General features: G+C 41.7%; 2 protein-coding genes across 5 annotated transcripts; one reads left to right on the forward strand and one right to left on the reverse strand.

Annotated features, from left to right (window-relative positions):
• The first annotated feature begins 6,172 nt into the window (after positions 1-6,172).
• LOC111222538 (ATP-sensitive inward rectifier potassium channel 1-like) lies at positions 6,173-11,845 on the forward strand. Its single transcript, XM_022746303.1, has 2 exons — positions 6,173-6,289; positions 8,627-11,845. Exon 2 carries the CDS (start codon positions 8,644-8,646, stop codon positions 9,763-9,765), a length of 1,122 nt encoding a protein of 373 aa, XP_022602024.1. The 5' UTR covers positions 6,173-6,289; positions 8,627-8,643; the 3' UTR covers positions 9,766-11,845.
• A 1,158-nt stretch (positions 11,846-13,003) lies between these two features.
• fli1 (Fli-1 proto-oncogene, ETS transcription factor) lies at positions 13,004-44,917 on the reverse strand. 4 transcript variants are annotated; one of them, XM_022746300.1, is made up of 10 exons: positions 44,809-44,917; positions 42,964-43,048; positions 33,281-33,492; positions 32,848-32,999; positions 31,627-31,830; positions 24,827-24,895; positions 17,677-17,736; positions 17,146-17,205; positions 16,524-16,571; positions 13,004-16,339 (listed from the first exon to the last, which is right to left on the reverse strand). In XM_022746300.1, the coding sequence occupies exons 2-10, from the start codon at positions 43,000-43,002 to the stop codon at positions 15,810-15,812; spliced, it is 1,374 nt and encodes a 457-aa protein (XP_022602021.1). In that variant the 5' UTR covers positions 43,003-43,048; positions 44,809-44,917; the 3' UTR covers positions 13,004-15,809. The 4 variants fall into 4 exon arrangements, with proteins under 4 accessions (XP_022602021.1, XP_022602020.1, XP_022602023.1 ...); XM_022746299.1 differs by having other exon boundaries at positions 32,848-33,002; positions 44,809-44,916; XM_022746302.1 differs by lacking the exons at positions 42,964-43,048; positions 44,809-44,917 and adding an exon at positions 38,444-38,605.
• Between the last annotated feature and the right edge of the window lie 27,172 nt (positions 44,918-72,089).

A 72,089-nucleotide genomic window follows, 5' to 3' on the forward strand; every position in this document is an offset into this window, starting at 1 on the left:
TGGTATAGTATGGCACAAAACGTCAAAAAACGTCATAGTATACTATGGCATAAAATGTCAAAAAAAACATCACAGTATATTCAGGCATAAAAGGTCATAAAAACATCATAGTATAGTAATGAATAAAACAATATAGTAGAATAAGGCATAAAAATGTCAAAAAATATCATGGTATAGTATGGCACAAAACGTCAAAAAACGTCATAGTATACTATGGCATAAAATGTCAAAAAAAACATCACAGTATATTCAGGCATAAAAGTTCATAAAAACTTCATAGTATGGTAAGGCATGAAATGAAATTGTAATGCAAGGCACAAAAATGACAAAAAATGTCATAGTATAGTATGGCATAAAACGTCAAAAAAACATCATTGTATATTAAGGCATAAAAGGTCATTAAAACACCAAAGTATGGTAAGGAATAAAACAATATAGTACAGTAATGCATAAAAATGCCAAAAAATGCCATAGTATAGTATGTCATAAAATGTCAAAAAACGTCATAGTATAGTATGGCACAGAATGTCAAAAAAACATCATAGTATATTAAGGCATAAAAGGTCATAAAAACGTCATAGTATGGTAAGGCATCAAATGAAATTGTATTTGAAGGCATAAAATGACAAAAAACATCATAGTATAGTATGGCATAAAACGTCAAAAAAACATCATAGTATATTAAGGCCTAAAAGGTCATAAAAATGTCATAGTATGTTAAGGAATGAAACAACATAGTACAGTAAGGCATAAAAATGCCAAAAAATGTCATAGTATAGTATGGCATAAAAATGTCAAAAAACGTCATAGTACACTATGGCATAAAATGTCAAAAAAACGTCATCGTATAGTAAGGCATAAAAAGTCATAAAAACCTCATATTATAGTAAGGTATCAAAAGTCATAAAAACGTCATCGTATAGTAAGGCATAAAAAGTCATAAAAACGTCATAGTATAGTAAGGAATAAAAAGTCGTAAAGACGTCATAGTATAGTAAGGCATAAAAACGTCATAAAAACGACAGTATAGTAAGGCATAAAAAGTCATAAAAACGTCATTGTATAGTAAGGCAAAAAAAAAACACCAAAAAACATCAAAGTATAATAAGGCATAAAAAATCATAGTATAGTAAGGTAAATAAACACGAAAAAATCATCATAGTATAGTTAGGTAAAAAACACAGAAAAAACATTATAGTATTGCAAGGCTTATGATTATTATAGTATAGCAAGGCAAAAAACAAAATTCATAATAAAGCATTGCACTCACAAATTAAAGGTTCTAACATGGATTAGAACCCTGAACTATCAGTCTGTGAGGGGAGAGCTTTAACCATTGAACTATCATGCCTCCATTTTAAACAAGCCTTATTTTAGAAAAGCATAGAAATGTAAGATGATAGTAAGGTATAAGAAACAGCAAAAAACATCATAGTATAGTAAGGGAAAAAACAAGTCAAAAAGCATTCTACTACAGTATGGAAAAAAAACGTCAAAGAAGAACCACTGTACTACCGTGCCTCCCAATTAAGAAGTCATATTATACTAAGGCATAAAAACGTCATATAATAGTGAGGCAGCTAACATGGTTAAATAACATCAGTTGTAATTTTTTCTGGTGACGTTAGGTACAACTGTGATATCCTCAAATGACATGAGCCTTCAGATAGCCAGCGCCCTTTCAGTCATTCAAATGTTTGCATGTGTAAATCGTTGTTTTGGAGACATAGCCTCTTGAAGGGCACATTCTAATATGACTTCACTCCAAAAATAGTGTGAACGAGTTCACTCAAATATTGGTAGAGATAATTCAGTCCTCTCAAAATATTGGTAGGGACATGTCCCTACGGTCTATATGCAAGCTTACACCCTTGGTGGAAAATCCCCGTAAACCTCTCGGCCAGGCTTCTCTCATCTTTGACCTCATTCAGCCTCAACAGCAAAGGTCCTCATCTACAGGCTCCTATTGATATGCACATTGCACCCAAAGGCATCAATACTGGATGCACAGATCCTGAGGCCATTGCAGTCACAACAGCTTGCTTTTTCTGCATGCCTACATGTCTGAGTCTTCCAGACTAGATGGTCTTGTGCAAAAGTATGCTGGCAATTAGGCAGCAAAGTGCAGAGATGTCTTCTGGAAAAAAAGGTTTTGCAGCTTATGTTTTTGTTATCACAAGAGGCAAATGCTTCACAAGCACATTGCACAGCTTGGGATTACGATGCTTGGCATTTAGCACTTTACCATTTTTACTCTGAGAAAGATTGATATAGAATATGAATGCTCACTGACATGATGACCCAGCAAAATGGCTGCCATCAGCCTACAGCCCCCTCACCCCTTGTTTCCATTCACACAAACACACACACCCACACAATCGCCATGCCCATGCAGAGTATAGACATACAGTTTTCACTTCCATCCCAGCAGATCATAGAATATGAAGCCATGTGGTGAATGCTATAACTATGTGATTCTTTCCACGTCTGAATCACTCAACAAAGGCGTCATTTCTATTCACACCAAATTTTATTAAAATGTTTTAGCTCAATGCTCTTGGCAACATTTCATAATTATTCAATCAGATTTTTTCTGTTATGAAACAGCCAGATGTGGTTTGCAACTGAGCAGGATTTTTAAAAATTAAAAAAAAAAAGAAAAAAAAAAGTATGTTACCATATGAATTGGCATGGAAGGGGCAGCATATGCAATGGGTTACTTGAAACCTAAAAAAACAAGAGAGGCCAAATCGAACCCTTAAAATTGATGTCTATAACCATCAACCTCTCACTGACTAACTACTGTGCAACTGTGGGTCAAGCAAAGGGAACCACAAAGGGGCTAAAGTGAGGCAGGATATGAACCTTAAAGGGCCATGACAACTTGTTGACTGTTTAACAGCTTCAAAGCCTCTTCAGCCTCATGACCTCAGTCAGGAGTTAACAGACTTAAAAAGAGAGCTCTGGTCTTGATTTCACTGCCTATGAAGTGCTGTCATTTCAAATCATCAATTTACTACTAATGAAAACAAAAGTAAGAATGGCTTTCCCTATTCAGTTACTTTGGAGGTCTGGAACCCACAGTATAATCCAGTATTCCAGAAATTCTTCCATTGTTCAGTGGAATCACTATTACTTGTAGACACTGGAACACTATTCAAAGGTTATGCAGGATGGTCATGACTTTTGAACCCACTCTTTCTGATCTGCAAAGAATTTCTTATGTATTTGTGGATGTTATTCAAAATGTCTTTCCAGTCAAGTTTTTTTTTCAGCGTACAGTTTTAACTCTGTCGATATGTAGGTGACCCCATGACTTGAACTGAAAAATGTAGCAAGTATACAATAAAATGGGTTTATTTCTCAGTGTTACGACCCGGCCTAGGGGAAACCCTGGCGCAACATGACTACTGAGAGACTCCCCTCTTCCCAGCTCCCAAGAACCACCAGTCACAAGGAATTACAGCCCATTAGGGTTAACAGACTGTTAGCAGCAGTAATTAGCAATTTTGTACTAACAATTGATCACATGACTGTGTGAAAGGTGTCTCCCATAGTGATAAACCCACAAAGAAAATCACCCAACTCTACAGTTTCTCAGCTCCTGATTGTAAGGCATTGTTGATTTTCTGGCCTGCCTTTTGTTGACCCCTAAAAGGCCCAAGACTTTAACTGTGTATAAATAAAATACGGTTAATGATATATACATAATGTGATGTATGTATAATAGCAAAACATATTTTAAGATTATTTTAAACAAAATCATTTGCTGAACGGTAAACAGGAATTTCATCACAGTGACAGCGCTATCTATTAGACATGCAAACACAGTATTTAATCATGCAAAAAGCACAAGCAGCAACATGCAGGAACACATTTCCAATTGTATCTCATTTATCCCTTTGTTACAACACTTATCACCTTACAAATAGTGAAGGCCCTGAAGTTGATTGACAGAAACTGATATAGAAACCGACATTATTCATTTGAGTGCTCCTATTGACGTGGAGAGAAACTGCCATTGTTCACTATCACCACAAGACATCCAGTTATCAAAGGCACTTAAGCGTTGAAACATGTATTTCTATTCAATGAAGGCTTGTAGCTACAATGTTGTGTTTGTGTACTAATCAGCTTATCGTAAGTACAAAGGTAAACACAAACATCTGTTTACCACAATGTGTGCCTGTCACCAGAGGTTGCAGCAGTGAACAGAAAATAGGTCTCACTAATGTACAGTATTCAATAGCTTCACATTTGGATTGTTCCTGTAACTGCATCAGTCTGTAATCTATACTGTAGATTTACACACTGGTGCAGTATATGATCTCCCCTAATGATGTTTTTACCTTCCCATTAAATTAAGACTTTGATTATTTCACTCAATCAACCTCTTAGATTCTGATTAATAATTCAATTTATAATAAAAATATTTTTACAATCGACTAAATTTGCTGATAGATGATATATTGCATATACTTTCACATCCACAAACTACAATTGCATCCCTGTTAATTACACTGTTTTAGAACATTTTGTGCTGTCATAAGATTTTTACATTCCTTATTAATTGTACATCATTATAAAGTCAACAAGTCAACAAGGTCACTAAATTTAAGTTGCGTGAATTTGATGAAAACAGCTCTTGAGAGGTTCTTAATGATCAGTTCTGTTGATAATTGTGATCGTTCTCGATGTTGGAAACAGCATCACCCTAGCTGGGCACTTATCTGTTGTTGTTGTTTGTTGTCATTATCATTCAGTGGCAGTAACTTTCTCAGATTGCATCATCAATCAAATGTTGCCTCCACCAATCTTAAGTTGTTAAACCAGCCCAACAGTCAGTGCAGGTATGTCCTCTGGTGGCTACTTGCGAGCCTTTGTCTCATATGAAAGGGATGAAAATGAGGGAGCCGATTAAACAAACGGTGAAATCACCCCCTGAATAAAAAGACCCTTAAATGCTAAAGGCTTGTCATCTTTTTTACAATAGCAGGGATTTAGAAACTAATCTTGTTGTGTGTCAACAGTAATGCATTGTGTCTGTCAATAGAGTACACATTCTGCAGCTTGCAAGGTAATACTGCAGCCTTTTGTATCACTTTTGCTGGGAACAATAGATTTGAAAGATAACTCCCATTGCAATTCACAACTTTTCTCCTGAACCTTCTCTGAACAACTTTGGCTCATGAAGTGATTCGGTTCGTGGCCGACCCTGGAGAGCTTTTCTATTTGGATCCTAGCTACTCCTTTCCTAATCTCAGCAACCTCTGTTGTCTCACTCCATCATCTATTTATGTCCTTTTGGTCCCCATATTTCATCACAACACAGCTCTTTAGTTGTTTTGAAGAGGGGACAATGGTTGTTGCTCAGAGCAAGACAACTGCACTGTGCTGAGCTGTGAAGTGCTGATGTTTGCTCTACAGTGACAACACTATGCCTGGGATGTGTTCAACATATTTTTTATCGTGACACTTTTTAGAAAAGTTGAGGAATATATGAGTGAAATTCTATTACCTATCATGAACACATACTCTAGAGACAACATTATTATTATAACATATTAACATCAGGTAAAAAAAGCACCTTCTAGATGATTCTAATCATCCTAGCTGCTCACATCTTCAGACGTTCACTTTCCAAATTCTGGCATCAACTGGAAAAAAAAAGGAATTCCTCAAAACAGTAGCAATACATTGTGTGTGTAAGTGTGTGTCCACAGTAAATAATGCCTCACAAACTGTTTGTCATTGAAACGCAGAGAACCCGAACCATATGCCGATACAGTACACACAGGTTTTGCATTAGTGTTGTCAACATTCACTTAACTAACTGTTCCAAAATTACTGAAAGTTGAAAAGGCTTCAATTCAAAAATTACAAACTTGAAACAACTGACTACAAATCCACAGCAGCACCCAGTCTGTGGTGGAGTGGGAGTGATAGAGGTCAACGTGGCCCTCGGTGCCAGCCAGGTACCTAAGAAGTAAACACAAGATGTTAGAGCCGAGGGAAAGGTGTGCATGTGTGTGTGTGCGCGTGTGTTGGAAGGCGGAGGGGTACTTGATGTCTCTGTGGGCGTAAACATCACCTGGCTGATTCCAGCACAGTGGGACAGGACAGTATAAATGCACACAGGTATTGGTGAACAAGCATAACAGGAGGACACACCTAAACTCTCTCAATCAGTTGTGAACAAGAAAGGCACAGGAGAGACGGCTCAGCTGGAGATTGCCATTCATCAACCTTTTGCATGTGCATCAAACAACTTTGACTTCTTATCACAAAGGTGAGTTTGGATTGAAGGGTGTTCACTTCACTTTTATCTGTATATTTTTGCAAGGAATGTGGTGAGAACTGTCTCTCAGTGTGAGTGCTTGAGATACAGTTGATTCAATGGAAATAGGATTGTTACTGTGACTGTTTACAAAAAATAAAGAATAAAAATAAAAAATGGAATGGGGCTGCTAATAAACGGATTGGTTCAATTTCCTCTCATAAAGCTGGCTTACACCTCATTAACAAGAGAAAGTATTTGCCACAAAAAAGGCGCTCATTAGAGACTTATTCCAGTAATCTCCCTTTTAAATCAAAAGTACTGCTAAATCCCTGCTCTGGCTGGAATCATGTAACAGTCACAGCACTTTAATAATGCAAATAGTGAAAGTTTCCATTGATTCTCATATAGAATAAGCACCATATATTTGCAGCATTATAATGACTGAGGAAAGAAGTTTTAATAACAGTAATATGAACAGTAACGGCAATTATTGCAACAGAAGCAACACTGTTCCTTAACTATATACTAGCCCACATTTTAGTTGTTTCCACTATAATTGATTAAAAAAGAAAAGAAAAAAAAAGTTATTTGTCAAAAATGTAGTTAAAATTTAGTTCACTTAATTCACAAATGTAAATCTGGTACCAGTAAGGATAGAACAGGCTCAAAGCTTTAAACCCAAAACACCTTTATTGTATACATTCAAAGGGCCTGTGTAATTACATTGGAAACCAAAGGAAAAATACAAAGAAAAAAAGTCTATCATTCTAGCATAATATACAGCGATTGTTAGCCTTTAATTGATTTATTACAATTAAACTGTTTTAACTCTGGTCAACCTTAATGTTCAAATGCTTTGACTCTGAGCCATGATAGTGAACGCACTAAAGCTGTGTGGGTGCTCTTCAGGAGTTCGTCACAGTGGTCATTTCCACTTGTACTCCAACTGCTTGTTTTCTAATGCAAAAACAATAATTTAGAGCAAGTTGCAGTGAGACGTACAATTAAAAGACCTACATACCTGAAATTATTTCAGCACATATCTTGTTACAGTATGAAAACATGCTGATGTAATGATTAGGTGTGGATGGACTAGGTTCACTTCCAAAAGGATTAAAGTTTGCAGGCGAGCTGCAGAGTGGGATTATCAGATTTCTTTTGGATGTGAGCTTTGAGGGCGGAAAACAAAAACATAAACTCGCTGCACTGATCGTTTTGTACTATTTCACACTCACTAACAAGCACGCCATGATCCAAATGGGTAGTTTGCATGACTTGGCAGGAACAGAGGCCATACTTATTTGGAAACCTCTGTGCAGCCAATACTGCCAGTTAACCATCCATCAAGCACCAGACTTACGAGAAGTCGGAGCTTGAATAAAGTCAAAGATTGTTATGTCTGCGAGCAGCTGGCCCTCTGGCAGGGGTTGCCCAAATTATTTTAATGCCACGTTTATTTTTGCTGCGCTGAAACCCTGCAAACAAAGATGATGCTTGTTTTGAGACACTTGCACGGGACTGAAATTCCCAAATCATTTGGTTTATTTGCAGCACTTACGTGTTCTGCTTCAGTGGAAACTTTTGTGTCTCATTACAACTTCAGGTCTTTACAGCAGTGCTGCATCCACTCAGGATTATGGCATTTCAGTGAGGATTAAAACTGCAGTGGGACAGAGCAGCTTGGAACATATGTGACTGTACATAAGTAGAGTGAGACTCAGTCACCATGGGAAGAGGAGTAAAGAACTTCCAGAAGGAAAACAAGGAAGATACTTGCTGTGTACAGAAGTAAGACTGGTGCTCACTATATATAAAACCATAAAAATGCAGTAATGTAATAGCTTTCATGTCAGTTTCAGAGCCATTCTTTGCTTTCTATAGGTGCTAAATATTGCTGCATATAAAATATATCATATTTGTTCTTGGCGCGATATGTGCTTGCCCTCTCCTTTTTTTAAAATCTCCCTTTCAGAACTGGACAGGCAGCATCATTGTGACATTTTGCTGTTTGATTGTAGTGAATTACAGCATTTAAGGAAGACTGACAGTCTGAGAGGGCCTGTCACTGCCTGACTGGTTAAATGATAGAGACTGCGACGCAAAGCCGGGGCCCCATCAACTATATTTGTTATTTGCATTTTTTAGCTCTGATTTTCTTCTATTACACATATTCATAAAGAATTTTTTTTTTGTCTTAATCAGGGTCGCTATAGCGCAGTGGGTCCCCAAGTCAGCTACAGATACAGTCACAAACAGATTATTATTGCTTAGTGTGAAGTTTGCATTAATTTCATTGTATATCTTTCTCACCGCCTCTATATTTTTTCCTATTTTATTGTCTTGTAGGTCGTGGGCTCGTGGAAATGATTGGATCCTTGAACAAACGTATCCAGGACAGTCTTGCAGAGCGAAGAAGCCGCAGGACCAGACTAGTGACCAAAGATGGTCGCTGCAACATTGAATATGGAAACGTCAAGTACAGCAACCACTTTGCCTTCCTGGCTGATTTCTGGACGACTTTTGTGGAGATCCGGTGGCGCTTTGTTCTCTTCTTCTTCATCGCCTCGTTCACCCTCAGCTGGTTCATTTTTGGCCTGCTATGGTACTGGATTGCACGCAGTAATGGAGACCTGACATGGCAAAACCCACCAGTAGACCACACTCCATGTATCGATAATGTTGTAGGACTCACCACGGCGTTCCTCTACTCCCTTGAAACCCAGACAACTATTGGGTATGGTGGGCGAGCACTCACCCCTTTCTGCCCAGGTGCTGTGGCCCTCATCATCATTCAGTCCCTCCTTGGAGCAATTATCAACTGTTTCATGTGTGGAATCATCCTGTCCAAAATCTCTTTGCCCAAAAAGAGGGCAAAGACCATCACATTTAGTGACATGGCTGTAATCAGCCCCAAAAACGGTTCGCTCTCCCTGTCAATCAGAGTGGCCAACCTGCGAAAGACCCTGATGATAGGAAGCCAGATCTACGGCAAGCTGCTAAGAACGACAAACACTCCAGACGGGGAGACGATCATCATGGACCAGGTGAACATTGACTTCATGGTGGACGCTGGGAAGGACAACCTCTTCTTCATATGTCCTCTCACACTCTACCACATCATCGACAAGAGCAGCCCCTTTTTCGAGATGGCAGTGGACACACTCCACAAGCAAGAGTTTGAGCTGGTCGTCTTCCTGGATGGCACAGCAGAGTCCACCAGCTCCTCCTGCCAAGTGCGGACCTCGTTTATTCCTCAGGAAATCATGTGGGGCTACAACTTCTTGCCCATCATCTCCAGAAGCAAGGAGGGCAAGTACAGAGTAGATTTCTCCAACTTCTCCAAGGTGGTGCCCGTAGCTACAGCACATTGCGCCTACTGTTTCCACAACATCAAGGGTCATCATCACCACTCCAAAGATGGAAATGACAACCAGGGCTTTGAGGTGATTGATATCAATGAATCCCCGAATGTCACCAAGATGTGAGACGTGTGGAGACATGTGGAGACATGTGGAGACAATGACTAGCAACAAACTTTAGAAACTGAGGCTGGTTGAGGCATGTATGTCTCAAAGACAAACTCCCAAAGACTCCAAAGGACAAACAGGGTTTCCCCTTCAGGCAGGTGGGGTGACCTAATGGCAGACAGTGCATTGTGCAGCATTTAAATATGAAGTAAAGCAAACCTACTTATTTGTTATTCTTTTGTGTTTAACAGAGATAAGAAAGCAGTCTGTTGGCTAGGACAATTATTGTGAAGTATTTGTATGTAAAACCACACCTGCCACTGTCTACTTGATTGACTGACCAAAAACCTGTTTTCAAAAGGGAGGCCAGGTCATGCAAGATGGTGAAGCTACAATTCAAAAACAGGCAAAAAACCCCCCCAAAAATCTGTTTGAATATACCTTCAGCCTTGCACATCAGGTTTACTGAGTATGGAGAGGCAAAAATAAAAAATAAATAAATAAAAAATTGTCCTGTACATAAATCTTGCAATTACTTGAAGGACCAGTGATTGGGGGGCATACTATTGTCATGGATGATAAAAAGACAAAGTGGTTCAATAATTCATGCTACTGTAGGCTGTCGTACACAAAGAGACACTCAGACTTGAGTCATTACAGTGTTTTAACTATTCAGACACAGAGGCACTATAGCAAAGGATTGGGCTCAGGGGCCAGTCTTTTTAAACAGTGGGTGACGTAATTGTGGTTTTCTTTTTGAGTGAAGACATTGTGAAAGAACAAAGCAGTAAGGAAACACTTAAAATATGGTTGCATTCAGTGCTGACTATAGCATGAAAATCAAATCTGTTTGTAAAGTCTCAGGGGAAAAATACACTGAAATAAAGGCTATTTTTGCATTTAAAAAAATGTCTGCACTGCATTATTATTATTATTGTTATTTGGTGTCTAACGAAGCTGGAACTTCATAGGAGGACTGTTCTCAAAAAGGTCAGGGCAACATAATGACAGGTGCCAACCCTTATCACGGCTTATCATCTATAAACAAAGCGAAGTTGTGACAGCAAACAGGGGCCTAAACACAACAGAGTGGTAGTGTTTGGAAGATGAGAGCTGTTGCTTATTGCCCACTATTTTGCCTGCAGATTCTGAACATGAAACCAGAACTCTCCATTTAGAGAAATAACAGCACATACTGTATGCTAGCATGGAGCTTTGACAGGTTTTGTTAAGGCGGACCTCCCACTACGCCCTCTCTAATGAACTGCATATGCTGAGAGTCCTCTGTGTGTGTCTGCACCCGGGGATGTTGCTGTAGCTAACCACACAGCAATAGGCAAAGCCAGGGTAAAAGATTATGAATATTGACAAATATGTGAAATTACTAAGTAGCATAAAGATGATAAATGCTTCACAGGCATATTTTAATTATAAAGAAACAAGCCCACCTCTGTCTTGATGGCTATTCACTGTGCCTTCTATTTGTGTTTTCATGCTTCTATATGCAAAATAAAAGGGCACTTTGCAAGGCTGTAGCTGTCATCTGACACAGACGCCATGTATACACACTGGTTGTTCAATTACCAACACCTGTCATTTCAAGCTGTGTTCAAAAAGAGAATTAAATGATGCAACCGACAATTAACTTATTAGCATGTTTGTATGAAGGCAAATACTGAGTAGACCTACCTGTAAAGTGATTTTACACCTCATGCTTATATGTAGCCCATCTGCGTGCATGTGTAGTTAACATTGAATGACATTCAGTCGGGATTTGACATTTACATCAGAACAGAAGGAATTGGAGGTCGCGGTGGTAGATGGGTGTATACATGGCATGGGTTTCAGGATCTGTGCCAGTCTATCGTCAGTATTGACACCTTTACTATTTAGAAATGACACAATCATTCCCTGAACTTATCCAAGTGGTGCCAGTTGTCTGAAGGGATATCATCAAGTGGTAACTGGTAAACTAATTTGATTGGTCAAATGATGGTTGATCTATTGATGATCTCACAAGATAAGAAAGAGCAGGTCTGTAATGGTTAAGGTAAAACTAAAAATCTTTTTTTTTTTTTTTTTCTAGACAGCGCCTCCACATCTGGGTCTTTATTGTGTCACTTTCTACAAATAAAGAAATGTACAATTCCCTTGCTCACAGCTTGTGGCCTTGAATAATCTGTTGATTAAAAACCTGATAGAACTGGAAAGGGTATAAACACAGTTAATCATTATTTTAGCAATGACAAAATGGAACTTCTGATCAACATGACAAAAAGCTGGCATCAAGAAAAGAAAGCCTGTAAAAAATGGTGCAGTTTCCTCACCCTTCCTTCCACTGGAAATGATAAATGCTTAAGTTATACTCTCTATTGCTACTTTATCAGGAACAGCCAGCTAAAACTAACACAGTGTAATGTTTATTCTACCTTCATTAACATATGTTGAGTACAGATTAGAAACATCCACATCACGTATAACACCAGTATGACACCATACATTCAACAGCACCACCAACTACAGCCTCTAAAATGACCATCATATTGAATCCAGGCCTCTTGAAAACAATTTCAAACACACACTAAGCATTATAACCTTCATGGAAGCAGGATTTCTTGCATGGCTGTTGTATTATACTGCATTAAGTGCATCTAAAAGACCAGTGAATGAAAACTTGAAAAAGTAAAAGTCAAGTCAAGTCAAAATTTTCATAGTCCCTTGTCATTGTTAGTTTGTGCACAAATTTGATTATATTGTAATCGGATATCAAATCTTTCAAGGATGAACAAGCTAAAGATGCCAAAGTATACACTGAAAAGTGGTCATTAAATTCCAGATTGTTTTGTTAGAATGAATACATGCTTTGTTTTGTTTCTTGTTGCAGATACTAACAAAGCGGGCTTGAGATAAGGAGGCAGAAAAGCAGAAAAGCAGGTTTCTAACCCCCTCTTACCCTCTGCATTTGTAAATACAAGAATACAAGTGTTATCATCATACTATATGGAATAATCAAATGCAACACATTATTACTTAAAGAAACAAATATGCTTTGCAAATGTCTGACGAGTTGCAAGAAATGTCATGAATTTGAGGCAAAAGAATTTTCAACACACCTGAGACAAGTATTGTCCTAAATGTGCTAGTCACTATCAAGGTTGTTGTATTGTACTTTTGTAGATCTGGTTTCTGAAAATGTGCTGCGACTTTGTTTCTACGACACTCTGCTGAAGCCATAGCCAGGCAATGGAAGATGGCATGAGAGGTAAAAACATTTATTTTGTCACATTTTCCTATACAAAAGCCCTTTTCCAAAAGGTATTCATACATTTCAGGAATTACAATAATAATAATAATACACTGGTTAATTGTAAAATTATACACACATACGCACACACACATACACACACACGCACACACATATCTATATATATATATATATTTGATATCCAAAATACATTGCATATACGAAGTAGCACAGATCCCTTTTCATTGTCAATGCTTGTGAAACATGGAAGGGTACATTACAATAATTTCTTTATGCTACAAATTACATGTTCCCTTTTTTATTGTTCTTTTAAAGCTATAGATCTTCATGAGAAGCGGGTTGTGGATATTAATACTGTTTTTGCATAAAATACCTGAAATTCTTTAATGCACAGGAAAAGCTACCAATCTGAGGGCAGTCTGGCATAAAAAAAGTGATTCAAAATGGAAACAAACCATCTTAACCACATGTTGCATAATAGAGGAGAGGAATCCCTGGCTATTGGATTATGATTCAAGCAGGCATTTATGGTTTTGGGAATACAAGAAAATATCTTGTGCATTTAAAGGCATTTAAGATGTTACAACCGAATTTCAGAAACAATAACAACAACAAGACAACAAAAATGTTAAAATGCATTGCCCAAATGTACAGATATAAAAACGCTTAAATGCTGAACACACTACTTAGCAGAAATGGACTCAAAAGGTTTGCATTTTTGACCGAGGTCAACTCGTATTAATTCTCTTGACTTTTTTATACTGTGTCACATATGAAAATAACTCTGCATAATTTATACAGTAAGTTGCTTTAATGCCTAGTTGACTGATGCTTATAAAATAATAAAAAATAGGTCTGACAAACGCACAGCGTTTGCGAATCTGAGGATTTCTTTGTTTCATCTCGTCATACTTTATTGGTTTTGTTCTCTGATAAACTACTTAGTCCCAAGTAATTTATTTTCAAGTGTCCATTCTCAGTTACTCTTAAGGAATACTTTTGCTATAAACAGCTTTGAACACCTGAAGATGGATATGTTTTGATATGATACTATTACATGATGATGATGAAATCCTGACTTGAGATTCATGTGCATTTTGCTGGGCTCTAGATCAGTGAGAAACTAACATTCAAACACACATGCTGCTCTCAAACTAGGATCCAGCCCTTGTAAAAAAAATGCAACTTGACTGTCCACTAACATGACTTACTGCTAAGCCACTTCTCTGTGCTGACCTATACGGTCCTGACTGGCCTACATAGAGGAAGGAGACACCGTGGCAGCCGTTATTGTCAGAGTGCACTTCAAAATCAAAAATTGTCAGATTTCTGGTCAGACGTGGAAATTATTAATGTACTTCACAATACATTTGTAAGCTGTAATGCTGTTTCATCTTTAATGAATAGAAATATATGGTATAAAACAGCAGTTAAGGCATGGCACTAATACTTTGATGGTTAGGGTTTTGGGTCTCATTATGGCACATAGTAAACCACCACATAGTAAAAGTAGATGCACTGTAAGGTATAAAAAAAAAACAAAAAAACAATAACATCCACTTATCAACATTAAGCCTTCAGCTTTGTTATGTAGATAATATCTATATGTTTTAGATTTAGACAGGTGCAGCAACCATGGTCTTATGTTTGAAGGAATTTATTTTCTCCATTAAAAAGTTTTAACAAAATGAAAACATCTGACAAATTTTGATTTTGCTGCAGGGGTATCCCTTTTTACGTGTTTCACAAACCAGAAGACATTCACATTAATACTGACACAGTCCAGCAACAAAACATCTGGAAATGGAATGGCTGAAAGGCAACAACATGGCAAACATTTACTGTAGTAGCCTAGTGTGTGGCCCCCTGAAAACATCTGACCTGGGTTGAATTATTGTTGCAAATGACTTCAATTACATCTTGACTCGGCTTACCCAGCACAAACGACTCAACTGTACACATCGCCCGTCGTGAACTCCACAACAAAACACACAGAAAGCATTTTAAGAAACTGAGTTGACCCAGGTCAGCAAAACATACAGCGCTTCCTTCTGCGGCATTTAACTCTTCTCTAGCCTTCCAGTTTGGAGGATAAATTAAATTGTGAATGGCATATTCCAGTTGCCAAATTTTCATTCAGTGCTGAGAAAAGTCCGTCCCTTTGAGAGCTCTTCCTTATCCAGCGAATTCCAGAAGACTCTCCACACACACATAAAAAGATGCAGATGGACAGACGAGCGGACGAGAATAAGAAACCCCGGACAAGGCTGTTGACAAGCAGAAAAGGCAGATGCTTTAAAGCGTAATGTACATAATGTACTGAGGAGGATGTAGATTGAGACCCATGAATAATAGGCCCATGTCTGGTAAGATAGCAGGGTGAGGAGGCAGACAGACTCGGGTTGTTTCTCCTGTCCTCAGGCTTTGATTTGGGAAGGTTTTGGAAAGGGCACCTGTGGGTGCAGCTTTCAGGAGGAAGGGAAATAAAAAGGCACAGGAAACTCAGACGCACGTCCAAAAAACATAAACAAACAGTTGCTAGTCTTGAAAAGGTAAGTAGTATTCCATTTTGGAGCATAGCATCCAGTTGTTTATAAATTCTTACATATATAAAAAAAAAAGTCCTTCAATTTAATCATCCTTCATTTAGGAGCAAAATTTCTTCAGAGGACAAATGCCTCCATCAATTCAGTCTTCATCGGTTTGGCGTCACTGGGAGTGCAGGTCAGCAATTGTGGACTTTGATGTTGAGAGAGGGGAAGTTTTAGAGGGTGGTGGATGGACAGGAAGGGGTGTTTTAATAGTAACTGCCAAGGTGGGAAGGCACATGGGTGTTAGGGTGGCGGGGAACATTTGGGTTGGGGTAGATGCCTGCAGTGGGCGAGCTCCAGTATGGAGCAGTGGGTCCAAAGAAGTTGGAGGAGGTGACGGGCATGGATGGAGGGTGTGGGGATACAAAGTTGACCTTCTGCTGGTGGGCGTGGTAGGAAGGCACATAGGCTAGGTCCGAGGGGTACTTATACATGGAGGACTCGGTGGGGTGCGGCTGCAGTGCCTGAGCAATGCCATGGAAGTCGAACTTGTAGGCATAACGCTTGCCGTGCACCTTGGTCATGATATTTTTGTCGTAGTAGTAGCGCAGCGCACGGCTCAGCTTGTCATAGTTCATGTTGGGCTTGCTCTTACGCTCGCCCCAGCGCCGCGCCACCTCATCGGGGTCCGTCATCTTGAACTCGCCATTGGTGCCCTCCCAAGTGATGCAGCCGGCATTGGCGCTGTCAGACAGGAGCTCCAAGAGGAACTGCCACAGCTGGATCTGACCTGAACCTGATGGTGGACACACAAAAACACTGGTCAGAGAGAGATTCAGCCTCATCCAACAAAGAACGCAACCAAATACATTATTCATTGTCCACAGCTTGATGTCTCATTATCTGTCCAGTGATGTAAGTAACATCTGCCCATTCACAGCAGTCGCGTTGTTAAGACCAGGGTGTGCTCATAATGTTACCTGGGTTGGCTAGGCGACTACTGGTGGGACCAAGAATCTGGTAAGGATCTGTGGACAAAAGCAGAGCTGTGTTGGTCTACACACACTGATTACTCATATGATATAATAGCATGTGGCCTGTACTAATTAGTATGGAAGACTGAAGACAAAATAAACATGTTGCCAAGCAACAGCTGATGCTGACAATTTTATAACAGCTTAAAAATTCCTCTTCTTTACTTTAGCTCGTAACATCATAGTTCAGGTTGAGTAAACCTAGCTAAATATGCAAAACACGTACAAAATGAGAGTGTTATGTGGTCAAGTCTTAGTATTAGTGTGTGTGCATTATCATGCACTGCACACCCTCTAACTAATGAGCTGACTAGGAAAACCAATTACACATGCTAATAGATGTGTGGTTGAGAGATAAGGGAAAAAATACCAATAGTAGTGGTAGTAACACGCTCGGTGGTAGACTTATTAAATTGCTGGTGAATCACTTGTAAATAATAGTTTTCCACATTTCTGAGGCTGTGAGGATTTAATCATGTCAAGAAAAGAAATGAAGAAAGGGAATCTGATGGTCATATTAACAAATTCACGACAATTAAATTGATTATAGACAAAGGTACGCTGTTACCTGGCTGAGCTCTGGGCTGCTCAGTGGACTTGGTCACATTTTGAGTAACCACTGGTGAGCCTGCAGAGGGAGAGAGACAGAGAGAGACAATTAGGGAAGGAGAGAGAGAGAGAGAGATGAAAAGGTTCAGAGAAAACATCGGTGGGGTGGCTGCAGATAACCGACCCACACATCTTGAAGGCAAGTCAGCAGAGGTCCAAAGTAAATAAGGCAGTAACTGGTGGCTGGACTGACTTCTTTTGACTGTTTGTTCATGTTCTGACAACAGAGGCTGTAATCGGTCAGGGGTCTGTCCCACATGTCTAGACTCCCTCTGTGGATGTTGGAACGCCACTAGTGTGATGATGACTTAGGTTAAACAGTATTTGTAGATAATCTGGATGTTGTAACCTGCACAATCTACCAAATGACTCAATAAGCACCTCAGGTGAAATGTAGAGTCATGCCCTCTCAGCCAATTATACTTACTCTACCAGTATTATGCAGTCAAACATAATACATTAAGGTCTTTAATGATTTCTGTGTCCTCACCTTTGCCGCTGTGCATGTTGTTTGACCATCCTGTCCGCCGTACAGCATCATATGAAGGGTCTGAGGAAGACAGAAGAAATGGAGGAGTTTGAGTATATTTTAAAAATGTTTCCCAATTTCTCTCCAAAGAGGGTGAGAAATGTGCACAACTCATAAAAGATCAGTGGATGTACTTCAGTGCTATAGAAATATGCAGCTGTCTGACCAAATTCCTATGTATTTAGTCATTTTGCAATCTCAAAATTTGCCTGTGTGTGTGTGTGTGTGTGTGTGTACGTGACTACTGATAAGTGTCTCATCTCACTGTGTGCTAGCCACTCTCAGGAATGCAACTGTCACAGAATAAAAGCAGGGGAGAACAGCGCCAAATAGCATCAATAAATCTATCAAAACATGGTTCAAGATGCTCTTCACAGGATATCTGGACATGCTAATGTGGTTTTGTTTGGAACGCTGCGGTGGTTAAAATGTAGATGGCACAATCTTTGACAGACAGTACAGTTGGTTGAGCAGGTTGCAACACTCTGACCACAAATAAAGGGTCTGATGCAAATTAACGTACAACAGAGAGACACACACACACACACACACACACACACACACACACACACACACACAGACAATAAATGCACCTGATATTCACCCTCATCCTATCTCCCCACACAATCTAATTTTTCTGAAACCTTGACAAGCAGCCAAACTGGCGCAGTTTGCACGAGTTCTCCGTGCGGTGCGTCTGCGCTTCAAACCTGCGAAGCTGAGTGAGTGTGAAGGTGGACGGCTTCCAGTACCAATCAATCCCTCTGACACAAGCAGATAGAAAACAGAGGGTGTAACGTTCCCCTTGGCAGTGTCTCAAAAAACACCCCAGTGTAGTCACAGTGCACCTGGCCAGCCACCCTTGATGGTTAGTATCATTGTGTGCTAGAACAGTTCAAACAGTTGCCAGCGTGCGGGGAAAACATGATGCATACTGTGGCCAGATATGTGTTGTGTGCAACACGCTACTCACGCTCTTATCGCAATCTGTACATCCTTTTGTCAGCAGTGCTTCTCCCAGAGGGCAACAGATAGAGACAGTGTTACGGTGATGACAGAGGTTGTTTCTGGGATCGGCAAGCTGTTAGAAGGTCAAGAGGCAATCCCATTTCCCATCAGCGTAGGCTGAGTTTTTTGAGAAGCAGGCTTACTGACAATCAAAGTTGGCAGTGTCTTCTTCTCTTAACAGAGAAGCAGAATGAGCAAGAGCTGATCTTACACTGCCAATTCTTTTCTGACTTAACTAGCCAGTGTAAATTGTGCATGAATATGGCATGGCATGATAAAGAGGGTCAGATCTTCATCAGTACCCAAACATAGATAATGCAGCAAAGTGTTTTTACACCACATGCATGATTAATTATCAAACAGAAAAGGTGTGATCATTAGAATGATATGTTTTGACATTTCAGACGGGAGTGAGTGCGCTGATGCCAGACTCTAGATGCACTCTTCTTTGTGTGTATTTGTGTGTGTAGGTGTTTGTTTTCCCAGACATGAATATTTATTAGTTTTCAAGTTATTCTCTTTTGTGTTTCATCCGGTGCATTTAAATAATTCACATGCTAATGAGCTGTCTATCACTGCACTGTAATATAATTCCACATATTTGTCTAAAAACTTTATAGATCTTCGTCATGTTTACATGGACAGGTCCATTGATTTCATATGCGAGACACTTGTCAAACAATACATGTTTTTTGGAAATGTAGAAAGCTCAGTTGTGCCTGAAACAAATGAAGGTGGCCATCTTCATGACAACAATACACTTGGAGTTTGTGTGCCTTCTTGACCCGCAAGACCTCACACAGCCACACCAGAGAAACATCCAGTAACAACACATTTATGATCTGCAGCCGCTGCATGCCCGGCCATTTCTACACACTGTACAACACTGCCCTCCTGTGGATCAGACCATACTGACAGCCTGCTTTCCCTGAAATGAACAACAAATAATAAGGTACTCTGAATCAGCACAATTGAACTTTAGATTCTAATCTCACTGCAACCATGAAAACAAAGTTTTCCTGGTAACCTACCAGACAAGTGTTTTATTGTTTTACTCATTTCATAATCCACCACTGAAAATGTAAAAACACTTCAAATCAAATTACGTGTGTCTTGTGCTACTTTCAAAGGATGTTTTGTTGCCTTGTTTTCACTCTTCACGAGCGGAATATCCTCCATTGGGGAAAGTTCCTGCTGCTCGGGGGCCTCTTGATCTCCTCACTAATTTCTAACTTTTCAACTTTTAACCCCTGAAATTTCAGTCAAGGGGTGTGTTCCTGTCTGCAGACAACAGGAGGAGATCTGGTCTCTGTGACTGGGAAGAGGGCAGCGGAGAGAAATGTAAGACAGTGCAAGTGACGGTGCAAAAAACATATGGATAAAGTGAAATGAAGGAAATGAACTATGCAACAAAGCATGAAAAAATGAATACATTAGAGTATGATCAAACAGATGAAAGAAAGGCGAGTGTAACGGAGAGAAAGACAAAAAGAAGGAGAAAAAGGACAAATAACAAGTGGGCTGCCGTGGCTCAGCGGGGCTGTCAGGTTCAATCTGGTGTGGGCCGGCAGGATAGCCAAGGAGCAGTGACTGGGGGAGAGTCCTGGGAGACTTGCGTTTCCTGCCTGCCTCGCCTGCAGACAACCTCTCTTTGTTTTACTGGCCCTTTTTTCCCCTCTCCTCACCGCCAGCCCCCCCCCCCAACCCCCAGCCCTCCATCCACTCTCCACCACACCAAAAAAAAAAAAAAACACAACGGGGGCTACCTCCATCTATGTGCAGAGAGGGGGGGTTACAAACAGAAGAGGAGTTGGTAGTGGTGGGGGAGAAGAAGCAGAGACGAATGAAGGAGAGATGAGAGGGTGAAGGAAAGAGAGAGATTATTGAGAAGCAGACAGATGGAGATGAGGACGGAGTGAGTAAGTGCATAAAAAAAGCACGAAAAGGGAGGAGAAGAAGAAACTTAAGGGAGGGTGGAGAAAAATAATGACAAAAAAAAATAGAGTCAGACGAAACACAACTTTGGAATTTGAAAAGAAAACAACGGCAGCAAACCCAGCTCCTGTCTGGTATGAGCTAGAGGAGATGCCCAGCAGTAATGTGGGCTCATCCACATCTTTTTGATACCCTGGGTGTAGCTGTTGGCACCAGATTACATCAACCTAAATAACAATTTTCCTTTTACCAACATGCAAGCGAGAATAGACAAATAGAGTGCCAAAAAATAAAAATAAAAAATCTCAAAATGCACTGAACAAGTCAAGCTTTTCACCAATAGAATAACTCCATTTTGGGGGTTAATTGGAACTAGAGAAAAGTGGCGAGGTGGAAGTGAAAGTGCAGAAGAAGGAAGAGGCAGCAGATGTAAAACGTACAAAAGCCCAAGTGGTTGAGGGGTACGCGGTACGAGCCACGAGCCAGCCACGCAAACACAGACCCAGACCCGAATGTGTGCGCATGCACGCACGCACGCACGCAGACACACACATGCACATGCACACACGCACACACACACACAACCGCCTCATCCCCCTCATCTCCCCTCCCTCCCGCCTTCATTTTTCCAGGCCTCGCTCTGACTGCGACTTGAGCCAGTTTCCACTCTGGTCTGGGGTGTGGTGCACGCTCCTGGGAGACTTTGACTGCAGGACCAGTTAGTCAAAACAAGGCCCGAATGCTAGACAGAGCGGGAGAGAGAGAGAGAGAGAGAGAGAGAGAGAGAGAGAGAGAGAGAGAGAGAGGCAGAGAGACAGAGACAGAGAGAGAGAGAAGGTTGAAGACAGAGGGGAGACAGAGTTGGAGAGAGAGAGAAAGAGCAACTGTGCGTACAAGGTGAGATAGAGGCAAGTCATGGACTGTTTTTAACCCAGAGTCTGAGCCAAGGAGAGAGACCCAGACAGGATAAACTTTTTTTAATACCCATAATACAGGTGCTTTAAAAGCCATCTGTGTGAAGAAGGAGCCATAGGAGGAGGAGAATAATGGCAAAGTACAGGAGTTATACACAGTGAGGAGGCAGTAGGTGCTCCAGAGGAGAGAGAAGCATCAACTGCAAAAACACTTCAGACTAACAGGGGACAACAACTCCGCTGCACATGCAAACTTAAACACATTAAGGGCAGAAGTGATGCGCAAGCTTTGTTAGCCCACCCTGTTTTTATTCCATTTATTTCTTTACTTTCGAAAAACAAAAGGGAGTAATTGAAAGTCACAGATGTACAACATCTTGTGGCGCACTTCAAGTTGTGTTGCCACTTGGACTTGGCAGCAAAATAAATACTTTCACAGAGGTGAATCATCATCTTCCCTCAGTCACAGAGAAGCAGCGGAGAATATGAGTGTCCATACTGCGAATCATAAAAATCCACTATTTCAAAGCTGCAACACAAAAGAGAGACTTTAAAATTGAAAAAGGTGCAAAGACTCATCACATGGAGGAAAAAAAAAAAAAAAGCTAGAAAAGTGGCCAAAAAGCAGAAATCTCATGTATAAATGTAACACCCAGATGTACAATGCACACATAGCTCCCAACATACTCACTCAAACATAATGTAAATGCATACTGTAATACATGCTGTACTAGGACATACGGGAACTCACCCACACACACATGCCTATCCACAGGCAAATAGTAGACACAGACTTTAGAAACATGCAGCCACACACACACACACACACACACACACACACACACACACACACACACACCACCAGTTGCACACACACACACACACACACACACACACACACACACACCCTTTCATAGCTGCTGCATTCCGTGTTTTATATGCTCTCTTTTATTCATAACATTGCATTTTACACCACAGAGTCTGGAGCAGATTAAGGGTTGTCTCCTGCTGTATGCTCGTGCTTACTCTACCCCAAAGAGCCTGTATGGTATTTGACTGTTCTCAAAAGGCAATATGAACTTGAACATCTGGCAATACTGATCTGTGAAAATGTTAATAAAGGCTTCTCCTGAAGCAACACTTGTTTTATTGTTGAGTCACAAACTACCAGCTCCAATTTTAATGTTTTTTCTACCTCTTCTCTTCTTCCTCTCTTTTTTCATTTAACTTTGCATGAAAGTAACACTTTGTGGTATTTAATGTGATTAATAAGTTAAGCGATTCATGTCAATTTGGATGGGCACCAGTGTGATAACATTTTATTTTGGAATACATGGAAAGTCACCCTGTTGGAGTCACAGGCAGCTAGAAGCTATACACAGGCTGGGATCACGGGACACAAGTAGAGGCGCAGTCAGTGCTACAGGAGCCTATAATAGAAGTCACCTCTTGTGAAAGGGAAATGCTGTTGAAGGGAGTGACGCTCTATTCCTGCCAGTCCAAATACCTGGCGCTGAGAACCAGGAAGACCGGGGTCGGGGGTGACCGAGCAGAATCTTATCTGGCCTGCCCATTGGTCTATTGGTATTGAAGTCGGGCGTTAACAAGTACGCAGCCTGCTAATGCTCACCACTGGGGCAGATAGAGAAGGAGGCAGAGGGCATTCTCGGACTCTTATCAGACCTAGTGTTTCCTCTCCTCCTGCCGTGATAGGGCCCCTCATCCTGTAAGCGAGGCTATCATTGTTATTGCAGTCCTTTCTCTCGTCTCTGGTGGTGACACTGTATAGCCGATGTAAAGGATGTGTAGCTTTTTTAAACAGTTAGGCAGCGCAGCCTTCGCCTAGTTCATGTTGTGTCAGCACAAAATAATGTTTGTAGAGTGAGAAGGTATCCAGAGGAAAGAGACAATCATCCTGAGCTGCCATGGTCATTGTTCTTAGAAACTCAGCTTTGCTTTTGCAAGAGTCACAGGACCAACACTACAACAGATCTCATTTGACAGCTGCATTTCTACTTTATTATAGATTTTGTCAATGTAAACACAGATTCAGGCGTTTGTGGTCAGCTCAGACACCTGTGAACCGCAATCACCAGGAATCTCACATCATAAGAATGCAAACATAGAGCCCCTCTTTTAGTTTTACATTCAATCCATTAAGAAACCTCTCAATAACAAACACATGACAGATCTCCAGTTGTGGTGAGCTGCTTGCTATTGTTCCTATTGCTACTTTGGGCACCTTTTAAAACAGAAGTGACAATACCTTGAAAAAGACCAAATAAGAGTAAATTGCATTTTATTTTTTTTTAGTAAAACTGATTTGTGTTGTTAAAAAATAGAATAAAACCGTGTATTAAGATGAATATCTCGCAGGCTCATACTCAGTACTCACTGTGCCACATGTTTGAATCGAACATTACCTATGTTGTGTTTCTTAGACAGTGACAGTAATCTCATAAAAAATGCTATAACCACTTTGCGAAGTGTCAAATGTGCAGAGTGACAAGAATTGGCAAGTTTATTCCAGTGACAAAAGCCCCTCCTCTCCCTTTAACCTTTTGTCATCCTCTCTACAGTAAAGAACCTGCATACACATCGTCTCCTTTCCACTCCAGTCTGGCCTGAAGCAGCCAAGCTTCACACATGTTTGCCTTACACATTGTTGCTTCAGCACCTGTCTCTGATGCTTGTCTTTCCATCAAACAACCTCATTCACATGTCTCACGTCCTCCTGCTTCTGCATTCACAGTCTGTTCTCGCCCCTGCTGCTGTGGATAGGACTCATCAGCACACCGCCTTTGTCTTGCTGTTAATATGCCTCTATTCTGTGACCGCCCCCTCTGAGCCACGATGTGTTGTCACAGTGTTCAGGTAGCGGCTCTAAATAGCACGGTCTGCTGTAGCAGCTTGGCTCATATTATTTTAACAACACAAAAGGTGCACCTGCCGTGAGCTTTGTCAATGGCAATCACTGACTTGTGCATGTGTTTTGGATTTGTGCGAGTGGGCTTGTATATTCTCAAGTGTGTGTGTGTGTGTGTGTGTATCTGCTTGTATCTGCTTGTCTGACGCTGGCGGGTACTGTGGAGTAGAATTAGCCTTTTTATAGTTTTTACAGGGCAGAGGAGACTTCTCTGACTTCTCATTTCTGACCACACTCCCCTGATATAAAACAGTGACACCAATCCAAATCATAAGATTATCCAGAAATACAGAACAGAGAGAGAATAGAGAACAAAAGGAGTTCCTACCCTCTTTGGCAACCAGACGTGGGGATGGGTCTGTGTGAGATGGTGTATTGTAGGATAATGATGAGCTACCTGTAATGAAATGAGATAATGAATGACACCATAGACAAGCACAAAAAGATATGAATAGAATATATGAGCGTTCAGTAATTAACAGTGTTACACATTATTGCACTTATAAGGTTCAACATTAGCAGTATGCTTCTATAAGTGTTTGGTTTATGATCTTGCAGGATATTTACAGCTGTGAATTTATATGACGAATAGCTTTAAAGGAATCCAATCCAATCCAATCCCAATTTTATTTATTAAGCACTTTTTAAAAATAACACTGTTGACCAAAGTGCTGTACAATAACAATGAAATACAAAAAAATCTCACATTAAAAGTACAAAAAAGACAGTTAACAGTTAACCAATGAAAAGGCAACATCTCAGACTATGTCAAAGGCCGAGGAAAAGAGGTGCGTTTTAAGAAAAGGTTTAAAAACAGGCAGTGAAGAGGCCTGCCTAACGTGTAAAGGCAACTCGTTCCAGAGTTTTGGAGCCGCAAATGCAAATGCCGGATCCCCTCTGAGTTTCAACCTGGTTTTCGGGGCCACTAAGAGCAGCTGATCAGCAGACCTGAGAGACCGTGAAGGTACATAAAGTTGAAGTAGGTCAGAGAAGGTAGAAGGAAGGGGAAGGAAGGTGTATTTCAGAGTAACCTCAGTGCACCCTTACTGAAGCAAGGGTGACAAAAACCTCAATAGGTTACAACAATAGCCAGCAGGTGGCAGTAAAAAGTTCAGCTCAATTACTGTCACGCAGCACTATTGAGTCCTTTTCATCTTTTGAATTGTGTTCCTGCTTTATCTTAAAAAAATAATCTCAGAAGGAAAATAACTCCTGACACATAAATCTAGTTCCAAATAAAGCAAAGCCAGCACACAGACAGTCCTTTAAACGTCTTTAATACGAAGGAAAAAGCCCGTAGCCTGTCAGCATTTTAAGGGCAAACCCTGCTCCTTAATAATAAAGTCAGGGAGGCAAGACTTTGCTTATGTCTGCCTATTCATTTCACCTTATGGAGCAGAACTCTGCGCCGCATTCCTCCACTTACACAGGCACCCTGGGCGGCACCAAAATGCTCTCTTAATTTTAGCTGCCCCCAGGCATAAATCAGCGAGTGGAAAAACAGACCCAAAAATGCACAGAGAAAACACAAGAGCAGCTACTACATGGGTAGTGTTGAGATTGAGCACTAAGAAGGGGGGAGCTGCTGAGTGGGGAAGATACCTTTTGTGAATGGAGCAACATAAAAAAAGAACAAACAAAAAGCTGTAAAGAAAGATTCAATTTGTGATGTGCTTTTCTTGAGATTTGGTGTAGGATTTTTACCTAACTCACTGTGCTGCTGGTGCTGGGATTGGGGGGTGAAGGGGCCCATGGTGGCCGACTAGGGGTCTGTTTTTTTAGGGGGTGGCCGGGGGGGGGGAGTGGGGTGCTCCACAAATGTATTCTAACCTCCCAACACCCCACCCCTCCCAATTCTACCTACTCCACGGCACCCCCAAGGCTCTGGGTCTAGTTTAGAAACCTGGGGGCCTCAGAACAGGGGAGCCATTGTATGAGGCAGGGTCCCTGCTCAGCAATCAAATGCAGCTCTCCGTACAAAAATAATTCCACACGCAGAGTGTAAGCGCGGAGGGGCAAGCGAGCCACCAGAGCACCATCTCTGGAATGAGGGGGAAAGTGTAAGAGAAAGATGAACAGACTGACAGAAAAAATGAGGGCGAGGGAGAGAAGGGGGAGGAAGGGGTTGTTAACCCTTTTCCTACTGTGTGCCACATATGTGGGCTGACCCAGACAGGCAAACAGGCAGCATTGCTGAGAAAACCTCAAACCATCCCACAGACAAATGCAGGGCTGCTGTACGAGAGAGAGTGAGAGTGAGCGAGAGCGTAGGGGTGAGTGAGGTAGACAGAGAATGAGAGCGAGGGAGAGGGAGAGACCACAGCTGACAGTTTGGTGGAGGGAATCTTGGCTTTGCTGCCTATTTATTTGGACGGCCTCTTCCTCTCTCAGAAAACAAACATGTCCCGGTAATCTGACAGCACAGTGGGAGGACTGGCCAATGTTCAGCTTCTAAGACCCTCACTCTCTTCCCCTCTCCTGTCACATCTGCTCAGAGTCTGTGAGATTACATAACATCCACAAACAATTTTCTTTTGTGTCATTCCTATGACTGACGGCTCTTTCAAATGCTCCCGTCCTCCAGTTTGGCACACCCATAATATTGACAGAGGTCCTTCAGGGCTTGCTCAGCATTGTAACGGACCTCCATTGGGCCCCTGCTGTTTATCCTGTAGAGCTATGTGATACCATTGCCTCAAACATGTGGTCTGAGCTTTGTCAACAAACTGAGGGTCCCAGTCCCCCGGTTTTGGGCATCCTGCCACCTCAAGGGGGCTGAATGGTCTCCAGCCAACGGTAAGTCATCCTTTTAGCTTTATAGGATAAAAGACTGCACTGACTAGCCCTGCTGTCTGACTTCACGCCAGCCTTACATAGTGAAATTTCCAACAGGTCTTCCAAACCACAAAGTATCATTCGTCATTGCCTTCCAAAACAACCAATGTGAGTGTTTTCTAACATCTAATTCACATTGTTTGTCAGCCGTGTTGAGCAAGTTCAAATGTATTTAATTACTCATTACATGCTACTGATCGAAAAAGTAATTACATCAATTTACTCATTTCTCAAGCACAAAATAATCAGTTACATTAATCATTACTTTGCGTTAATTACTCAGCCTCCAGCTCTGTCAAAAGTGCCTTTAAACATAACAGTCTACACACGCACGCGTCTCATATTCTGTTCTTAACCCAGAAATAGAAAATGAGGCAGTCTGGTTTAACCAGTGGTCAGCTATGCTTTGGAGGTATATTCTGACCATCAACAGCTAGCTTAATGTTAGCTTAAATATAAGTATTGGGTTTCAGCTCAGTTCAACAGCTAATGGTACAACTGTTAAAACCAAGGCCTTAAAACCTCAAGTTTTTGTGAGAAAAAGTTACGTGTTGTCGAGGTTGCTAGGGCGGGCACAGCTGGTGATGCAGAGAAGAGAGAGAAAACCCGCCGTGTGCCAGACCATCTCATTTCAGTCTACGACGGCTACGATGGCTACGAAGGGCCACACCTTTGTGTCCACCGAAGGATATGGCCCCTGAATTGGGACACAGCTATAGTGTTTCTTCCGATTGTACACACACACTATCAGAGCAAACGTAGACCAAACGTCACTTTGCCATGACCTTAATCTTCCCCTTACTTAACTGTATAGTTGCGATGCACAGGCATTGCAGTAAGATATGTTTTTTGTCATGGTTTTGCACCAATTCTCCAATATCCACATTCTTAACTGGCAATTGGTTTGCAAGTACAATTATTATGCACCTCTAAGCAGCTAGCTTCAATTACAGCTGAGCTCATCTCAGTGTTTACATGACTAGCAACTGCTTATTATCCTCCCCCACTTATGCTAATGTGATATGTACATAAATTCTTGTAGTGTTGAGTGTCTGCACCCCAGCAGTCGAGTGAGCAGCCACAGACTGCTTGCTCTGTAATGGTGGCTAACAGCAGACAGCTAACAGTAAAGGGCGCGGAGCCAGGCCGTTGAGCCCCTCTGCACCAGTGATAATCTGCCAATTGAAAGAACTAATGCAAGGGGAGCTCAATAAAAATGTTGTGAGAGGAGAAAGAGGGGAGAGAGTGAGTGAGAGAGCGAGGGAAAGAGAAAGAGAGAGAGCTCTCCAGACCTCCTTTTTCCCTACTCAGCCTTCGAGCCCAGATGTTTATGGTCTGTATAAACTATTGAGGGCTCGAGAATGTCCCCCACTCTGGAGCGAGCAGCAGCAGTGCAGAAGCCCAGACTTATCTCTCTCTCTCTCTCTTTCCCTCTCTCTCTCTCTCCCTCTCTCTCTCTCTGTCTTGACTCCCTCACTGTAAATCCATCCAGACACACAAGCAATGGCGACAGCTGGGAAACAGAACTATTGCTATCCTCCAAAGGCACTCAATCATGACCACCTCGGACCGTTTCCACACACTTTTAAAAAATAGCTCACCCCCTGATTTTTTTTTTTTTTTCTATCTCACACTCGCGTTCTATAACTGTTTCTCCTGCTCACACCCTCCTGCCCTTGTCCTCAAGTAACTACTGCTAAAGCTATCTGTCAAGGATATTTTTTTTCATCAATTTCTAATATTATGTTTCTTCAGGTCTACAGCAGATTTGCTCTCAATTCTCTGTCTCCTCACTCCCTCCTTTCATTTCTGCCTTCTTCCCACCTCTTTCTCCCCCTCTCCTCTTGCATCTCTGTGTGTCGGGAGGATACAGTTCTCTCGTTGTCTGAGGTTTCTTGCTCCGCTCCGTTTCCAGCACATGTGGTATCAAACCGACCTACATGGGTGCGATAAAGCAAACAGTCCGCGGTCCCTCCCTGACAGACTAATTTGAACAAATTCTCAAATTGCACCCAAAATTGAAAGCACATTGGGGTGCGGGCGGCCATCACTTATAAAAATCTGGATAAGTGACCAACAATGAGGCCAAAATAATGCATGGGTAACTACCCTTGTTACTGCAAGCAGCTGGGCAGCCAGACAGATGTTCAGATTGTGCCCACAGTTGCACCAGCGTGGGCGTCTGAACGATATTTCTGCGCATGACGTGGCAGGAATGTTTTGTTATGGTATGGCTGTAGGGTGGGGAAGTATGTCCCTGCCCCGTGCCGAGTGTACATACAGCGCTTAATGACTCTGAGGAATGTTAATCAGAGGTTCAATAACCAGAACCAAATGCACACATGATGCACACAGATGTGTATGAAATGATTGCAGTATCCCCTTGGACCATCCATCTTTTGGTGGAGGATGGGGGGTAATATAGTAAAGATTGGTGAATGGAATTGGAGGAAGACATCACATGACCTGTAATCACTAATACTTCCAGGGCTTGGCCCAGGCTTTCCCCTCCTTCTCTCTTTTTCTGTATTCTGGAAGCTCGGCCCAGCTCCAGCTCTCGTGAGCAAAGCCAGAGGTCTATTTTCTGGACGGGGTTACTCCTCGTCTATGATTGTGTTTGTTTGTGCTGCGGGGGGAGAAGAGAGAATGGCTTTAGTTTCCAAATCATCAGCCCTGCAGGGTCTGCATGAAACCTCAGCCCTCCTCATCTTCCTTCTCCTCCTCCTCCTTCTTCTTAGTCTTCCTCAGACGTTCATTTACTAACATGGTTTCTCTTGCCCTCAGGCTCCCAGTGTCAATAATACACACTGCTCGCTTCTCAGAGAGCTGCCCCAAAACAGGTCAGTCAGTCCAGGCGCGGGACGGGAGCATTCATCTTTTTGATTGTCGGGAACAGATCCAAAGCAATTTCAACTGGCAAGTGGAGAGGATTCCCAAGACATCTCTTCTGTCTCCAAAACACACAAGGTCTAAATCAAAAAAAGGACAGCAATGGGCAGAGTCGCGGTGCAGCACGCCTAAGCCGTGGCTAAGTCCCGCAGCCAGTGGCCATAATGAAAACTGCTCTGCGGAGTGTGCCCAGTGGCGGTCAGACAGATCCACCCGCTGCAGTGCTACACAATGAGGCTGTTATACTCATGACAAGCATCTCTCTCTGCCCAGACGCTGTGCACAGAGAAAACTGTTGACACCCACAAAATGCAGTTCCCATTACATCACACTGAGGCCCATCACAATTTTTTGGGAGTAATGTTAAATTTAGTTGAGCCATCAGTCACTCCACCCAGCGTGGTGTCATGATATTCTGCAGCCGCAGCAGACGCAGCTCTCACTGTCTCAAAGTACAGAATGAAAAGAATTCTCTGTATGTCCACCAATCACATTACTCATGATCTGCTTATTTTCATAGTAAACAGTGGATGAAGCTATTGTCTGAACTAGACATTACTGTGTATTCAAAGCAATACCCGCACCAGATGTTACATCTTGTATTGAAATGCAATTTGCATACTGCCTCAGAAAATTGGCTTCGTTTCCCCGCCGAAACATATGAAGCCGGATTGCACCGAGGAACTCTTCAAAGGTAAGAGGCTCAAATTTAGTTGCCTCCGTTGCAAATTGCAGATCAACTTTCTTTGCTGTGCTGAACACACAGGCCTAGCGTGATTCCTGAGGCAATGCACCTGGGCTTCATCTTTCTGTGGACCATGTGGAATAAGGCGCTGCAAAGTGTAGTGGAGGGGGGCAGTGGTGGGGATGCAGTTGATGGTTATCTCGAGAGGGGAAAGAAACCCTCTTGGTTTCCACAGCTCGTGCTTAGTACTGGGTAGACATTATGGAGAAATTAGTTTCCAGTAAAAGCAATTTCATTGTTTATTGATGGTAATGTGAATATGGTGCGGTGACAAAAAAAAAAGTGTCATGTTGTTTGCCCGGGTTTGGCGATTTTTCACTCTAACTTCTCATCCAAAAGTGGAGAAAAGTATATGAAAAGAGGCTTGTGTTTTGATTGAAAGTTGATTTTGACTTTTCTTTGGCAAAGACGGATGGCAGTGCAGACTTCAGCTGAGGCACAGTCAGCATGTACAGCAAAAATACAAAGAGCACAGTGCATCAACATTACTGTCCTTTTGCTGATGATTCAATATGTTCTTCATTTTTCAGTTCTGTTTTCTATTAATAAATTGGAGTTCAATATATGCTCCGTAAGCCATTAACTGATCATCATACATTGTTCCTCTTGATTTGCCTCTTTGCTTATTCTTGCACTTAATTTGCACTGAGTGTACTTACTTTCCCTGAGGTAATTGAGATGAGAGAGAAGCACTTCGGCGTTGTACATGGTGGTGAGCCGGAGGAAGTCGTCCTTGCTCATCTTGCAAAGCTCTTTGCCGTCGGTGTTCTGAAACATGGCTGTGTCGATCTCTAACAGGCCGTATTCCTTGATGGCCCACTCTAGCCACTGGCGCACATGGTCCTGGGACCACAACGACGGGTCTGCGGGAAGACAGCATAGAGCTGTGTTGAATGTGAAAGGATTGATTGTGGACAGACAGCAGGGAAGACAGAGCCGGGAGTGCCTCTCTAAGGTAAAGGGAGGGGGAGAAATGAACAAATTGGAAGCAGAAATTTATATCAGGAGCAGACGTTGTTTAGCTAGTTGTAAATATTCTTTGTCTTATTTTAACCATATGAATCGGGTATGCTTGAGTGGGATGACTCATATTAGGTTTCAGGTAAATCATCTTTCAGAGTAATATTCTGAAATCCCTTCCTGTGATCAAACATTGTAGTACATTTTGCTTTATTTAAGCTAAATACAAAGTATCTGCAAGAACTACTTGACCCAAGTCTGATATACTGCACAGCCAAGTTGGAAAACCAAACCCCAAACTTACCACTTGTGGTTAAGGAGTGGCCTCCATGTAGAGCTCCTATTAGTTTGATAGATGAGTGGCCTTTTGCATCAGTTTAGTACTAACACTTGAATAGCCTTTATAATGGAAACTTTATCAAGGCTCCGTCCGATTTTAATTAAATGAATTAGATGTGCTCATTTTTTGGGAAAATACAGTCATTCTCTCTGGCTCATGTGTAACAAAATAATCAACTTCGGTATTAAAATTAAAGGCTTTAACCTCAAAACTGCACTTGTTACTCCCTGAACTGTATTATTCTGCATGCTAAAAGATCAAATTTGTACAAACAGTGGAGAAATATATTGGTCTGGCAGACAAGCTGACATCTCTCTACCTGCACACATTCAGCTGTGCTCCCATGGGTGACGTAATACACTGGAACAATGCTTTACACCATGAACTGGGTACATAAAAACTGGGACTCATAAAACATTTACAGCATTGGCAAAATGATACCAAAAGAGAGGGGTGATTCTGTCTGAACTCACAGCAGCAGCAGCAGCGCGGGAGAAACACCTGGTACAATTTGCACCTTTATAAATGTGCAGTGAATATACAGATACAGCGCAGTGGTGATCACATAGCTAAGTCTTACCTGCAGGTACAATGACTCGACGCTCATTGGTGGTCATGTTGGGGGGAGGGGCATTTTTCTCATCCATGTAGTTTCCATAGTTCATCTGAGAAGTGTCGTTACCCCCCACCAGCTTATTGCATTTACCCACACTGCAGTCCACTGGAGACTCCCTGCTACACAAACACACACATACAAGTAAGTTGTAAAAATATTATCAGCAGATAAATTGGGTGTTGTTGGTTTTCTTTTCCAGTCATTTACTTTGGCACGGGATATTTAAGCCCTGCACTCGCCAGGGCCAATTATATCAAAGATTAGATGCAAAAGTGAAGCTTAGTTGTGGTAAAGAAATGGCCATTTAAAGAAAAGAAAAAAAAAAAGAAAAAAAAAAGTCATATTTCACACAACACAGAAGAATGTAAGAACACAGGAAGTGGCTGTCATGCCATACCTGGATCCATTCATGTGCTCATATTCTCTCTTGACGTTGACCCGCACTGGCTGGTTGATCCACTCCTGCTGGGGGGGTAAAGGGTTGATTTTGTGGGTCTGGCCGTAGTCCTGTGTGCCAGATGCAGTCATGTCTGTCTTGGGGAGAGGGGCAGCAGCAGCGTACGGAGGCTCAAATAAGGACTGGTCTTCACTCACCACTGATAGCGCCTCCTGGAGGTGGAAGGAGCAAATATTAGGTATGTGTTTCTTGACTCACTTAACAAGTGAGAAGGTCATGTACAACCATTCTGTCCTACACCCTTAATGGAACTGCTTCACATTTTGGGGAATACTGTCATTAGTTCTATTCTCATCACATATAACATGTTAATTAAAGAGCTTTAGGTGCTTTCTACAGAGCCAGGCTAGCTGTTTCCCCTGCTTCCTTTGTGCTAAGCTAAGCTAAGCTAACTGCCTGCTGGCTTTAGCTTCATATTCAATGAACAGATATCACAGTGGTATCAATGTCATATTTGCTCCAAATGACCAACTATTCCTTTAAGAGTGGGAGGACACAGTCATCCAACAAGAATGATTAGAATACACTGAAAATCATGAGCAGATACAACATCAAGTCACTCATTTGACATTACCCAGAAACTTGTGATGTCAATTTTTCAGTCTCTTGTGTATTTCTGTTTACAGCAATTATGTGCAGTTATGGGTCATATCACAGTCTGGCATCCTAAGTGGTTTGTGTACACAGCCCATGTAGCAACTGTCATTTCCTGTTGATGTTAGGATGACTTCAATCATGCCCACAGTGGAGTAAGACGGAGTTGTAAGATTGGAGGCATCCAACGTACCGGTTTACTTACATAGGATCCATTAGGTAAGGTTTTTCTACCAGTAATGAGCCGTTAAAAGGTTTACAAATAAAACGGAAAAAAAAGTTTTGTTTTTTTTTGTTTTTTTTAAATCAAGAATCTCTCATTTTCTCATGCTGACTTTACAAAAGTATCCTAACAAATTTCCCTGGCTGTGTAATCGTTTTCTCTTGCCCGTTATCAGTATCCTCTTAACTTGCTGGACACAAAAATCCCCTGTCAGGCCCTGATGTGTCTGTCTTGTCTGGGCCTTGGGCTTCCCTCCACAGCTGAAGACTCAACAGAAGCAGGGGGGGTCACGGCTACACTGACCCCTCTGCTGTGGCTCAGCTGGAGCAATGTAAGTTTATTAAAGAAAACAAACGCAGAAACTCAGGGCCGGCCAAGATATTACGTGGTTTCAACATGCTCCTCGTGTAATGTCTTGGAAGTAAAGCATGGATTATGCACTTGGTGGGTTACATTTTAACATGCAGATGTCACCACTTGTGGTGTTTGATAGTGAACAGAGTTGGGTAATGTCACCATCTCAGACCTGTGCCAGGCAATAACTTTTAGCTGGCACAGAATGTAGGGACTGCTTCACAATGACTTGATGAGTCAGCCTTTGTTATAAACGCCCTATCCATCATTGTTAAAAACAATCAAAGAAACAAATACAAAAAAACAACAAGTCAGAAAGCTAAATCATTACAGTCATATGCCTCTGCTGAGGATTAGGCTCAGGTCTGAGGCACATCTGGATCTGATAGGATCTGATGGCACAGCTTAGACCGAGACGTGTCTAATCCCCAGGGACTGAATTATTTCATTCCAAAATGCCACATATCTGCTTCAGGGGGAAAATGCTACTTGATATTCATTGATCAATATTTCCAACATGTCGTTTGCATTCTCTAAAATGTTACTTTTATGAAAGTGAAATCCTCCTGATCTCACATAACTTCAGTGCCATTCCTTTCTAAGACATTTCATGCGAGTAGAAAGTCTTCACTTAGGCCTATTCAAATGACAAATGTCTCTTTTTGGGGTAAACGTTCGAATCGGCACATACGGAGACTGACTATAATATGAATGTGGTATATACAGTATGTGCACGAAAACACTAAAGTCACAATAAATGTCAGGGATGCTCTCTCGCCAACTCTATTTTGACAATAAGTTGAAAAATACAACATTCTTTTAGCTACAGCAATCACAAACCGGGTGTCTCTATGGCAGTTATAGCTGCTTTATATATAATAAACACTAACAAAGTGATAATGTTTTTACATGTAAGACAAGAAATGATATGGCTGAGTAAATCTGAGTTCTCAAACAAGAAACATAAGCAAGAAGAGTATTGTAGTTGATGACAGTATTTTTGATTATGATCACCTATATGCCAATACTTGATCTATGTTTTTGACCATATACTTAAATAGTAATTGTCAGCCACTTTCTAACTATAGTAGTTGAAATAACTGGTACTTTACAGACAAACTTATCTAACAAAAGACAGTGAAAGGTGAAGCCTTTGCTCTGTATAATTCATTTTCAGAAGTTATGGCGACTTTTGCTGTGGAAAAACTGTGTTTGCACCATAGTGCCCTCTGTTGTAATGCCACAGCCCTGTTACTGGCTGTAAAGTATGGATACAAAGATTTACAAAGTCTTATAGTTACGTTTTAATCCACCTATTATTATTATTCTGGCTTAATAATATAATGAAGTGAACTGAGAACTCTGCATCAAACTAAATTTAGAGAAATCTCAGGCACTATATTTAATGTCTCTTCCCACTGTTAGAAATAGCTAGGCCTGCGCCATATAACAAACACAAAACAAACTTTGGACATTTCCTAAAGTACTGCTTTTCAGGTTAATGGTTGGATAAAAAAAAGCAGAACCTCTCCAGAAGCATTTAACCATCTCGCCAGAATTAGATTTTCCAGTGATTTCATCAGTGGATCCATCATAGTCTGAACACTGGCAGCAGGACTCACTATCTGAGCAGAGCACAGCAGCTCGTCTGCGGATGATAAAGTGTGGAAGAGTGAGGGAATGTCTCATTACGGCCCGATAAGGGCTCAGTCGGCTATTTTGACTGTTACACGTTATATTTACAGTGACATATCAGCCCGTGCAATTGAAACCATGATTGGCAAGTGGTGTGTGCCTATCAAGATCGCAGAGGGTTTTTTAAAAATAGGAGCTCGCCACGCTCATGAGAAGACGCTGAAAGGATGACAGAGCAGTGCCAATTTGCTGTGTTTTATTTCCAGTATCTGAGAGGAACACACACATACTGCCAGTGAGGGCTACAGGCAGTTACTCTCTTTTTTTTGTTTGTCTATCTCACAATGTCCACAGATAATTTCTGAAATGGTTAAGTGCCACTTTTGAGCACTTCAGATGAACTTCTCCTGAAGACCTTGCTTAAAATCTATAATAATCTCTAGAAAGCTTCTGAAATAAAAACATTTGGTCTTTGGAAAACATTTTTTTATAAGATTTGAATTCTAGTTGTGCAATATATCTTTCTACAGTGCCACAGACAAAGGAGGGAAAAAAACATCAAATAAATCATAGCTCAGCTGTGAAGCTGCAAGCCCAGTTATAAGCATTGTGTGAGTGTGACACCTGCTGGGAGCCACCTCTGTTCTGTTTACATCAGCCAAGTCTATCTCTCCAAGTGCGTCACAACGCCTGTGGAGCAGACTGAATATATATATATATATATATAAATATATATATATGCAATAGCTCCAACATCCAAATTGCACGTGTGTCTGTTTGGCGTTCACACACAGCCATCTAAGCAGTAGCCACGCCGGGGTATGGGGGGGGGGGGGCGGGTGGGGGGGGGGGGGGGGGGTGGAGGTGGGGGGGCATTCCTGTCTTTTGTTTAAGAAGGAAGAGGAAACCTGTCAGGAAAAGATTGTGTAGGACAGGAAGCTCTCATGGCTAGAGAGCCCTTCCTTTCTTTTAGCGGGCATGAATGCAGCTCACAGCCAGTCATTTACACTCAGGGATTCAATTATGATTACATTAAGTCACACAACTTCTCGCTTTGTTACAGACATCCAGGCTGAGACATTCATATCCTCCTGTAGTATGGCATTCATCCCCATGCAGCACATAACAAAACACTCAGAGTGCTGTGAATGACGGGATTCAAAGTGACTATATATGCAGCCTGACATTTTTGTCTGGCCAACGTTTACACTCCTCCAAAACTCACACCACACCCAGCCGCCACAAACCAGCTACTTTAAATTTCCAAAAGAAAATAAGTCACATGCATCACTTTTCAGCAACAATAAGAGTAAATGCAGATGCTGCAGCTGAATTCTTCTCAGCTTAGACTTGTTAACCAGAGGACACAGACTGGACGCATGGCAGGGTGAACTAATAGGGACTTGCCATTCAACATCTGGTGGCTGCAGCCATAATACATCTGGAATTTGACTGTCGGGGGCCAGTAGCCAATGTTAATGTAGACCAGCGCTCTTGACTACCAACATACCATTTCAAAATAGTTGTGTAACTATATAAGGAGCAAGCCAAGGTATTATTGTGAAGCCTTGTGGTTTAAAGTGTTGCAAACTGTGCAGTTACCGCATGAAGTTACCAAATGACAGCTTTCCTTACACTTTGACAAAACTCTCTGTCCGACAAAACGGAGGGAAAGCACTCTCAACAATCAACAGCAATAAAGAGGGAATGGTTATTTCTTTTTAAAACACTAAATCATCACAGTTTTTTTCTGAACAACGACAGGATCTTCGGACCGAGCCGGGCGATGTGCCACACCGCTGTTGCGCAGCTCGACACATCATATCCAGCGGTACATCCAGTCATAGCTATTGCTCAATCCCCGCTTCCCAGACTAAACCAAATCGTTGAACTCGTGGATTACTTATACCTATATGAAATTACAGCCTACAGCGCGTTGTCTGAAACAAATAGCCACTCCTTTGTGTCTTTCCAGACGTGCGTAATTGTGCGCTTGGTCCCCAAAAGTCCAAAGCGTGATTCTGATTTAGCCTTAAATCCACACCGTAGCGTCTCCTCACAACCAGGCATCTTATTGAAAAAAGGACAAGGGATACTTTCAAAGAGAGGAGAAAAAGGAGGAAATCTCGTTACCGCTTTCAGACCGAGAGAAAAAAGCCGCTCATCGTCGTCAGATTGGAGGTCCCAGCTCACAGACCGACACAGAGGGGCATTTCAACCCATTGCTTAAAAAAAGGAGGCGCAACTCCGAAAAAGCAGTCTCCCACAAACTCATACACCCCGTTCTCCACCCTTACCTTAATAGTTCCGTCCATTTTGCGCAATTTTCAGCGGACCCCGACAATATCCCAAACATGACACGCTCCTGAATTAATTCCAGCCCCCGGTATGTGGCGGAGAGAAAGAGACACTTTTACCGGATTGAGTTTTTTCTTTCCTCTAAATTTGGGAAGTGAAGTCACCACTGTTGAGAAGGTTGAGAAGGAAGCTGTGTGTCACCGAAAGCCCTGCCTTCAAAAAAGCAGGATACTGTCCCAGAGAGATAAGCAGGGAAAACAATTGAGTTGTCGCTCCGCTGTTATGTTTTTCTGCTCGGAAATATTTACAGGATGGCTGCCTGCGTTGTGCACAGCCATTGCTGTGTAGCCTGCTGTAGAATAGTGATGTGTGTTTTGCTTTCCCAGTAATGGCACAGATCGTGTGGACGGGTTTACTATTTATCCGACTTATGAATTATTTCTGCACACATTTAATCCAGGTTTTCTGGAATGAGGTTTACTGTCACAGGACACTATAACTAATGTGATCCCATGTTTTAGAGCGCTTTTTGGTTCACGCCTACACTTCACACTTACATCTGGCCATGCCTCCATCCTTCTGTAAATCAACATATTTTCTGTTTTATTCTATATTTCAAAGTGAAAGTGATACATTGAATAAAGTTCATCTTGACAGATGTTTCTGTCAGACGTATAGGCTGCTGATGGAGCTCTAAATCAAGACAGCAGAGAGAGCTGAACACCTATGGCAGGAGCTGTTGCAACCTTGTCTTTTTTGTTACAGCTCTCTGTGAAGTTGCCCTGAGACACCATTAATAAAAATCCAAGCATTCAGTTCCTAACCGCACTATAGTCTGAGGGTCTGCTCTACACGTGTGCGTCTGCTGCTCAGCACAGGGCTGAATGGATGACACGCAGCATGCGTCAACAAAACGATCATAAATATATTTTTATCATTATTTTTACGAATTAACTTTGCTATTGTCATTCGATGGTTTCTCCCTCTACTCGCCTGAGCCTAAACAAAATCAGAAATCTTCTAATCCCCACCCCCACAAAGATTTTTTTTTCTTTTCGTCTACCCTATGAAATTGCCCTCATCAATTCAAGCATAATTTTAGTGCAGATGCTAGACATGGAGCCAGCTTTGAACGTGACCAGGCCAATAACACTGCAAGAAAAGTCCATTTTTACAAATCTATTGCCACTTGTTTTCTTTTTTTTTGTTTTGTTTGTTTTTTACTGAGGACAAATGAAACATATAAATCCAACAAGTTTGTAATTTAGATTTAGAGATTGAAAACAGACTTTAATCTGGATTGCAGTACTGTAGTTGTTTCAGGGATTTTTTAAACAAGTTTGAGTCTAGTTTGGAAAAATCTGATCATTCCATCAGTATCAAGAAAACCACATTTGATGGGAAAATAATACATTTAAGACTTTACTTTGGACAAAAGCGAATGTATCTCATTACACTGCCTGTTTTTATAATGTTTAACAACATAGGCCTAATACGACTGAGCTGAAATGACGATGAAAATTTTTTGCAGTGGTGGGGTTCTGCTTTGGGGAGCGGCCTATACGCCGCCGCGACGACTGACAGCAGGGCCGGCCTGTCTGCTTTCGACTCGGGGGTCTGGTGGGGCTGTGGGCCCCCACCCTTGGGACCACCACATCTGGATCCTGCTAAGGGTCAAGGCTTCTCCTGCCTGAGGCCAGTTCAGACTCGTGTAATTAAGGGAGACACCTTGTTTAACTCTTCAGTGACTGGTTTGGTTTCTTTATTTTTCATCTCTACATTCCTGTGTATGTGGGTTTGATTTATTTTAATGATGCCATTGATAAAGTGAGAAATTAAAGAGGTGATTACAATGTGACCTTGAGTTAGTGATTCACTATACAGGGCTTTATTACCACAAATACAAATATATGTTAAAATACCCATCCTGCCACTATGATACTGTGACTCTTTGGATTATGTCACCAGTTTCCATTAATAAACAAGTTACGTTTACCCTCCACTCCAATGTGGCGGCCAAGATTAGTTTAGGTTGTGTAAATAGATGAAATGTAATGTCATGTAATTTACAGGATGCTTTTCAAATGACGCTAAACCAACAGACAACATTACTCCCTCTCTGTATTCAAATACCTGCCACCCCCAGTCATAAAGCTGATTAAGAGGGCTGGGGGTCCAGGACCTACCAAGACCATAATGAATACAGTGGTAACAAACATTTTGGAAGGCCAATAAACAGATGCAAGTTGGTTTACACAGTGAACCACAGAACATCTGGCTTGACGCTGGAACTAGACAGCCAGACATTTCTGCCTTAGCCTACACCACGAGCCAGTAGCTCCTCTGTCTCTCCGCTGGGGCAACAAGCCAGAGGTGGGCGGACACTATGGAGAGTTTATGTTCAGAAGCCTTTCAATTGTTAGGCCCATCCTTTCTTCTTTAGCTTATACCAAGACCTACTAAGATTTAGAATATGGAGTTAAATGTCATACATGAGAAAAAAAAGGAGTGAGTATTGAGGCTTTTATTTGTCACATAGGCTCAACAAGTGAAAACAGTCTGACAAAGGGGAGATCTAAAGTGGGAATAAACTGAAGGGGGGGGGGGGTTCTTTAATGTTTAGCATTTGTTAAAAAAAAAAGAAAAAAGTACATACGTGTGGTCCTGTCCCAACCAAATGATCCATTTTCTTGTTTTACACTTTGTATCAAACCATTTTTTTTTTTTTTTTTTTTACATACACATGGGAAACTCAATCTGGTGTGGGAAATTATGTTATTTTTTCATATTCTGAAAGTTGTGAGAAACTTTTTGGCGGACTGTTATTACAATGAAGAAATAGTCCCAGTCCATGTGAGCCTGCTAAAGTTGCTGTTTATTAGACTGCAGACTTGTATTCAGATCATTCCTTCTCTCGGGCTAAAAGACAGCCCGAGTCAAAATACTGAGGGCAAAAAGTGGAGTCTGCAGCGCATATAAGCACGAACTGTCTGGCCCCTCGCTCTAGGCCATAATTAATTTGAGATTTATTTTTATTGGAGAGTTCCAGTCTCGCCTGGCCTTAACCAAACAAAACCAAATGCTGGGCCGTGGATTCGCTTGAATGAGGGATATTTCTTTTAAATTTTGTATTGAGGCGTGCCACATTCTGACCAATATCTCCGTGAATGTGTGTGAGTAAGTGAGTGCAGCACTTGCACGCAAATAAATGCACGCCAAACCTGATTCCGGGCAGAAAAAAAAAAAAAAAAAAAAACAAAAAAAAAAAACAATAAATAACATTATTGGAATGAGAACAAAAAAAATAATCTAGACTGCATTTCCAGAGCAAATCAAAGAAGCTTTGAGATGAAAGTAACTGTAAAATTCGAAGTTAGCTCGCCTTCCTGCTCAGGTCCCTCTAACCTCTTTCCCTCCTTCACTGGCCTCCTGTCTTCTTTATTTTAGGGAGCAGAGAGACTCATTTTAAAAGCATATTTTCTCCTAAAACATTCCTTGCCATTCAACTCCCTCACAACAAATCAGGAATTGTTCTGAGCCCTAAAACGGCGAGTGTCTCCGCAGTGGCACAAACGCTGCGCCTGGATGAAAAGAGCCCTTATTCAAAGGGGGAATAAGTCTTCAAAACATTAGCAAGTCGCCCTTGGAAAAATACCTTGATTATGGAGATATCACCGAGCTCGCCTCTGCATAATGGCTCATTTTAATGAGGCACAATCCGAGCAGTCACCCTCGGTATATTATTATGATGTGAGCAAACGTCGTCATGGCAAACCACCCAGATTCACAGAGACAACTGCGAGCAAAGTGCACGTTGAACATCATGTTGGGCATTAGCCTATATGGTTATACATGGTCTTATATCAAAAAGAAATATTTCATGGTTGGAGCGTCTCAGAAATGCAGGGTCTGCGCCATATGTGGCACGATGCAGTTTTTTTTAATGTGAAAACCAGATGTGCGCTGTTTGCTTTATTTACATTTTCAGGACTGTGGCAGAGAGAGAGAGAGAGAGAGAGAGAGATTCGTGACGTCAAGATGAACCATAACAGCAGTAGCTCTTGGATTGAAGACAAAAAAAAAAATCAAATCGATATTCAGATAGATCACAACAGTGACATCTCAACAGAGTCAACGTGCAGGCATTGCAGGGAGAATTAATAACAAGGTCCCGATCAAATGCAACAGGCCTGGCATATGTGCATGATGGTAAAGCCGCAAGTGTCAGAGCTGTTATCATTTAATGTTGCAATAATATTTTCTACTCATAAAATCAGGAGAAAATGCAACGTAAATACTTAATTCTACTCGTTTCTAATGCAAATAACTGATGATCGTTACATAATGCTCACTGACTGGAAATACACTTTTTTTTTTTTGGGGGGGGGGGGGGGGATAATGATATTGCAGGGGGTTTTGTTGCACATGCTTTTTTTTTCTCAGCCAGAGTCATAAGAAATGAAAGGACCCCACTTTGTCCCTCCAACATTACCTGATCGAAGAGACGGTGGTGTCTTACCTTGACGTAAGACGACGTGTCAGGGACAGTTTGAAACATGTCTACTTGACAGACAGGCCCAAGGGTGCTCAGTGTCCAGTGGGCCCTGAGGAAAGGAAAACGTAGACAATCACTCATAACTTAATCACATTCTTCTTCCTCTTATTATTATCATTATTATTATTAGTTGTTTTTGTGAACTTCCACATAGGGCACACGTGGGTTGCCGCTTCCACCAAAATACAGGGAAGTCAAATTTGCTTAATGGCCCCCTGCATGTATAACTGCTCACATAATGCCTTCATTCATTCATTCATTCTTTTTTCCCCCTTCTTCTTTCAGCGGTGGTCAGTGGTATTAGATATGGGCAGGTTTTAATTACAGCTGGCCATACATTAACAACATGAGCAGATGGAAATTACACCACGAACCCACTGGTAACATGAATGAATTACTCCAACAGGAGTAAGCTCCAATAGGAGCTGGGCAGCATGGAGAAAAAGGGGGCCTCATCCCAACCCCCATCACGTTTTCCCCCTAAAGCTTACCACATATTGAAACACTTTTCGCTTTAATAAGTGCAGCTTACAAAGTCTAGGGTGAAAGGGCACTTAGAGGACGGTGTCTTTAGCCCTTCCCTCCCTGTGCAATTATTAGGAAGGTAGTGGCATATACCATCACAAACGGCTGTTATATGGACTGTGTGATAAGGCAAATTAACGTATATGGACCTCTATAATGGCATCCAGGACGCACCATTAAAGTCCAACATATCTTAACAAGGCTTATGGGACACCTCTCTCCTGTTCAGTAGCATGCATGTTCTGACCTGTCAGGGTTATAAATATACAATCATGAACTTTTTTCCGACTGTGCATTTTAGCATAATTAGTGGTGGATGCAGATCTCAGGCCCTTGTGATCTTAAGCCAATACCTGACAGGGAAATTCAACAAAAATGAAAGAATTAAAAAAAAAACAAAAAAAAAAACACACAGGCAGACTTGTACCTTCTTACACGCGATCAGGAGTTTAATAGCACCACAATTTCTCCTTTTACTGCGCAATTTCACGTTTCTGCTGAAGTTTTTTTGCGCATTGAATTCCTGTCCCATGATAAATTAGCCAAAAAAAAGGGTGGGGGGAGTTATACATGAACGTGGCACGGTTTAAATACTTGTAAGGGACCTTTTTCTTTTTTTTTTTGTCTTCTCAGCTCCTGCAGGCAAACGCAGGGCTCGCCTCATAAAGTTCCCCAAATGCATCCAATTTCTACGCGGTAAAAAGAGCATAGGATACCGCATCTGCAGCCAATTAGGCAGAGGACGACTGGTGAATAACGGCGTGAACCTTCCTCTGAGACAGCCCCGTGGGCCGGGACCCCTCTAGTGTTACATTTTAAGCATCTTACCTTGCTGTTATCCATCATAAACGAGAGCCAACTGATTTTCAGCTAATACGGCATGGTCCACCCCCCCCCCCCCCCCTCCTTACCTATAGACTACCCTAAAGTGAGACTGCGACGAAGTGAGTGGTGTTTTTCGATTGCAAAAGTCAGATGCAACTCAGACCTCGAATAAGGTAAAAGTTTGAACAACAAGTCTGATGCAATAAGACACAAACATTAACGAGAATTGAGATGGAAGCTGCAGTTTCATTTCACTGTTGCAGTCATTTCGAAACGTGCATTTTTTTAAAAATCGATTGAGACGCAATCTACAGCTTTTTACAGTCAGTCTGGGCACAAATAATAACAAATAAAACAAGTGGAAACGATTTATAATCCTCCTGTGCACACACCTACGCTGCAGAGTGTGCAGGACTTCAGCAAAACGCACAATCCGCTTCTGTTATTTTTCACACTCACCTGTCGTTACCGTGTCGGTCGCTTGATCTCTTTCGATCGAATCACTCCTCCTCCAATTCTAAATAATTAGTCCCGTCCAGGCAAAGCCGTTTTCCCGATGATGATGACAGTGAGTTATTTTGAAAGGGGCTGAAAAGGAGCGCCCGGTGTATGAATGGAAATGTTCCTGAGATGGGAAAGCCGCGACCAATGAGCAGCGAGAGAAAACCTCCCCTTGCCTGCCGTGTGAGGCCACTGAACCATGAAATAAGGGGAAAGCAGAGAGAGAAAGAGCGTCATAAATCTACTTTGCAAAGTCTTCTGGTGGAGAGGGGTGTCGATAAATATGTAAAAGATATGTATATATTTTTTTTAGATGTTTTTGAGCTTGTTTTTATTTGCTATTAGTTATTCGTTTTTCCGCATACACCCCAGCTGCAGTGGCGCATGTGGGTGAACTGCTGTGTGAACAGTCAAGACAACTTCAAACGCGCCACAAGCATCTCTGCAAAAACATTTCTCTTCCAAGTAAATGTTATTGTCTCTTATATCATCTCACCTGCAAACCTCCCCTCCACAAATTAAGTGCTGGGTAGGGTGTGCTCACAGATTCATGGATTTATGCTCCATTATAACTACAGACATCATTTTTTTATCTGACAACTTTTCACAGAGAAATAAAAGATCATTCAAAAGGATCAAACTTGAAGTGAAACATTTCTGGAGAAATAGACAGCCTCTAGATTCGTACATTTCTGCTCTGCAAAGTAAACCCTCCAGTTAAAGCCAAATATCAGCTCTTCTTAAAAAAAAAGAAATGTGTGTAATTTATTTTGAATGATCAGGAGTTTCTATGCAGACACTCATTCATGTTCCAGCCTGTCCTCGTGGTGACAGTTCCCGTAGGAATACAACAGCAACACGAGTTCCTCCGCAGCGGGTTTGTCTTTTCCTGCTCAGTTGACCCCACTCAGTTCACTAACTTCATTTCCTTCACTTTGCTGCCCTCAACTTCGACCAAAGAGTCCCACCAAAGGATGTGGGGCAATTCACGGTGAGGAAAGTCGCCCAACCATAGCATTTTATAGCCTCATCAAGGTCGCTATTTCACGCAGAGCAACCAAAGTGAAACAGAGAAGTCGCCTGTAACTTTTTCTCCTTTTTTTGCTTTAGAGAGCCTATATGTGATGAGCGTGAGATGTGGGATCGATTGCTGTAATTTGGACCTGTTTTATGTGATCATTGCAACAAGCACCTATATCATAAAATTATGTTTTTCCAGCTCTTTATTATTTTACAACATATGATAGCCTATTTGCTGCCAAACGGTGATGCAATGATATAACTCTTGGAAACTTTAAGTTGAAACAGGTTGATTTATTTTGGGAAGAATTTCAATAGAGACACTCAGTTACGTAAAATAATCACTTACAAAAACAGTATAATCCTTAGAGGCAATATATTAGGCCTACCGACTGGCTTCACTGATTTTTTTTTTCTTTTTTAAACTGTTTTTCTGAGGGGGGGGGGGGTCATCTGGTAAAAAGGTCGTCTTTCATCACCGGCTAGACCTTCTGTTTGTTGCACCGTTTCCTAATGCAATGATTAAGAACAACAACATTGATAATAGTGTTCCCAGCACGAAACAATGGACGGAAATCCCAACATCCGTTTTACTGAAAAATGGCATTCATGGGCCTGCTGTGTTACCTTCCTCAGGATACAGTAGAAGAAGTTTTCTAACACATTTGAACAGCAACTATTAAATTCTCAAAGAGCAAGAGACGAAGAAAAAAAATATTACATGGTATTCTGTGCTAATGTTGATAGAAATATTAATAAAGGCCAAAGCATCCAGCTTATAGTATACCCAGTCAAACTGTCCCCAGTCAACCAAAATACAGCCTTTCATGGGAATCTTTAATACGTTCTCATCATATTAGGTTAAATCTGATTTCAGTGGATTAAATTTAGACTGAGTGGAAAAAGAGGTTGTGATTTATTAGCACTGAAAACACAAAAAACAGGCAGATAGCCTACAGTAACTGCTTAAAATATACCTGTCATACTACACTACTTAATTAATATTTCTAATTGTTATTAACACTTGTTTAGCCTTAGATGGCAGAACAATGCTACTTCAAACAGTACCATGTCAGATATCAGAGGTTGCTGAATCAGCCTGCTATAATTGTCTAAACCTTCTGACACTGATTGATTTTTTCCTATGTGGCAACACCCTCTCATGTTTTTAAAAGAGGTGAAAAAACAGAATATATGTGCAAATCCCTCGAGTCCTCTGTCTGGATGTTTCATCAAGTCTTACACCATCTACGACTTCTTGTTTTTGTGCTTTGCCGTGGTAATGACATTTAGTGTGGAATGTAGCTGTGAGGTGATCATGCCTCTTGTGGAGAGTCCAAACAGAGCTCTTGACAGTCTCGATTGTGTCTCATGTTTATTTAGCATATAGTTGCAAACAGAATCTCCCCTTGTGCTTTAATAAGCGGACTTAATCCCTCTCTGCAGTTCGGCCAAACAATCTACCATCAACTGTTTCCCATATGCAGTCCACTGCCAGTCTTTCCTCACTGGTATGTTAACATTTCAGAGCTCCTTCTCCTGGGATTCCACCAAAAGCACTTGTATTTGAGATGATGTGGGCAACCTACAGACATCTGTGATTACATCGCCTAGAGTAAATGAAGCTCCTTACTCTGAACTGTAATGAGTTATTTATTTAGTTGAAGGGGCTACTGAGAGATGATCTGGAGATGGAGATCGGTCTCATTCCCCTTTTTTTTTTTTTTTTTTGCTCCTCAGGGAGAGAGAAAATGGCAGTGTGGCACCAGGGAAGGCAGGGCAGAAATATCAAATCTTTTCACGCAAGCTTCAAGGCATTCATGGCCCAGACACGGAACAGTAAGTGCGGTAACAGCAGTAACTGAGCACGTTCAAAACAGTAGAAGTCCTCTCTCCCTTAATATTTCTTTTATATTTTCATGTATTGAATTACAGTTTGAAAGATTTAGGGGAGGCCTAATGGAGAAGCAGGAGATGTATTTCCTGGTGCTCACGGTTAAACAACTATAACTGTAGCTCTTGGGGGAAGGTCTTAACCTGTCTACGCTCTCTGAACACTGACATACAACACACTGCAACAACGTCAAAGCTAAAGCTTCATTTGCTGCGAGAAAAGGGTTACAATGTGTTTACAAGTCGAGCTTGTCGTGTCAGTCTAATATCAAGACACAACTTGGGGGATGGAACAACAAAATTCAAAGAAACTCATCCAAACACGTGCCCTCTCTGTCCTTTTAAAATCCCTCACACAATGCCAAGTGCAGACAGCAGCCTACTTGTGTGTGCGGTGATAATTAGCAAGGGGAAGTATTAAATTAAAGCAAGGCAGTCATTTTATGAGGCAAGCATTTATGAAGGTAATAGCATCCCTATAAATTTACGACCTCCCAGTGCCTCTGATGTGTTGCCACTCATCGGGTCCAGAGCAGACCGCTGATATGTCCACAATATGACCTTATCTGTTCAGTCTTGGTATTCTCGCCTCGGGGGGTAATGCTGAGATGACAGCTTATAGGACTTGATGTTTTGGGAAAGGACATATGCTGTCGAGACAAAATGCATGTTGTCATTACACACAATATGTCATGGTATGCACTTTATCATAAGAAAAGAGAGGTGTGTTTAGGTCTGTGTCTGTGTGTGTGTCTATGCTTCATGGCTCTACATTGTGCATCCATATAATCACTTTTCTCAACACCACAAAACACTGAGAATCTCTCTCCTCTCTGGGTATGTACAAGGATTTCCCAGACCACTTATCTTATGTCAGTTCAGCTGCAAGTGTGGACACACCCTGCCTCTAGTCCAGACTGGGCATGGGAAACCAAGGTGCTCACTTTACATTTTAAAATCAGTCTGGGTTGCCAAGGGGGAGTCATCCCTACATGAACAACATGAAGCTGAAATAAAGCCCCTGAAAATGACTGCTCTTGTGGAAAAACGCAGGGCGAGCAGGAGCAGGAGGAAAGCAGTGCCATTTAGAAAGCCTAAATCATCCCCTGAACTATAAATCCACTGACCGCTCATCATTCAGCAGCATTTTAAAAAGCCCTTAAAGAAAAACACTGAGTGAAATGAATATGCTGTCACCTCTCATTTGGGTCTGGCCCGCTGGCTCAATAAGAAAAGTGTTGTTCCCTGGAAGGCTGCTAGCCCGGTCTGAGCTCTCAGGTTTAGGGTTTACCCCTGTCCCGCATTCTCAAGGCTTTTACTTTGAGGCCCGCGTCTCTCTTTCCTCCCCCACATCCCCCCAGACATGTCTGACAGGCTGAACTCGATGTGGGCTGCTCACCAGACTACAAAAATCATTCATCTGTGCCTTCAGACGGTCAAATCTGGATCTAATAAAGGGAGCTTGCCTATTGATCCTATTCATAGGGAGAGGTAGTGCCAACTCTTGCCACTGGAGGGCTCTCTGGCTCAAGCTAGCGGTGGCTCATTGAGGACTCAGGTACCCTTTTGTTCAGACTGGGAGACATGGGAGAAGAAGCAGTGATGAAGTTTTGGAGTAAATTAGCTAATGCAATTCATTAGTAAAATATAAAAACATCTTATGGGAACTTTCTTTTTTTTCTTCTTTAATGATGTTTGTATTAAAAAACAACTTACAGTCAGGTACAAAAGTCTGAGACCACTTTGAGAAAGTGTTACATGTACCTGTATGTACCTGACTAATCTAAAGACAGTATACTATACTTCCTCAAAAGCTTCACATCTGCAAGATAAGATTATAATTTAAGACAAAGACAAAAAAAACAACATCCTCCTTTTTCACCTGTGGCACAAACAAACAAGTGAAACAGGAAACAGACACTGCCGCACACTGACATATTGCCAGCCAGATGAGGTCAGGACATTGTTTTCTTTCAGACACTGGAGTGAAGTATGGAACCAAAGTACAAGCCACAGAACAACACAAGAAACATCATCAATTGTGTGGACAAGACCAGGGACGCATCTAAGAATCATAGGGAAGAGAGACAGTGAGAAGGAGAGTGAGTCACAGTCACTTTTAGGGTTGTGTTTATGTGTGGGTGAGGGCACTACCCCAAACGCCTAGGGAAACCACAGCATTCCACGCCGGGTCTTAAAGAGACAGAGCGACGCTGTCATCATGGGTATTTGGGGAGTAAAGCGTTAACATATGGTGAGGGCTATTTGAGACGGCTGGTGAGACGCACAGAAGCCAGCAGGTGGCCGTGCCAGCTCTCTGACTGAGATCTGACAGCAGAGTGCACCAGCTCAAACGCTACGTCAGGTAGTGTGTAAACAAAAGGGGAGCTTAAGAGATTTGTTTTAATTGGTTAAAGAGAGAGAAACTGACAACATGTCCTACTTGGCCAAAAAAAAAAAAAAGAAAAAAAGAAAAACACACTAGGAATTTTTATTCAAAGCAAGCAGACTTTTGTTTTTGGTTTGTATCATGCTGCTGCTAAAAATGACACTTTTAACCCATACTGTATCTGCATTTCAGTAAACCAGAGATAGAGGGCAGAGTTGAGCTGTGAAACAAGAGTGACACCAGCAGTGTCTTATAGTAAGCTTGTGCTAGGAACTTTTCTCAAAGAGTTACATATCCTTGAGTATACCAATGCTATAAACCTGCATACATTTCACAATCTATTCATTGACTTAACATGTTGTTGTTGTCACTACTGCATTAGCTTCTGGAGCTTTAAGCATAACTGCTCTTATCATATTAAACACAATTTTTTTTTCTATAAGGTCAGCTGATGTGGAGCTCTAAAATTCCTGTATCTGGTTTATATTTTCAGTTACAATTATCAAGAACTGGATCAGTACATGCAAATACCTGGTGTACAAAACCAGAGTTGGATTTATAGCCAAGTCAAATCAGAATTTGACCACTGCCGTTTCAGCATTCTGTGATATTCAGTTTTGTATGTGCACTTTTGGTTGTTTTTGGGATGTTTTGTACATCACAAACACAACAGGCCTTGTAACACAACGCTGTGAGGTGCACTACTGAAAGTATCTATACACAGACAGCAGAGTGGGTGAGCAGTCAGAATGATGACAGGCCCAGATTGCATGTAGGAGCAGAAAAAAAAGCCCTCTGCTAGGAAGACCGAGAACGAAGACGAGAAAGAGAGAATGAGAAAACGAGAGAATTGCGTAGGTGTGAGGAGGGAGGTGAGAGCGTGTGTTGACAATTGGGCAGTTAGAGAGAGGGAAAAGCTAGGGGAGAAAGAGAAAGTGTGTTGGTGAGGGGGTGTTGTGGAGAAAGGGCTTTTGAGAAGGAAAGAGAGGATGCGGAGAAGAAAATGAAATGGAAGTGAGGGGGCAAGAAGAGAAACAGCCTGTTTCCTCACTGAAAATCCATGGCACAATGTGGACTTAACATCCTTAAACCATCAACAGAGCTCTAAAAATAACCCCATTTCTGCACAGTAAGAGATGGGAGTGGAGTGGGAGTAGGGGTGAGTGAGGTGTGGGTGAGTGGGGTCAGCTGGTGGTTGGAAATGGGATATGGAGCTTGAGACTGGGAGTGAAAAGTTGGAGAGAAACAAAGGTAGAAAGACCGCCCTGCCAGACAGTGGTGATGAGAGATGGGTTTGACTGTGTGTGCATGTGCAAGAGAGACAAAGATGGAGAGAAATAGAGTGTGGGAGTCAGAGAGTCAAAGTGGAAGAGAGACAACCACAATCAAGTCCCCACAAGCTCACTTATCACAGTACTTTCACTTGGTAAACACTCTTATTTTTTGGAAATAGTCTTGAATGCTAAATAAAATGCAGCAGGCAGGCAGAACAATGTCAGTGGTGTTCACCTGTTGACTGACTGAAGTACAAGAAATTTGCTGCGGTTTGCTAGGACTGTATATTTACTTAATTCAAGGCATTTATCTGACACCTACTGTATAGTTACTAGTCACACTGCACTGTCACATTTCTCAGGACAACCTTAAAATGCTGCAGTGCATTAGGTATTGAATCTGTTAAGTGCATATGTAACTTGATGTAACTGAGGTTAGTCAGACACCACAGAAGCTGGCCAGTTACACAGCCCCAATGAATGATGGACAGGAGGCCTACGTCTGTTTCAGTGCTGCCCTATATAGTGTGGATACGGACATACTGCTCACTAACACAGTTAACCCTCTATAGCAAATCTCTCATGACGTTTCACTGTAGAAATTATATTATAAATTCAATAACATGAACATATGTTACTTGATATTAAGAAAAAATATATAATGGTCCGTCACAGCCAGCTTGCCACAGTCATCTCAGATCCACCATAGAGCTAAGATCAACAAGGTATTTTCAGCACAGCGGCTAACTAGCTTGTTTCCTGAGTGCACTATTTCATGTAATATGGACAATTTAGCACTGTAAAATGAATTTCATTGACTCTGAAGACTTCATAGTAACATTTCAATAAGCCACAGCATGTTCATACAGAGGTCATACTGTAATGATATGAATTTTCAACTTCAGTGTGGAGCGCTTAGCTAATTTCTTTGGCTATGTCTCATGAGCTGACAGTTACTCAGCTAGCAGCGGCAGTAACTATTGAGAGAAGGCACAGTCGAGCTAACAAACCCTACTGAATTTACAGCAAGTGGAATCACACATTATACAGCCCATATCATATAAGCTGCAGATAAGAAACATTTCTGTAAGGTAACATGTATTATACAAGGCTTTACAGAAGATATTTGTAAGTTATGCTTTTGCTACATAGTCAATGTTAGCATTGACAGCTGTTTACTCACCAGTATAGAAGAAGTGTTGCGAGTTCAGCATCAAACTTAATTCTTTAAGGAGCTGTCCCCAGAGGTGGAAAGCAACCCTTTTGTTTTGGTTCTATTTCTATCATGTATTTTCTTCTACTGAAGTTAGTATGCTAACCAGCCAGCCCCAACTCGGTTGATCCATCTCGTCACTAATTTCCAGTCTGCCCTGTAGAAGTCGCGCTGCTCAGAAGGTGTAGCAAGACTGGAAGTAAATAGCCCTTAGGCCCACTGGAGCATATATGCTTCAGAATTCCACGTTGTCTGTAGAGCGTCCTTACTCCGTGATCGTTTGAGTTTGAGACGTGTCGGTTTTTTTCTCCTTAAACTACACGATCGGCACTTTCTATCTATCCCCGGATCGTCCGTGTGGGTCACTGACTTCGATCGATCCACTAACGTTAAAAGTAATGAAATATTTGGAGTAGTTTTACTGTTTGTCTGGCCTATTGCTGCTTTCTGTCTGTTTATTGGTCGATTCTTATCCGCATTCTTTGCCAGTGACGTCCACAGTCACGTTACTCAATTGTACATTCCTATTGGCTCCAGTTGGTGCTGTCAGCCAATCAGACTGTCTGATTCAGAGCCTTGGCTGTATACACATACTAAATGGGAGCACAGCCATTGTATTTTGAGTTTAGAATAACTCAAACAAATAAGTACAATCTTCTGTGCTGAAATTTTCCTTATGTATTATGGTTTACAGTGCTTTTATCTATAAAATAATGAAAAATCCAAGGTCGGTTTTTTGTTTTATGGGCTATTAAAACCTCCATTATACTGTACTGGAGTCTTTATTGAGACACTTTCAAATAGCTCCTTTGAAAGAAAGTTCAAGTTATCAACTATCAGTTATCAGTTGCCAGCAAGTGTGTACTAAATGCTATTGTAGATAAGCTAATGAGGAAAACCTGTCTGGAAAGAAACATTTCCATGGTTATATGCAAAAAATCTTTTTGAAATTTCTCCAGATGATTAACACAGATACTTGTAATAGATAGACCTGAGTCAAATAATATAAATCTCCAGATTGGTTGGTCACATCAGGACAGTATAAAGCAAGCTGTGCAATACAGAAAAGTATCCTCAGTTATTGTCCTTTTCCAAACTTTATTGCTACCCACCTGCCACCTGTGTGGGTTATAAAACAAAGCACAAAAGACATTTTCAAATATTCTCTCCTCTACCGGTCTGGTGTGGTGGAGGAGAGAAGCTGGAGCTGGACTTTATGAGACTGTCTTATACACTTCAATTCCTGCTTCTCCGGACACAACACAGACTCCATTGAAAAGCAGCCACTGACAAGCAGCTCCTTCTTCCCTCTCATCACCCTGATAAGCCCTCCTCTGCAGCCTGAACCACACCTCATCACAGACTGGATGAACTGAACGAAGCCGACAGGTCTACTAGTGGCACTGATGTTGTTATCAGTGCGAACACAACAGGGATGTAGTGGAGCTAATGAAACTGCTCTCTCACAACAAGCGACCAGGGAAATCTTCAGGTTGACTGTCAGACTCACCTAGGTCCTTAAATACCTTACACATACGGCACCAGATTAGAAACTGTAATAATCCTAGGATGTGTGTGTTAAAGGTGTATTTATGGGTTAAAACGGTGAAGAGAGATAAAGGAGGATATCATCTGTAGCTCTTCAGAGGAGATAGCCACTTCACAATAGTCTGTAGAGAGAGCACAAGATTTAGAGGGTTTACAAGGAGCACAAAACTTGAAAAATGTCAGGGTATTAAGTCCATTCATCATATTTATATTTCTCTTCACTTTACCCGTTTATCATATTTAAATCTGATGATGCTGCAAGAAAACTGAGCAAAGGTTGGCTTAAATGCCTGTTGCAGAATTTATAGATATTAACGAGAATACCAGTGGACTGAAGTAAGTCGTCATAAATTTGTCCAGACCAAGTAGCTGCCACTCACATCCCCTGTTGGCAAACTGAAGTCAGAAATCTCTCCCCTCGTCATGTAAGTTTCTGTTTTTCTTGTTGTGCTCAACACTTTTTTTTTCCTGGCATGTTCTCTCTGTCCCTCTGTCTTTCTCTCTCCCCATCTGTCTCGCTGATTGCTCTCCCTCTACATGCCTCCCAGGCCTGTCTCCCCACCTCTCCTCTCTCACTCCAGCCTTCTCTCACGTCTCTAATGAGAGTGTATGTTACACAGGCATTCAGAAAACCTCCTCTGCTAATTACATGACAAGCATCTCGTTCTGGGACACTAATGAAGAGGAATAGCGAGCTGGAGACGCCACTGGAGTGGTGGTGGTGGTGTGTGTGTGTGTGTGTGTGTATGTGGTGCAGGGGGGTCAAACTGGCCACTGGGTGGGGTGTTTGTGTGTGTTTATGTGCATGCGTGTGTATTGGGGCGGGGGGTAATCTGGCGCCAGGCCAGCAGCTTATCAACCAGGGCATGTTGGACTCAGCATCTCATTCTCACCCTCCCTCCTCAGCCTGCTTTTTCCTTTCATCTTACTACACATTTTTTTTTCTTACAAAAGATCAGTGTAAGGCGTTATTTTACCAAATAACATTAACTTCATACTTAATTAAATCTGGTATAAGCTTTGAAAAGGACACTTACTCTCTGAGCCTTTGAAGTATGATGTAAAATACATGCAAATCCATGATCTGTCCCGTGTGCTGTACTTGCTTTTTGCATAACCATCAAATGTGCAGTGCTAGTTTTGACTGTAGAATCAGATGGTTGTGGGCATGTCATTAATTAAAGCACAACACTGACTGACAAAAAAATAAATGCTACAGTACATGCACACACGTATAGCCTACAGACAAACCCACACACAGAGGAGACGGAACACAAAAAGGGAGAGAGAGCGACCTAGGCAGAAATCCAACGACTCAGCATGTGATGTGGAGGAACTCGTTCTGTCAAGAGGCACACTCGAACAGAAGATCGCTGTCCCGTACCATCCCTCGTGAAACGCTTAAGAAACACAAACCATCTGGAGGCTATAGTGCACACTCTCGACCCATCAAATATTGAGGATGTTTGTCTGATTTACAGAGCCTATTTAGGAGTGTTTGGACAACTTGGCTGAGGGATTGGTGCTTTAATTAAAGATAATATCAAGAGCTAATATTGCCCCCAAGACCTTTGCCTCACAGTCAACAGTGCAACAAAGTCACGGTTCTGTGGGTGAGGGTGAGAGTCTTAACCACAAACACTTCTAAATGAATCTAGTCAGGCCTGACACAAAGGCTTCTCCATGTTCCTTGAGGTTACTACCCCATATTCCCCCACTTTCTCTCTGCTGATGCCAATAGCAACGCAAGGCTTTTTCAGGCCCGAGCCCACCGCGGTGATGGCATATTGATACTGTCATAAAATATTACATCCTCACTTTATTCATTAGAACTGGGCTTTAATCTAAAAATATCATGGGCAGGGAATAAAACAGAGTTTTCAGCGGCAGAAAGATTAGGCCTGTACTTCTCTCACTGAGCACCACGGCTCGGAAACACTGAGGCCCAAAATAGATGTTCTTCTCATAAAGGGCTCCTTCTTTGTAGTCGGCATTCAGCAACAACATCTGCAGGGCAGTTTCTATGGGGGGAACAGATTCGGGCAGGCTATCAAAGAGAGAGGCGATCTCCTGTGAGAAGCGGTGGGCGGAGGACTTCCATATTCTCTCTCTCTCTTTCATTTTTTTTTCCTCCCCTCTCTTGCTCCTTCCCTCTATCTCTTGCTTCCAAAAATCTGTAGCAATCAGGACGATGCTAATAAAAGACCATTAATATCACCTGTCAGCGCTATCTTTGGAAGATCCAAAATGAGAAAATGAGACAAAAGGATTCACAGTCTGGAGCCGCTCACCAAGACGCAGGGCACCAGAGGAGGACAGACAGCAGTATGGTTTGGTGTTCTGATTAAAAAAAAAAAGGAAAAAAAAGAAAAAGTACAGGGTTGACAGGGATCCATCAATGTCCCGGGATGAAGACAACATAAGAGCTGCAGAACAGTCCCATATTTTAGAACTTATGTTTCATCTATAAAACATTTGGTTTTCTTAGCTGAAATATTAGGTCTGTGGAATTTATGTCTGAAAGCATTGTTTGCTCACGTTAAAGCAAACTGTCACCTCAAGTTATTTATCTTTTTGAGTGTTTTCTTAGAGATATTCCAGTAAAATGATCAACTGGAGTTTGAATTCTTCAGGTTGAGGTGGGATTGTCACTTCTAAACAGACGGTAAAAATGAAAATATGACCCCTACGTGGTACTGTATCTTTCAAGGCAGATAATGTCATGTCTGTCATGAGAACTTTGTTTCAACGTTTACGCCATAGAGATTTTAAACTCCTGATGGTTTTCGGTGCAGAATATGGCAATAAACACTAAGCCATGAAAAAAAGAATAAAGTGTAAGCATATTTTAAAGATTTCAGATATTCTGGGAGAAATCATATCTCTTTAATTCAGAGCTGATGTAGGTGCAAGAACACTATAAGACTTTACAAGGAGAGTGATGGTGAAGACCGTAAACCCCTGCAGGTCTTTTGACTGATGGCTTTTACTGGTGGTGATGGCAAGGCGTTCACTATCTGTTTAATGTAAAACATGAGCACAGCCAGCACATAGGAGGAGGCTCTGAGCGGAAAAAGGTGGCACCATAATGGGGAGGTGAAAGGCAAGGGGGCAACGTGATGATAGTGGCTTCATGCGGACCAGAAGTGAATCAAGGGCCTCGCCTTTGAACTGGTGAGCCGGCTAATTGAAACAGCATTGCTGGGGCATCGGCTGAAGATCTGGATTGCATTCATCCTCGCTTTTATTCAATTTGGTCTCATCACAGGGGCACGTCCCGTGCTTTTCTCTCCACATGGCAATAAGTCATACCCCCGCCTTTTGCCCTCGACGTGTTGCCCATCTGTGTCCCCTGGGGGCCCGGGGCGCTGAGGCCCACAGAACGCAGAGGGATTCAGATGAGGTCTTGAGAAAATACAGGCTGCCTGCCACTGAGCCCCTTATGGTACTTCTTCACGCCTCTCACCTTGGACTTGACCCCCCCCCCCCTCCCCTTGCCTCAGCTCTTCACTCACACACACACATACACACACATACACACACCTCCTTACCCAAGACTTTTAAGATTTACTGTTAAGAGCAGTGGCTGTCAGGAGGTTTGAACCATGCACTTTCTAATTCAAACAAATGCTGCACTGGGGTCACAGAATTATCATGGAGCCACAAGGTGTTTCAGATGACTCGCAAGTGTTGAGTGTTAAGCTGATAGAGAGAGAGAGAGAGAGAGAGAGAGAGAGAGAGAGAGAGAGAGAGGGAGACAGTGCTCTGTGCTGTTAGGTAGCAATGCTGCAGAAAGCTTGCGAGCTTGCAGCATGGAAATAAATAAACAAATAAAGCGATAAATAAGCAAATAGATAAACCTTCACACCCTTACCTGGTTATCACTAACCCCTATCAGAGCGGGTGGATGTAGATCTTGCGTCGTACTGAGGGGGAACTTCTCATTTCGCAGAAGAGTGGTCAGCGTTTCTGTCACAGCTTTAATCAGTGTCCCACATGCATTGGCTGTTGGTTGGGGTTAGGGGGCCAGAGGTGGGGTGGGGAGGGGGTGATATGATAGTCAGTGATGTACAGTAAATAAATTCTCAAGAGCCAGATGCTTCTCAGGTTCATTCTGGCAACTCCTCAGACAAATTGATTTGACAGCTACAGCTCTTCAAATGGTTGGTTTCAGCCTGGTTTGATGCCAGACTTCAGAGGTTCACCATGCAGGACAATCCACGAGCCAGGAGACATGTACCAGCGAATTTTAAATGTTACTGTTTGATTGAAATGTGTTATATCTTTATTTGTTTTAGGTTTTTTTTTTCATAGTGGTGCTTTAAATAAACTTGCCTGCCTGATGTGACACACGTACATGCACACTGATTTTTTTTTTTTTTTTCCAGATGACAACATCACAGGAAGATCGGCTATTGTCATTGTCATCACAACCGTCTCCATGTGATGTTTTCCTCCCTCTTTCCTGCTATTTTTCCCAGTAAGACTCTGACTAAAGGAAAACAAACTAACAAATAAACAAACTTCAATCAAATTGAGCTTAAACCAGGCCATTTTAATGAAACATTACACAAAGCAATGAGAGAATATAGTCCTGGATTATTTAAGGAACGGGTCTAATCACAAATGACACATCAGTTGTTGCCTTAATAACTTCCTTGTTTAGATTGAGGAAACCTCATAGCTGACTTTATATTGGATAAATATACTTCACCCACAGTAATTTGGAATATTTCAGTAATGTAAGATGTAAGACAGGAAAAGTTTTGTCCAACCAAACCCATTACTGACCACCACAGGCTCTCTACAAGTTCACACCTGTGCTGCGGCTGCATGTGAACCGCAGCTGCATGTGAAGTCCAAAGACTACATGCGGAGGAAAAATAGGATTTGGAGAGGATCACCGTGCGATTGAGGGAGGGACTAAAAGTGTGCATAATATTCCTTCCTCTCAGTGGGACTCGCTGCGAGCAGGTACAGCATCTCTGCAGTCCACCGCTCAGCTGTCACACTCAGCTGCCCAGCGCTTCCACTTCACAGGAAACTTCTCACACCGCAGCAGTCGGTAAGTGCAAAGTTTTTCTTTTTCTTTTTTTTTTTTTTTTATTTTTTTTATGTATTTGTAGCAAAACGAACTATACATCAATGTGTGCTGTTATCGGTGCTCGGTGCTCCTTTGATGCACAGAAGGGGAAAAGTGTCGGCTTTAAAGTTTCTGTTTTTTCCCGTCAGGAATTCTCGCAGCGCCCTTTAAAAAAAAAAAAAAAAAAAAAAAAAAAAATTTTTAGATGTGCTGCTTTTGACCTGTTTCATCTCTGCTTATTTTTGCGACCTTACAGCAGCGTTCAAAACGTCTAAACAAGAAAAAAAAAGTTACGTGCACATCTTTATCTCTTTGTAAAATGAACTTTATGTCAAGATTTGTCAGTTTTTTACACTTTGTGGGCTTGAAACTGCGTTCAGATAGAGCACTCAAAATATAACATGCATAAAAAGGATCTATTTATATCACAAAATGAATAATTAGGGCTATATGAATACTTTTGCTCATTTTAATTAGCACTGATTTATTGTTTGTCACCTCACCAAAGCCTAAAGGTACTGTATGATCTGAATGATAGAAGTGATTTGCACATTATTCAGTTTGTGTATGGGCACTTTTTTTCCTGAAACAAGAGCATCTGAGTCTTTTTGAGCTGGTGAACATCTGCAAGCATTGAGCACTGACACATCTTCCCCTCACTCTATCAGCAGCTGCCACAGACTAGATATTCCAAATCGCTTAACATATGAATGTGAGGAAGATGGGACCTGCCACTGCCCATGTACACCACTCCTCCTCTAATGTATTCCTTCAGCTCAGTTTCTAGTCTCTTTTTGTTGATGCTGCTTCGAGTAAACAATGTTAAGTGATAAGCAAAGTGTGTAGGAGGGGAGGAAGGAGAGGAAGAGGAAGGTGCAGAGGAGGAGGAGGAGGAGGAGGAGGAGGAGGAGGAAGTAGAGGAGGTGAGGCAGATGAGAAGAGGAGGCAGTTTTGCATTTGGAGAAGGGAGGGAGATGGTGAGGGAGAAGTGATGGAAATGTGAGGTTAACAAGCCTCTGGATGGATGGATTTGCTTCATCTTTTCACACATTTAAAAAAAACTTGAATCAGACAAAAGTTGGCTGGGACAACATACATTTTTGAATGTTTTTTTAAAAAAAAAGCCCTGAACCAGTTTTCACCCTTCTCAACTGTGCCGCTGATGTAGCAGGTTAATGAAACTCAGCTCGTATTTCTCACTCTATCTGTTTTTGACCCCCCCTTCCCTCTCCCGCCATCTCTTCCTCCTCTCTCACACACCTACATAAACACACAAAAATACATACGCCCACACACACACACACACACACACACACACATAGCATATGCCACACACTTGCAGCACACAAAGCGTAAACAGCGTGTGATAGATAGGTCGCACCACCCTGCCTCATCTGTTTGTGTGTTGATCCCTTCAGCAGGCCCTGCTTCTCCTGTCCACAGCGTCCGTGATGAGTTACTACATGGATCCAGTTTCTTCCTACCCAGCCCTTCACCCCTGTGACCGTCTGGGCGCAATGGTAAGACCTCCCTCGTAAATTACCTCCGTGTTAAGGCTGCCTACCTACCACACAGTCGGACAGGAGTGTGAGGGAAAGAGCATTTGAGGGTGTGCGTGTGTGTGTGTGTAGCCACTCAGGCACATGGCAGTGTAGGAATGTGTGCAGGAGACTTTGAATGGTGTGCTCCCGTGTGTGTGTGTGTGTATGTGTGTGTTCGCAACTCTGGATTCCATCAGCTCACAGGAACACGCTCTATCTGAACATTTTTCCTGTTTAGCTGCAGTGTCTCCATCTGTACATGGTGTTCATCGTGATTTCGTCAAAGGTTGGGAAACAGAGCGGTTGAACAAGATGATTTTCTACAAGGCTGTGAAATCGCCCTTATGATCCCCTTTCTGTTGCACAACCGGCCACCGCCAACATGCACTTCTCTTTTGTGATTAAGATTCTAAATATTGAGACCTGTACGCCTCCAACTTTGCCACTAACCAATCAAATTGGTGTCAGACCATAACTACTGAATAACAGTTTTCTCAGTGAAGCAGCAGTCTGTTTGCAAGAACACCAAGGCTTCTAAATGCTCTCCAAATGAAAGCGCTGAATACAGAGTCAGAGACAGCGGTAGCTGGGAACATTGGGATTCCTGTCAGGAGAGCATTTGAAGGGTGAAGGCCAAGGAGCGGCAAAATAAATGCCTCCATTTGTATGCAGAGCGCTGGCACATTAGGATAAGAGACTGAGGTTATATGCAAATGGCAACCCCACCCTGGCCTGATAGAAAACATAGAAGAATACAGCTCCCAGGGTCCTAATTGGCTCAGGTGGTGGGGCTTGCCTTTGAAATTGAGACAACTGTATACCAGGACAGACTTGGTCAAAGGGTGAACCTGGGTCACCTCAGTAGGTCTATTCTCTTGAATTTACATGAATTATCAGCGAAAAAGCAGCAGCCCTGATGTTTTATTTTTTTATGTTTACACTTCAGTCAGTTTCCTCTATGCTTTAAAAGACTACATGCAGAAAACAGGGGGAAAAAAGGGCTTCCCAGCAGCATGTAGGAGCTAAAAAAAAAGTCTCCACCCTCACTGCAAAGGTGATATCAATGTCTAAGAAACATACAGAGAGATTAAAGAGCTGTGTGATGCTTCCCTACTGTAGAACATGCAACATATGGAACAGCAGAGCACTCTTCCTTATGCAGCTTTGGTTTGGAATCACATGAATCAATCCTCTGAATCACTGCCATGTTGCATCATCACTGACAGATGTAGAGGCTGACGGATGTAATTTTTGCATCTATAAAATGCAACGGATTGCATCATGGGAATTGATACCGGAAAGTAGGTTTTTTTTAGCAGGAATTTTTTAGGTTTCTTTTTTTTGGGGGGGTGCATTTGGACACTCAACTAAAATTGCAGAAGGCATCTGCAGGAGTGCACTACACAGTAAATGACTGTGGTTTCTGGACTTTTTAAAAAAATCAGATATTTACACTTGTCATTGCAGGAAACGCTTAATTTTGTTAAGTGTCTAAGTCATTACAAGGAGGCCAACAGGCACAACACCAAGGCCCTGCAACTGCAGCCCAGTTCCTTCGTTGAACCACTAGGGGGCAGATAGACTAGACAATAAATGAATTAACGAGCAAATGTATGCGTGTATAACCATGAGGCACTGTATATGAAAGGCAAAGCACAAATGTTGAATTAAAATGGTGCCTTACAACATTGAGAAATTTCAGTCGCTTTTTAAATGGGTTAAAAGTTTTATGTTCCTATATTGCAAAACACATTGTGTGATTTCAAAAACATGTTCCCTTCTATATATAGTTCAAGTTACTCTGTGGGTTAACTGGCAGGTGACAAAAATGTTAATGAGCATGAATCTACTTTGATGACACTGGAATTTTAATACAGGCTGTAAACATCTTAGACAGGAGGCACAACATCAAATACACTGACCTATTTATAGTATATAGAAACACTAAAAATGGTGTGGCCCATTCTCCACTCGAATCTGTCAGATCTTTGAATTTGCACGAGAGTGGACTGGATTATCACTAGTCCACGTGCCAGTTGAGTGAGAATCTCAATGCCTGCTGACTTTTTTCTATTCAAATGTTGGTTTATTACTATAAATATCAACGTATAATGTAATGTGCATGTTTCTCTATGTTTTACCATGGTTTTATTATTGTTCAGAAATAGGCTTTTAACGTGTCCTGTCGCAAAAAAAATGGCTTGTAATACACTCCCATTCTGAATCATTTCATGTACAATCCTACAGTAGCTGTGGTCATGTTTAAGACCATGACCATACCGGTGTCTGTGTTTTTCTTTTTTTCTCCGGCACTACAAAAACACAAGCCAATTTATGTTGAAAATATTAATATACATATGAAAGTGGGAAGTACAGAAAGTTTGTATAGTATTCTGACTGAAAAGGTATTCAAGGCTCGGTCAAGGTCCCTGTTCATTTTCTGAATCGCAGACTGTTCTTTGCATTAAAAGTTATTCTACATTTGAACTGATCAAAGAATATTATAGTGTTGATGTTATCTCCACTGTTATCTATGTCAGTCTACCTGTCTAATCTATAAATCATCCGTGTGGCTCCTTCCATGCCTATCTAACTTTTTCCTCCTTGCTGACTGGCCTGATAGGAGACGGCAGCGTCCCACGCACAGCTCTAAAGAGCCTCGTAAACTGGCCTTCCTGATCCTCCGGTCATGTTAGCCATCCATAAAGCTGGCCGGGTACTGATAAATGCCGCTGTGCTTAAACGGGGGCTGCTTATCAGATCGGCAGTCACTCTGTCAGCCAGTCTGACAGTTACACATACGACATATAACATATGACAGTCCCTCTTTGTGGGAGCTACATTGGCAAGATGAACTGCGGCGTTGCTCTTACTCTCTTTTGACAAGATGAGTAATTGCACCATATTGAATGACACATTACTGAGGGACTTTTATGAAATGAGCATAAACTATGAAAGCATACTACATGTGATGAATGTGGAACATACATTACTCCAGCAACAGCTGTGGTAACATTTTATAGAAACATGTTTTTAAGCCTAATTTAACATGGCAAGTAAAAAAGAGCACACTGTGCCTTGCTTGGCACGCTCTTGTGAGAAAAATGTCAATCCCTCATTCACATCAGTTTCAAACTGAAACATTCAACAATATCTATTGAGGTTTGTGTTTGTTGTGAAATGAAGATTTTGAAATGCTATAAATGGCCAAGTGGCTATCTTCTCCCCGACTATCTCTTGTATCCACATAGAATTTCATATCTCCCCTGGCTCCTCTGTCAAGTGCTGACTTCAGACTTCCCCCCCTTGGTGCAACCTCTTACGTGAACAGCTCTGTGATAAGCAGGATAAAACAACACTGCAAAGATAAACTGAATGAGTCAAATTTAGCCGCAAGGGGTTATCTGTGAGGGAAAACAATGAAAAAAATTGTTTTCAAAATCCAAGGTTGCACTGTCGGCCAAAGCCACCGGATAGTTTGATCAGCTGTTTTCAGCTTAACCTTTCACTACATCCCCAGGCAGAGAAATAAATGTTTTTCATTAGTTAAGAAATAAAACTCTGGCCAAACTTATTTGTTACATGAAAACACACGTTGATTTAGTTTGTAAAGCTTGTAAAAGTAAAACACTGGCAAGTTGCACTGTCCCTCCAATGGTTCAAGTATGATTTTGTGCTTAGAAGTTCAAGCTTTGGAAATCATTGATTTTATGACTTGAATTTCATCCAAAACAAGTGATTGGCAAGTGGCAAGTGATTTGCTTAATGTTTATGAAATAACGCATTCCCATCCAAGTATTTCTTTTTTTTCATGTTTGATTTTGTCGTTCACCTCCAGAGGCAGAGTGGAGGGGTGGCATTGGGCCCTCAGACCCAGCTCCCAGGCGTGGTTCACCCTCAGCAGCAGTACTACCCATCGCAGCCCCTTTACCCCCAGGATATACCCCTGCAGGAGGTACCCAACGGACACGACGTGTGCCCTACTGGTAAGAAATGGACACAGAAAATCTGACTTCAAACATGGTTTTAGGTAGCACAAGAAGAGGCAAAATACATATTCAGCAAAAATCAATATTTACAAGTATCCTGTATTTGTTATTTTATATTTGATTAAGACCCATAATTCTAATGAAGTTAACCTTTAATTAAAACATTTTTCATTGTTCCTATTAAATAGCTACTTCTGTAAAACTCATCTGCTCTTTTTAGCGACACTGTACACGCTTCAATATATAATGAACGAAAAATAGTCAATGGTTCAATGTGGATTAACAACTTGGAGCAAACAAAAGAGTTTGGAATGCTTAAAGGACAATCAGTCACACTCTAGCATTCATGTCTGCAATCTTGACACACGTTTAAACTCCCTCATTTAGTTATTTTAGAACAGACACACACACACACACACACACATACAGACACACACACACAAACACACACAGAGTCTCAACTTGGCCTGTTGTTCTGCGTCTGCTGCACAAGGGATGTTGGTGATGCTGACCCCGAGGGCAATGCCTTTACCAGACACCCCCCCCCTCGCTCTCTTTTCTCTCTGTCTCCACTCTACTTCTGGGGACAACCAAATGCCCTGCATTTTTCTGCCTCTAATCCTCTTCTTCTATTTTTTTCCTTTCCCTTTTTTTTCAAATGAGTTTTATTTTAAACTGGAAAATTCCTTCCAGAGCATTTGCCTGTGCTTGACTCCGGCCTCTTCTCGTCCTCAAAAGTGATTGATGCTGGTGGACTGGGACGCACGCCACGGGAGTAGGGTAGGGGTGCTGAGGGGCACAGGCTTTCTTCCGTCACCTCCCTGAGCTGGATGCAAGGGGCAAGACAGGGGGCCAAAGGGCGGCCATCTTTTTCCCAAGCCTCTGGTTTGGTCTCTGGAGAGGTGGAGGGGTCTGACTGTGCATATGTGTGTGTGTGTGTGTGTGTGAGAGAGAGAGAGGGAGTCAGGATTTGATGGGATTTGCTGATGTTTGTTGCCAGAGACACACTCCTTCAGAGCCCTCACTTCATTGCTCCCAACGCTAAACCGTTGACATAAACATTGCTGAGTGGAAAAAAATGACCGAGCATTGACCTTTTTTTTTTTTTCTCATCCTTCCCCTAAATCTTGCACGATGTAGACCACAGGTCTAACAGTATCTGAGCCACCTGGAGATGTTGTTAGAGTCGTTCAGCTCCTGTTGGTTGTGTCATATATACAAGGTTTTTTGTGCTACCAGCATATGGTGTTAGGAGTCTTTTCTAACCTCAAAAGCAGCTCAGCAACCTCTGACACAGTCTCCACACCCTGCAGCCGTTGCTTTGACTCATTTCTCTCGAACTGAAACACAGTCTCCCCTTGAATATTTTGCACTTGCGATTTCAGAAAACTCATATTCAATCGGTGTATAATCAGAAATGGAAATACAAACTATGTCTGTAGGCTATCATCCTCCTGCTGTGTAAGGGATTTGTCACTTTGGAGCAGTCACATCCATTTTTTAACCACTGAGGTTGTGCCAGTTTTTAACTATGACTATGTTTTATGTATCATCTAATCAACCTGAAAACATCTCAGGCATCCAACTGAGGATTTGCTGGGATGTAATGTAATATAATGACTTCATTAAAGGGGTAAATCAGCCATTTTCTGGCACAAGGTGAACAATAAACAAAAATAAATCAGGACCTTTTGTAAGCACGACAAGTAAGTCCCAAGTTGACAAAGTCCCTAAAAATCTCACAGTCTTAGATATATGGTTTGATATATTTTATTTTATTTAACATTTAAAGCGGGCTACATTACATAGATTTTTACTGCTGAAGTCCCTTTTTTCTCTGAGAATGGATTGGTTGTTGTTAAAATGAAATGTACTAGTGTGAGAAAGAAAGAGTACAGAGCAGATGTGAGGCGGGGATGTTGGATGTTACAGGACCATCGCATGTTTGGCCCAGAGCCCAATGTCACACACACTGCTTCCTGACAACAGCCATGCCATGGTGATGTTTACACTAACCCAGCTCTACTCTTCACTATCCAACACTCACACCACAGGGCCGGTTGTAAACTCCCATTGTGGAAATTCACTATGTGCCTGTGTGTGTGTGTGTGTGTGTGTGTGAAAAAATATTGGAGTGAGCGTGTATTTCTGTATATCCAGGCACAGATACTGTATCACATACATGCATACACACTCCACCAACATCCTGCAGTGATGCACACTCCGCATATTCATTCATTAAATTCACACCCTGCACTCTGGTGTGTATTGTATTACAGCATCCTCCCATTCAGTAAAGCAGACACACACACGCACGCGCACACACACACACACAGACACACACACACACACACACACACACACACACACACACACACACACACACACACACACACACACACACACACACACACACATCCACTCCCAGGCACTCATGGGTTCACTGTACATTTAAACATGCACTCCCATTTAGTACACACAGACACAGCTGTGATCTGGCACTCAGGGACCATTGGCCTGTGTTTTATTTGATGTGATTTGACAGCTGGACAGTTGGAAGAGGAGGGGAACGGGGTGGAAAGCAGAGGAGAGTGGGCGGAATACAGTTTGAGGAGAGAAGACGGATAAGGAGAGGGATAAGTCAGAGGACTGGGACTGGCGTTGATGGGAGGAGAAGAGAGAAGACGAGGGGAGGGGAGGAGGATCTGAGATTTGGAGTCTTGGGAGGGGGGGTTTCGTCTCTGATGAGGGGCACGTCCTCACGGGCGCAGGCCCATTTTTTATTTCTAAAAGTAAACAGGCAGCCTGCGGGGGTCTGGGGGGTTATGGGAAAGGAGGAAACAGTGATGCTAATCAGGCCGGCGCACACTTCCCCCTCCAACAATAAAACAAAACAAGAGTGGAAACACGGAAAAGCGACAGACAACTGTGGAGGAATGGGCTACACTGCTGCCATGGTCCTTAGTTTGAACTGCATGGTATGATAATAGTCCTGAGGAAAGAGGTGTTAATCAGTAAACAGAGGGAAAAGGTAACGTGTCACTACTACACTGTATATTTCTCGTTTTTGAAGTATTTTTAGAAACTTTTAAGAAATTTAGAAACTTTTGAGTGAGTTTCCACATTAGCCTTCTGAGAACTGGTTTCATTATGCATTGAAATCAGTTTACACTAGAGTCCCTCTGGAAATTCTGTCCCATAACTCAAAGTACTGCTTTGCTGAACTCAAAGAAATCCATCTCAAAGAATAATTTCTGGTGACTATAATATTCCTTTGATGAGCCTTTTATGTGAGTATTTTTCCAAATAAATACTGTTGACCTTAAGAAACGTCTCAGTATTTTCCCCTCACTAACAGCTACTGGCTATTCCTCTGCTTGAAGAAGCATTTCTAAAGATTTTTTTTATAAAGATCCCTTTGCCAGAGTTCTACAAGTTTTATTTCTAGGAAGTAGGAGTGTAGTAAGTTCCTGTTAATAGTGCAGTGACTAATTATAAAACCACTTCAGTTAGAGAACATGCAGTTCTAGAAACACATGCAATCACTGACGGCTGATGATGCAACAGATGCCAGCTCATCAGGAAAGGTGGTGCTTTAATGAATCCTAAGAGAGACCTCCCATTGTTCTAATGTTTATATCGTGAGCTTAGCAATATTCGCAGACTGTTAACTACAATGAGTGTACACCGTTGATGATAAGAGTTAATGCCTCCTACTGTGTTGTAATATGCATTCATAGCCAAATCAAGTCCATTGTATAGTAGCCAAAGTTCAATTCTTCCCTATAGTCACTCAATATAAAGAGTATTTATATAACATTTAACACAATACAGCAACCAACAACTGTATTTTCACAGTAGGATCATTATCTTTTCAGAGTGCACCATTCCTTTGAGTGGTGCTACTTACTATAATGTACAACCTTCATTTATTGAATGAGAAATAAATTAAATCCGCAGACTGATGTATTTTCCCTTCAGCTGTGAGGACTAGCGGAGCTTTATCTGAGACCATGGTGGTAACAGAGAGGAGGGAGGGCAAAACGAGGAGAGGGAGGTCTGGGAGGCAAAGAGACTCGGAGGGGGGTGGGGATAATTGAATTATCTGCACAATGGAGTGATGGGGGGCACGTGGTGCCGCTAATGGAGGAAGAGATGTCCTTTTTAGCGAAGCTAATTGTTCAGAAAAGAGCTGAGCCTTTGTTCAGGGAGGCCCTGCTACTTTCCCAGTGCACTTATAAGCACACAATTTAGTAGCGCGTGCACACAGACACATGCACTCGCTGACACACACACACACACAAATACGCTCAGAAGAGACTTTGGAATGTGATGTGCAAGAGGGAGATGTACACGTGCATGAGCACGCACACACACACACACACACACACACACACACACACACAGGGATACACTGCTCATGTCCCAGCTAAACCTCTGATCTCAGCAGGAGGGCATCCAGCCTGTGGCACCTTCAGAGAGCATCCACCACAGATAGAGCTGAGACTGAACTACTAGACAGAGGCCACAAGGACCCCACTGTTTTACTGTTTCACTGTCTGCTCTCTCTCTCTCTCTCTCTCTCTCTCTCTCTCTCTCTCTCTCTCGCTCCCTGTGTATGTGTGTGTTTGTGTGTGTGTGTGCGTGTCCGTCACCCATCTGTGTGTCTGCTTGAGTGCCTGTAAATGAGTGACTGATTGATTACATGCTAAATGCTGTCTATTCACACGACATACCAAGCCTGTAGGGCCGTATCCATTGTCTGAGATGCTTTATGCTTTGATCATTTCACATTTTATGTTTGTAAATGTGAAGAAAAAAATTGTATTGGAATCTAAATACTTAAAACAACCAAAACTCTTGTGGCTTGCTGCAAGGGCACCGACATCAAAGACAAATATCTCTTGACAGCTGTATGGATTGCTCTAAATCGAATAACCTTTCAGTTAACTCTGTGAAAAGTAGCAGGTGTGACAGTTACATCTAAGGATTATAGACAGGCAGACAACACAGATGTGCCAGCGAGAGACAGACAGCAAGCACCAGAGAGCAGCGAGGAGGGCGAGAGAGAGAGAGAGAGAGAGAGAGAGAGAGAGAGAGAGAAAGCTGCTTTAGCTAGGGGTGCTAGACTGCAACGCAAATGAGTGAAGCCAGCTAACTGTCAAAACCATGGCAACAGCATTTGCCAGGTGAAGAAAAGAGACACTGAAACCAAAACTTGTTTGATCTGAGACATGTGTCCTTAAGTGTACAGGTTCATACGCCGGCTGGTTGTTTTATGAGAGCGAGACAATTAACAATTCCTCTGTCTCAGAAGGAAATGACACAATTTGTTTCAACAATAGTTCTTTTTTGGGGTTTCATTGTGCAAAAGTTTGACACAAGCAGTTGACACAGAGATTTCTCTGAAGATAAACTAAATGTTCAGTAGTCAACCGTTCAATTTTTTTATGGGAACTATTTTCCCCATGTGAGTGTGCTGTCCTTCAGGGTCACTGTACAACAGGCTGTCTAAGGGCAATTGAAATGGTCATTGCTCTGAGAGACAAATAAGAAACATACTGTACTGTACTGAGACAGCGATGTACTCAGATGTTTCCTGGCAACAAGGATTTAAAGCAACAATGCGTTTTGCAATCACTTTGTTGCGGCTTGTTTGTTACTTCTTTTTTTTTTTTTACAATTAGAGTTTAATAAGTCTGTTTTGTTTTGACATGCATATGTCATTCTGACAAAATATATATGTATATTTTGGTGAAATACAATCAAAAGGCTTTTTTTTTTAATTGGACTGAAACATTCTGATGTAAAGAAGTGAAGACAGAAAGAAGAAAACCCAAGTTGAAATGGGTTACAGTGACGCCAGCCCAGATATTAGTCAGCAACACCATTAAACCCCTAATGGCTGCCCTTAGGCACAAAAGGACCCGCGCTAGCCTTTTAAGAACAGATACGAAGGAGTTCATTAACAGAAAACAAAGAGGTCCAGTCAGAGAGAGTGAGAGACTGACTGACTGAGATGAAGTGAGAGGTACTGCCCCCCCCATTCTTCTCCTCACTCACCCCCACTACTTTGCCCCGGGTGAGGCAGCTCCTCTCACCGCAGAACCCACCAGCACTCTTCCCAGACGAGGCTCCTATCAGGCCAATGAAACCTGATCCAGGGCTGCTAATGGAGCCAGTGAAGTACCACCGGTTTAAAAATCCATGTGTGATCAATATCCCTGGCTCCCCAGCCTCCATCCAGATCATCCCATTTAGAAATACATGAGTAGAGTACATGCAGAAGTATCATATTGATGTGCATCACAGGTTGCGCCATATGACTCACCCTAACAAGGTTGCTCATGATGAGGTTGGATATATGGAAAAAGAAAGGGCTCGTGCCTTAAAGAAAATAATTTAGGCTTCATTGTGGCATAAATGAACAAAAGAAGGACAGAATTAGTCTTGACCTGAGTCTGTACTAATTCTTTCTGGAGCTGGATTTTCTCCCCCTTTTTTTTTTTTAAAAGCCGTAGGTTCCAGTGGAACTTGTGTGAGAATTACTATTATAATCTGTCATTACTGTTTCTGTTGCCATGGGAGGTGTTCCCTAATGGCTGTGGTTTGCTCAGAGTGGAGCCTTACTGAGGCTGAAAAGCCCAATCTTTCTCTCTTCTTTGTTGTTTTCCAGTGGCAGAACAAATTCTTGATTCAATTTTCAGTAAGGCATGGTTGCTGTGTCTGATTATTGTGGATAAGAAAGCACAAAAATCTAAAGAAAGCAATGTAAAACATGAATTAGAACAGGCACAACGCCTTATTCAAACTAGATTTCCATTGATGCTCTTGGTGACAGTTTGATTGTTTTTACTATCTGTCCAAATAAACTATCTTTAAACCCTGCATCTTTAATACACTTTATTTTTTATATAAGAATAATTTTAAAGTTAATACTGTACCTGTTCACAAAGATATACTTTACTAATAGCTGATGCAGCTGTTTAAAGAAAAAAAAAGACATGGTTGCTTTTTATTGATCAGGACAAGGTGAACAGGAAATACTCCGAGGTGTTTATGAGGGTGAGTTACAAGTTATGAGGAAGCCTGGACCTGCAGAATATGGGACAGAGAAAGTCCCACAGACTCTCCTTCTAGCTCATAGGTAATGGTTCTTCACACGTAAACTACATCTAAACTGTATTACTATTTTAAGGTCTAAAACCACCTTCAAAGATAGATTCTTCTTTTACTTACCCTCAAATAATCCAGTAGCCTACTGTTCCTATAATGTTCCTATAGTGGCT

Source organism: Seriola dumerili, unplaced genomic scaffold, assembly GCF_002260705.1.
Source record: "Seriola dumerili isolate Sdu_G_001 unplaced genomic scaffold, Sdu_1.0 BDQW01000102.1, whole genome shotgun sequence".
Lineage (NCBI taxonomy): Eukaryota > Metazoa > Chordata > Actinopteri > Carangiformes > Carangidae > Seriola > Seriola dumerili.

What these genes read in the sequence shown, in the direction of transcription:
- LOC111222538 (XM_022746303.1), top strand. Translation starts at nt 8,644, where the DNA reads ATGATTGGATCCTTGAACAAACGTATCCAGGACAGTCTTGCAGAGCGA.
- fli1 (XM_022746299.1), bottom strand. Translation starts at nt 43,002, where the DNA reads ATGTTTCAAACTGTCCCTGACACGTCGTCTTACGTCAAG. An exon ending in TCGAGTCATTGTACCTGCAG is followed by an intron (nt 31,831 to 32,847) that starts GTAAGACTTAGC and finishes GTCTTCCCGCAG; the next exon opens with ACCCGTCGTTGTGGTCCCAG. An exon ending in TAGTCGCCTAGCCAACCCAG is followed by an intron (nt 16,340 to 16,523) that starts GTAACATTATGA and finishes GTCCACCATCAG; the next exon opens with GTTCAGGTCAGATCCAGCTG.